Raw genomic sequence first — 72,089 nt, forward strand, 5'->3', positions numbered from 1 at the left:
TAATGTATTCACTAAGGTTGAAGTTGCAACGAGGAATCATTCGAGTTTAGTCTTTATTAACAGAGATGAATCGTTCCCCTTATACAATTTTATTTGGTTATGCTGCAACGTGGAAATTAGTTAAACTTTGATATTGAGATTGTGAATATAGACATTGATGAGTCTTTAGTTTTTGGAAATGCCGCAAGTCGCGCTGTGCAAATTACGTAATGCTTAACAAGTGAGCATCGATTGGAAAGGTATATAAGTAAATGCGGAGCTTAGTTTGCACGCATTCCATCAGCGTCGGATCTACGATATAAACATCTAATGACACTTGGGAATAAAGATACCTGTATTTCGCCAAGCACAATTTATACTTCGAAATTTATAATGTTATGGGACGACAGGTTAGGATCGGCCGAAATCCTTCGAGGTTAATGACGCCTGCCTATTGGACATGTATTTGTCACTGTTGACCCATATATTCTCATTCTTACGGATAAATGATAGAATTTCAGATCTTCGAACTTTATTTTGGCCTTCTTCAAAATGTATTCAACGTAGACTTATTTGGGCAAGGAAGCAAGACTAGACATGTAATGCAATAAGTCTCGTTTTTCAATGGACATGTCATCATTGGCGTGTATCTTGATGCAAGCTCTGCCTATTAACGTTTCTCGATCCCAAGTACTCAGTGGAGCCCGTAGATTCTATTCTGCTTAAATCCTGCCCGTATTAACATCGATACTCGTGACACATTTTGGTCGCAATACTGTAGGAAGGGGCACGTACGAAAGTTTTTGTCTGCTACTGAATGGTAGCCGTAAGCTTCGTCTACGGTTGCAAAAACGACAGGGTTCTCTTCCCTGGTACGGCTTCCTCCTAGCGACACACATACACACGTAACTATTCCCTGCACATATACATATTTGGATTTTTTTCCCGTGGAGACATGCAGCAAATTAGAATTCTGGATTCATCGAATCGAATATTAACGAACAGGGGATCCTGTATTTCTTTTAAATTTAAGGATATTCATGGACTGTAAATTGTAACTTGAGTGTAATGTAAGCTTTCGTATGTATTGGAAATAAACCATCTCCTGGATAAAAATGAATGAAAAGAAGGGTCAAAGTAACCTCCCAGAAGATGCAGTTGCCAATCTTAAAATTTGAGAAGAGTCGTTCATTTATTTTATGATTCACCAACACCTCCCTTAAGTTCTCAATGCTTTATTCACCAAGCCCGTACCTGAGAGGGGTCAGAGTATCCCATTTAGCCGTCTGAGTTTTAGCCGAGGTGAAATTAGAACATAAGGTATTTGGAAGATTGAGGCAGGCTACGATTACCATAATTTGCAGCTCTCTGTGTGTGTGTTACTGAAAGGCTATCTATAGTGGAGAGTGAAATAACACACAGTTATAGTTATATGAACATACATACATATATCTATTACGCAGATGAATTGCGTCTTACATAAAGCTAAGGTCAACCCTCATGCGTGAATAAGCGCGCGTAACGGCCATAGTAAGTCTCGCAGGTAGATAAGACGAGCAGAGCCGCGCCCGCTGTGAAAGAGGTTGAGTTGACAGTAGCGTCGAGACGTTCGTCGCGTCCAGTAAAGCAGCTGCCGTGCGACCGATCAGTGGTTGTGCGTTTTTCTTCGCCTGTGCCTAATTTGTCTACAGTATATTTGGGTATACAAACTTACGTCCGACCGGAAGTCACGTCGTCCTTGGTAATTGGCACTGCCATTGCGTTCGTGACAATTGGCGATCCCGTCATTTGCGTTCGTGACAAATGCACATGATGAAAACTTTTCATTCGATATTTGCGGAGTTATCCTTGCATTGAACTCGAGTGGGAAAATGGGTAATATTAGTATGTCCTGAATTGCCACAAACATAAATAGTTATTTAGACCACTAGATTTTGGCAAGAGAATTACGTATGATCAGTCATTCATTGCTGAAGCAAACGTTTTAATACTCTCTGGAATTTTCATTCTGAGATAAGTTTTGTTTACTTGCTACATGTATGCGAACTACACTCTGTCCCACTTATCTCTGGAGCCGGTGAACGAAAACAAGTATCTGAGCAGCGATGAACAAGTGAGAGGAACGGGATTGCGTGAAGTGAGGAAAGCCACATCAGTTACCAACCTTCCCATCAACGTGTACGGTTTCGCTCTGTCCACTCGATCCCCCCCTTTCTCCCCCTCTCCTCTTCCACTATGCGCGGCTTTGCTCCAGAGGGGCTGGGTCAGGGTACAGTTAATTGATTTCGCAAAACGTATCTCTGTGAGCCACACATTTAATTGTTACTCACATGAAAAAAAATATTGACAATTTGTATTCAGGGGGTAGTTTCACAGTTACAAACTATTTTGGCCTTGATGAGAAGTTTAGTGTAAATAGGCATTTTGTTTATAATTTTGAAATTGAGGTCTAAGGTTGAAATCCTCATATTTAGGGCTTGAGTCGTCACCTAAGAGGTTGAAGACCCGTCCTGTTCTTCGTGCGTTACCTTCTTTATTTTTTTAAAATTCATTATTTATCCTCATCCTCGCGATTAGCCAAAAGTAAAATAAGATATTTTCTCCTCCGTGACCGTGCGGTCTAAGGCACTGTGCTTTGGACTCCGACTGCGGGACGGCATGTGTTCGAGTCCGTCCGGGTCCAGTCTCTCTCTATGTTCTCGGCCTGTGTATAGGATCGGTGGCAACCCACCATCCTGAGGAAATTGGGGAGCTACGGGTGAGTAGCGTAACCCGGTCTGGGAAATCTCCTATGGGGGATATTCCTGGGTAAACGAAAAATAATCGATCAGACAATTCGATTATCGAAGGCGTTAAAATAATTTCCGGTTTGACCAAGTTTCCAACATAAGCAATTGGAATAGAGATTGTCTTCGACCTTACTTTGTTAAAAAGGAGCGGATACAATATGCATAACTTGTAATTTTTAAGTGACATAGAGAAACAAAGATACCTCGCAGAAATGGGCCAGTACCCGGAGCCTTTGGATGAAGATTTATGGAACAATAGTAATCTTCTCCGAGACAATGTTGATTCTCTACCAACGGTTTCGTTGTTATATATACATATACGTATATTAAACAAGAAAGTTCATTCGCTTATAGATTAAAATATTTTTTACAATAAAAATGAAGTAAATAAGAATAAATTCTTAAAGGCAAGAAGAAGATTAAATACACCAACGCAAAACAAAGATATTCTACATAATAGTTATAAAGTGCACATTTAATTTCTCATTAGTAAAACTACAGATCGATTTTTAAATAAACGTGTATTTTAAGTTGGTTCTAATTTATGTTTGGCCATTTATCATTCTTTATAATTAAACTAAACCCACAGTACTACAGCCCTTGAAGGGCCTCGGCTTACCTACCGTCTCCTGGTCTCCCTCCCACACTATTGCTCCGTCACCTGTTATAGCGTGGAGGTCTTAGACCAGTATTGGGGTGACGGGTGATCAGCCCGACGAACCCCCAGCCGTTGTTGTAGGTCTTCTTGACCGGGTTCGCTCACTCACTCGGAGCTTCCCAATTTCCTCACGATGGTGGGTTGCCACCGGCCCTATACGTAGGCCGAATAAATTCCTACCAGAGCCCGATTCGAACCTACGCCGTCCCGCAGCGAACGATCTCAAGACGAGTGAACGCCTTAACCCGCTCGACTACGGAGGAGGACATACTATACAGGTAGTTTACTAAAATTTACTAAAAAAAAGAAAGAATTGACACACGTTCAAAGTGATATTTTCCTGTATAAGATCGTGAATTATGATAGTCTAGCGATAATTGTGTACTGCTTCAAAGGCATTGACAAATATTAATGAAATAACTATTTATGTTTGTGGCAATTCAGGACATACTAATTTTACCCCTATTCCCATTCGAGTTCAATGCAAGGATAACTCCGCAAATATCGAATGAAAAGTTTTCATCATGTGCATTTCTCCATTAAATGTTTTCGCCGATTCGTACCACCTTCGTTTTCTTGGTTACAAACAAGTATTCTTTGCACATTACATGTAGGAGGAGAGTTTGATCTACATTTCACATTGGTCAGCTACTTCTACCTGCTTTCAGGAGCACAAGCTTGTAGTGGATACCGTTAAGGATTTTTAACCTGACGGTCGTGGGTTCAAACCCCTCAGGTGGCAGAAAATTTTCATAAGTTTTAGACATATCCCATTGTGCTCATTGTCCACGCCGTGTGAAACGTAATGATTCAGTTTGGAATTAGCGATGGGGGGAGGGGATATAACAAAATCTCCATTTCAACGAACCGGGATAAATTGGATAATTCTTATAAATATTAAAATTACATTCATGTTTTAGTGGTATAATCGCAGGTAAAATCAAAGATCTTACGTGGAAGATTTTATCTTGCTCTGACTCAACCAAAGGGCATTTCGCACCCATCTAATACATTCTCCAACACATTTTAAAATGTTATTGAATGTTTCATGTCGATAATTTGATCAATTCATCAATTCTTGACGCCGAGACGATATTTTCTGCAACTACATCTTCCCTCCTCTCGTCTCCAGTCTTTTCTGTTCTTCTCCTTGTTCTCTCCCCTCCTTCTCCTCTGCTTTATCTCATATCGCCCTCCCTCCATTTCTCCCCTCTTGCCTCCATCCCACTCTTCTCCACTCCTCTTATCTCCTCTCCTGTCTTATATTTCCGACTCCACTGCACTCTTCTCCTCTTCTTTTCGTTCTTCTCTTCTTCTCTCTTTCACTCTATTCTCCACTCCCCTCTTCTCGTCTTCTTCTCTCCTCTCCAAACTCCTCTTCTCTCATCCTGATTGCCTTCCTCTCTTCTCTCCTCTGTGTTTCATTTTCCTCATCTCTTCTCGCATATTTTGCCTTTCTCCTCATTACTTCACCAATCCACTTCTGTCCTTCATTTTCTTCCCTCCTTTGCTTTTCCTCTTCCTCTTTTGCTTTCTCTCTTCTCCTCTCTGTTGTCCCCTTCTGTTTCATCTCTCATCTTTTGCTTTGTGTAGACTCATCAGCTATGAAATACTAGAAAATCGATTTTCTTTCTTTCAGAAAGTATTTCTCATTTGCCACAAATGTAATACTGATATTTTTTTCTAGTTTTATACAATAACTCTTGGATTTCTTTCTTTCGCGTATTTTATAAATATCAATTGTGCATGTGGCAACCCTGAAATTTAGCCTAACTCTACACGCAACCCAACAACGTCTTGGGAAAGTTGGGTTGCCTAGTTTAAAATGTCGTTGTCCTAAAACTTTTGAGAGCCACTGTACGTGCAGCACCTTTTGCACATAAAGTGTTTCAATACAAACCGTAATGAACAACTAAAATAAACAAATATTTCCTATCATGTGTGGTAAAGTGCGCAGTGAATATTTCTTCATTACACTTTAAGGAAATCGGTTTTTATTTACTATTATTTCACTATTATACTCTGTCTCTGAAATGTGTGAAGCAAGGCCGCGCATAACGGAAGAGAAGGGGAGAAAGCGAGTTGGCGTATCAAAGCGGTGCAAACGACCGGTAGTTGCACTCATTTCCCCTCTCACGAGTTCATTGGCCGATACCACTCGAGTCACTACTTGCGCAGAGACCTGTTTTCTTTCGCTCGCTCCAGACATTCCCGGGACAGAGTGTACTTTATCTACAATGACATTTTCTTTCCTCTTTATTATTATTATTATTATTATTATTATTATTATTATTATTATTATGTTGATAACTCACTTCTGCAAATCTTCGAGACTGGTATATTTTTAGATTGATTAATGTATACTGAGTATTGATTTATTGTTCAATATTTTCAATATTACAATTACTTTTGTACATCATTAAGTACTGAGGTATATGGGTACTTGTGAAATAATCTTGAATTTTCAAACAAGCATGGAAAAATGCTTTCAACAAACTTCTTGGCAAAATCTGATAATTAAAGAATTTTTCTCGTTTGATCCTCCTTTATCTGTTATTTTAAATGTAATCAAAGTTACCAGAAAGAATTATCATGAGTAGCTTACAGAAAGAACATTTACACATGTGAAAACTTCTTCATACAAAAATAGAATATTCTGAGGATTTTAAAACAATATGCAATAACAACTCTTATCACACTTATTGAAGACGTGCATTACACTTGAACTCACTCGTGGAAATTGTGACGGTATCAAACAACTACAGGATAATGAAAATACACAGCATTTACACAACTGTCGTCATGGTTTCCTGATTGAAAATCTTTTTTCTGTTTCAATCTTATATACTCCTCACAAACAGTTTGGAATGTTGTTATATTAAAGAACAGATGATAGACAAGGCCTTGGAATGCAACAACGCATGGCATCTGTCTGGTGGACGTTCCCGTCTTTTAACCAACATATGCCACCGTGCCTATCACCCATTGCAAAACATAATAATATTCAAATCTTGTTGTGGTTAATATAACAATATTCCAAACTTTCTGTGAGGAGTGTACAATGCTAATACAATCGTTGTAGCCAAACATTTTTTTAAAATATTGTATAACATATCACCTTTAGTCCAATCTTAGGTAAATAAATAGCATAATTTTATATGCATTTCACATTGTTGTGGTTAATATAACAATATTCCAAACTTTCTGTGAGGAGTGTACAATGCTAATACAATCGTTGTAGCCAAACATTTTTTTAAAATATTGTATAACATATCACCTTTAGTCCAATCTTAGGTAAATAAATAGCATAATTTTATATACATTTTACATTGTACGAACATACGTAACATAGCTTTTATTAAAACTAATCATTTCACGCATTCAAAATTCTACGTAATAATGTTTGAAATGTCAGAAAATCTTAAGTTTCTATATTTCATTGTGTCTAAGCCAATCTTTCCGCTGTACGAACGAAGTTAGTATAAACAAGTTCACGTAACTTTGCAGAAATCTTGTGTCCACGAGTAAAGAAACAAACTAACAAAAAGAAATGAACTTTACAATTGCAACGAATATATTCACTGGTAAAATAACATCAGAACAAGCACACTACGCGTATTTCTAAAAATCACGTGGTCTTGCATACATTAACTTCATTCTTGCAGTGGATGGAAAATAGTCTTGATACGAGTATGTCATCAAACCAATCTCGGTTTGGTCTATCCTTTGCATGCTTAGAGGAAATTGGTAACTTTGGTAGAGGAGTCATTCGCACACGTTGATTAGCAACTGCAGACAGTGAAAAAGGAATTAGTCCTTCCTGGGGCGACAGGCAGGCACCGGAGGGCAGGGGTACGCCAGGCAATCCACTTGGTTCAGGTAACACTCCTTCCCTGGAGGACACTGGTGCACGGCGCAGGGGTTGGCCGACGGGTTGCAGACGTCAGAGACTGAAATGCAAGAACAGGACGTTAAAGGCATCGCCCAGAGCCTGTGATTATGCTAAGTAATGCAGCAGCAACGACCTTTCTCATTCCCTATTATAGCCAGTGCCGGATCTACAAGCCGGAAAACCCCGGAGACAAGTAAGCCTGCTTTTAGGGGGCCCTCAGCCATTGACATAGTAGAGGGTTCTTATATGCGTATGTAAAAAAATAAACGTAATTTATCAGAGGTACAGAAACGAATACAATATATACAGGTAAAGTTTAAAGTTCCCTGTGCATAGCCCCCGCCATGAAGGCACATTTAGGGTATGTGGGAGTAGGCCACAAATATTTTCGATGTCGGCAATCTTGGAGCACCACGCTGTGGCCGCCTTTACCCCACTCACCGGTATCATTTGGTTTGAGGCTAGGTGGGCCCTAGAACCGCTTTATGCGGGAACAAAGCCGGAAAAATTCATACACACCGGGTTTCCTGCGTGGCAGTCAGACTAGAATTTCACGAGAAATGCAGTGGTGAAGGTTTCTTCAACCTATCTTTAATCAGGAAAAGTTATGACTGCATGATTGTAACAAATGTATCATTTTCCGGGGGTGAGAAAACAGTGTTATATATATATATATATATATATATATATATATATATATATATATATATATATATATATATATACTGGGTGATTTTTTTAACCTGAATCATTTGAATATCTTGAAAAAAAAATCATCCTACAAAAAAATGTTCGAAATAAAAAGTTGATAGTTTGGAGGGGGAAGTTTAGTGGTGAAACAAAAGAACACACCCTTCCCCTCTTGTAGGTGGGGCGGGGGGCAACTTTGAAATTTCAAATAGGAACCCCTATTTTTTATTACACATTCGAATTTTACGGAAAAAAATACATAAGTTTTGTCTGAAACATTTTTTTCGATTTTTGATAGATGGCGCTATAATCGACAAATTTTCATTTCTTGAATGTTTACACTTTAAAACCAATGTATTTCATTTCGCAATTCATTTAAATTCAAAAAATAAAACATTTTTGTTCCAGGACTTGAAATTGTTGTAAAACAAATTCCTTTGTTTAGGTTTAACACTTCCTTCAGTAGTAAATTGATTGACTGTACGTTGAAACGAAGCGAAAGAACGCACCCTGCCTGGAAAACGCTGAGCATAAACAACGACAGCTTGACGGAGATTCCTGCCAGATTCTCCATACACGAGAACCATTTCAATTTTCTATTCTACAGTTAATACATCCATTGATATTAAAAAGTATCAACAGCTTAGTCAAATTAATCGCTTGGAGCATTCTTGTGATCTAAAAACAATGAAAAACAAACAATCATTTAACAGGAAAAGTCTAAAAAGGAACTGTTTCTTGAAATTGTTTTAATTTTTTTATTTTATTTTTCTGTTGTAGCTTTGTTAATAAGCATCTTTGACACAACAATAAAAAAAATAAACAAATATTGAATCTAACTTTTAAATGTTGTAAATAGGCGAATTACCAGCTTAATGAAATCTCAAAAGATTTGTCAAGAATTAGTACAAAGTTCATGCACGAGAATGTTTTATTTTTTGAATTTAAATGAATTGCGAAATGAAATACATTGGTTTTAAAGTGTAAACATTCAAGAAATGAAAATTTGTCGATTATAGCGCCATCTATCAAAAATCGAAAAAAATGTTTCAGACAAAACTTATGTATTTTTTTCCGTAAAATTCGAATCTGTAATAAAAAATAGGGGTTCCTATTTGAAATTTCAAAGTTGCCCCCCGCCCCACCTACAAGAGGTGAAGGGTGTGTTCTTTTGTTGCACCACTAAACTTCCCCCTCCAACATTTTTTTGTAGGATGATTTTTTTTCAAGATATTCAATTGATTCAGGTTAAAAAAATCACCCGGTATATATATATATATATATATATACTGCTGGACAAAAAAAACCGGACACTTGCATTTTTTGTGATAACGCAATGGGTCGATAAAAGCTCTGGTACAAGGGCTAACTAAATGTTGCAGAAACTGAATTAAGTACGAATGCATAAACAAAGTCCGAGCCTATGAATGGTGCATATGGTACTACATGATCTGCCGAACATTCTGTAATATACCTGCGAGCTGTTATTGCAATTCAGATGTCAAATATTAAAGTGTCCGGTTTTCATTGTCCAGCAGTATATATATACATATATATACAGGGTGTCATTTTAATGGCGCCCACGGACCACGGAAACGCATAGAGGACATCAAAACAAACAACTTTTCTCAGTAACATTTTTCTCGTTGGTGCGTAGTTTCGGCGCTACAGTCGTTCAAAAAAGCCCGTTTTGCCGCCTGAATGCTGGCAACCACACACAACATTTGATTGCATTTGTGACGTCATATCCCGTCGTGAAGCGATGCGTTACAGGGTTGCCAGGAACACACATACTCTGTGAAAAATGACATAGCTACAATCGGCCACATTATGTACCGTAACACAAAACGAGAAAAACACGTTCTGTAACCTAATAGGAAGTAAACAAACTATACAAAAAATGGTAGAAAGAAAATAGAATTCAAGTGGAAGTGGTCATATCGAATTTTGTCTCAGCTTACATGTCAAATATTTGCAACTCTAGTTACCAAGTTGGCATCTACAATTTAGTCTATCCACTTCGTCCTTCTGATGCTAGTTGTCTGTGACACACTGAATAGATGACAAAATAGAAATGAAAGAACTCAAAATTCCAAAGGTAAGCAACACATAATATAATGTATATTCAGAGCATTGTGAGGCAAGTGGCAAAAATGATTGAAAATAGAGGGATATAAGTAGTAGTAATACAAGCTCTAAGACGACTATGTGTGTATCTATGCACCGGATACACATGTAATAGTTTGCAGTATATTCGGTACTGATTCATCATTTGATTGTTACTGTGGTTGTACTTGTTTTAGCCGTAATGTAACAACATGAACCTCGGATTCTTCCGTTACCAGCACAAAAGTACCGCATGGCATCTGGACACAAACCTGTAGATATCAACCTTGCAACGAGATTTGCAAATATTTGACATGTAGTTGGGCGTAAACAGCCACTTGTAAGCTGTAAGTGCAATAACATTTATTGTTGTTATTTTAGATGTAGGCTGCGACAAAATCCGACATTGACATTTCATTTTGAATACTTTTTTACCATTTCTCATATCGTTAGTTCACTTCCCCCTTCCCCTGAAATGACTGCTGATCTTCTAGCTGGTAGGCTATGATGTTCGGTCTGCTGGACGCGTTTCTCGCTTCGTTTTACAGCAAATAATGGTTGGTAATTTGTAATTTTTCCCAAAATTTGTTTGTTCCTTGCAACCCTGCCATGCGCTGTTTCGCCCTAGGATATGACGTCAGAGGTACGATCAAATGTTGTGTTGGGTTGCCAGCATCCAGGCGGCAAAACGGTATTTTTTGAACGGCTGTAGCGTCGAATCGACACACCAGCGGGAAAAATGTTACTGGGAAAAGTTGTTTGTTTTGATGTCCTCTATACGAATCCGTGGTCCGTGGGCGCCATTAAAATGACACCCTGTATAATCTCTTCCCATTTAAAAATTTTGAGTTGAATGCAATATGACGGACGCCCGCTTGGAAAGCAACAATGTGGTTCCCCCTAAGCCTATCTTGTTTCTATCATGACCAATTGTACCCAGTCTAACTCCTTTACCTTTTATAGGGGGTGATAAGGGACTTTTGAATCACCCTCTAGGCCCTTATATGTGACTTCGTCAACATGAGATCAAGAATTACACACACACACACTTACATTATACTGTATATGTATATATACATGTATATGTATATATATACATACATATATATATATATATATATATATATATATATATATATATATATATATATATATATATATATGTATGTATGTATGTATATATATATATATGTATGTATATATATATATATATATGTATATATGTATATATATATATATATACACACACACACATATATCAGTGGCGGCGATTAGGGGCGAGGGGGTAGTTGCCCCCCCCCTTTACGGCACTTTCGCTCCCGTACTATGCTAAAACTTATCTACAAAGGGAAATAAACTGTCTTTGCCCCCAGTTTTGGCACCTTACCCCTCTATCGGTTTTGGGGCATATATAAGTAAGTATATATATATATATATATATATATATATATATATATATATATATATATATATATATATATGTATGTATGTATATGTATGTATGTATATATGTATGTATATATGTATGTATGTATGGATGAGTGTGTGTGTGTGTGTGTGTGTCTGTGTAAAGGGCATTTGGTAATATTTTGCGGGGGAGCCCAAGATTTGCAGATCCGGCACTGATTATAGCTCTCGTCTATTCTTACGGTGGGTGGCATCATGGCCGTAGGCAGGAAAATTTTTCGGGGGTGGGGTTCATTCATAATTATTCCCAGGGCGTCGCCAGAAATTTGAATAATAGAAATAATAATAATAATTGTACAATAATAATTAAAATTTCATAATAATAAAACAATTTTATTCCAAAATAATAATACTAATAATAATAATTATTATTATATTATTGTTATATCCTTGAGGGGGCTTACTCAGTCCAGCAGATGAGTGAATATCCAGCATAAGTTTTTTTTTTTTTTTTTTTTTTTACGTTTCATACAGTGTGTACTGAAATGCACAATTATTTTACTTCGTCATTAAACTTTAGATACCTTCAAGAAAAAACTTTAAAAAGTTAGATGGAAATTTTAGTCATAAAGTTTTTGTTGTTTGACTTTAAAATTAAATTTTTGGAATTTTGAAAAGTGTGGAACCAGTTATTCTCTTTAAAAGCTTAGCCTGGTGCAAGGATTGTAACCTCAATAGCGAACGTAATGCGCTACGAAACTGGAGGTACTAGGTTTGAACTCCTATCAAGGGGGATTTTATTTTCGACTTTATCGGACGGGGAATTTAAAAGCTGGAAAGGGAATTTTGGGACAATCATAAAGGAATCTTCAATGTATATTCCTTGTGACGCAGGAACAACACTGGAAAGATGACAGCAGAAGTGATAATGGAGGGGTCGCCGGTGGGCTGCGATTCCGAGAATAAATCCTGTTTCACTCAACTTTCAGAATTCCAAATGTATCAAAATTGTAGCTCGATCGTTTCAACATTGTCTCCTTGTATTTTTGTGATGTTCGGAAAAAAAATTGAAAATTTGTTACAGATTTTGGTTTCTGAACATCCATTAATGCAACATGTCAGAAGTTTCGGGGGGGGGTTGAACCCTAGAAACCCCCCCTCTAAATACGGCCATGGGTGGCATACATGCTGGCAAGGGTAGTAGGGAGCGGGGATGCGACCAATCCAGCGCGGTAAGAAACACAACAGCCTGTAGAACGAGGTAGCCTGGAGAACGCAGCACCTCCTCCCGCGACGTTGTAACTGTAGGCTCCCCCGATGTTGCCTGGTTGGTTTGGGGAGAATTCCCCGCTCCCACTTGCCTTGCCAGCATGTAGGTCGCTCGCCGTAACACTAGACAAGACCTACAACAATTGCGAAAATAACAATTTTCAATAAGCAATCGACTCGCCTAGTTAAATGCATTGCATTAGTCTTACGCGACATTAATTGTAGTGCAAAATGTGTTTTCTTTGGTTCCCAAAACAATGTATTATCAAACCTTTCTTTCAAGTGCTGAAACGCGAATGTCCCTCAATTTTCCCTAAGACAGATTTCTATTGACTGAAACTGCTTATATTTAAAATATGAAATGGATTTCATCTCGAAAGCTTGAACTTGCATTCTTTATTGTTGACAAGAATGTTAGGTGTGCTGTGTATTGTCAAGATTTAAAATAAACAGATAGTAGCCCATAACACGTACGGAACACAGGCAAACTGAAAATCATTTGATATTTAACACAAGAAGAAATAAAATGTACGAATATGGAATATATGTAGTGATTGAAAATATGGAAATTATATGTAAAAGTAACTAAACTAAGATATGTGCTAAATGCTAATATAGTAGGGGGGGAAAGATATGGAAAATAAAAATAGCATTTTTGGAGCGTACATACCACGATTCGCAAAGATGACGCAAAGTAACATGTACTGTATTTTACCATCATATGAAGATATGTATTTACATGTAAATCCTTCCCCTGCTAGAGTGATTGATTCTTGTACTCTGGAAGCTAATGCCAGGGGAAATTAAGTTATTCGGTTTCTCAGAGGTTGGTGCGACTGTATTAATATCCACGTTCTAAACACTGGTTTCGTCTACTTAGGATAATAAAGGTTAGTCATTAAATAACAGGAATTTTATTAAAGAACTTCATGGAGATTGAAGCAGAGGTCGCGGTGGCTCAGTCGGTAACGCGTCTGACTACCATGCGAATGATCCCCGGCCAGTTCAAATCCGGGAACTTTTCTAACGATGGAAGCGGCCCCGGCGCCCACCCAGCGTCGAATAACATGGGTACCTGGGGGAAACCCTGGGGGGTAAAGGCGGTCAGGGGCGTGATGCTGATCACATCACCCCCACTCACGACCGGATCAAGAAAGTGTGGGGCGTTACCCCCACACCCCCTATACTCCTTCATGGCGTGGTGCTATGCACAGGGGAGCACTTTACCTTTTTACCTTTACATGGAGATTGAAGCACAACGAAAATCCCTGGCATGGATTACGATTTTTTCTTCTACCGGAGATAAACATTCTTGTGGGGGGGGGATTAATTCGTACACTGCTGATGGGATCTTACTTTAGGCAGTATATGCAACCTCAGCATAATAATGTGGACTTTGTAAAATAAAGTAGTTTTTTGCTTTAATGTTAGTACAAGAGGTCCACACATTTTCTTATCACTAAGATTCAAGATAGACATTTTGTTATTGAATCACTGTTTCCTATGTTTTTATATATATGCAGATAAATAATAATTATAATAATTATAAAAATTACTACCGTTAATAAAATTGCATGAGTGTCACGCATATTTTATCATTCAATAAACTAAAAATAAATTTGAATATTGCCTCCTACGTACGTTACCTTTATGATTTCGGAAACATTGGGGACACCCTTGGGAGCAACGTAATTTATTTTAATTTTTTAATAAAAATGTTTACAGTTCATAATCGAAAAACAAGAGGTGAGAGGCTTGGCAGCCCCCACGCTGAGGTAAGCTAGGGAATTTCTGAACATAATTTAATTTTTGAAAATCTCGTATCACTCACAGCAACTTTGTACTAGCATAATTTCAACTGAAAATAAGTCAGAAATAATACATTTCAAAAATAAGGTTTGTTGATCTTGTCTGTCTTGTAGGTTTAGAAATTTGGGTAGTGAATTTTGCTGGACGTTAAGTAATTTGAAGTAACTTCATTATATAACTAAGAATAAGGATGCAATGTAAACTGTATATGGTGATATTAAAAGTATATTATTTCAATTACGTTGTCACATCATCTATAAGTATTTTACACGATTATTGTGGTTCTTAATATACTTGCATTATATAAATTGTAAACTCAAATTGGTAACATTATGGTATGAGGGAAACGGATTCCTTCAAATTTAGAGGAGAAAGTACTTACGGAAATCATTTTCTTTAGCGTTGTGGAAGTTCCCGAATATAGATTTGATCCATTTTAATGTGAATGCGTGTTGTTTTTTGCGAAAATCTCTGTCCGACAAGCTGTTTCTGCTCCCGCCATTTGCTTTCTGCATGAGAGTGCAATGTTCCGTGTGTTAAGATGATGCAACCCCGTAGCCAGTGTTTCAGCCTCGCCGTGTTTTCACTAGAACCACGTGTCGAGTATTTTTAATTTTTTTTGGAACGCGTTTACAATACCGGACCACTCTCCAATTGCTATGAAATTTCGCCTACTCACTAATTGAGACCTCCTAATCACGAATCTGCATGTAATAATTGGCGGTCAAGTATGGTAATCGATAAAAAAAACGAAATAAACTATGTTTTCTTAACGTAACGTAACCCTACCATAAGAACAGCAGCTCCACGGAAGACGCCATTTCCCCCGAATGGGTGGCACTTATCGCACAACACTGTAGCAACATTGTGTTCTGACGTCACATGAGAGAGCTTTTTCATGTTAGGCAATACAAGGTAACGCGTCTCTTAGCGAAAATATTAATTTTTCTTTGTATTTATGCTAATGGAACCTAACCTAACAGGCCTAACCTAACCACGTAGGTATTCCTCGTCTGACGTCAATATTCAAGGTTGCAAGATTGTTGTGCGTAAAGGAAGAGCATTAACGAATTGCGAAAGAAAGATGGTTCCGACCCGAATGGGTGTCACTAATCGCACAACACTGTAGCAACATTGTGTTCTGACGTCACAGGAGAGAGCTTTTTCATGTTAGGCAATACAAGGTAACGCGTCTCTTAGCGAAAATATTAATTTTTCTTTGTATTTATGCTAATGGAACCTAACCTAACAGGCCTAACCTAACCACGTAGGCATTCCTCGTCTGACGTCAATATTCAAGGTTGCAAGATTGTTGTGTGTAAAGGAAGAGCATTAACGAATTGCGAAAGAAAGATGGTTCCGAATTGCTGTGTATGGACAATGAACATGGTAAATCGCAAGGTTATTTTACAAGTTCTACACGTAAATGCGACGTATTAGCATAATTTCAAATCCGGGCACGAAAGTAGATATTTTCCGGTGAACGAGGTTGCAACACTGCATAAATCAACAAAACACTCTCAGAACGCCCCCTAAACCAGTACGCTATCATGGCCATAATGTGTTACAGATTCGAAACAACAAGTAACAGTAAGTACTCGTAAATAGAAGAAATAGACATTATCTTAGTTAGAAATGCATTATTTCGCCTGAAGAAATGTTCCGCAACACGTTAGCAATGTAAAGAAGTCCGAAATATATGATTCGTAGGTGTTTCCCTCATACGATAATAGTACCCTCAAATTACGTTTCAATTGGCCCTTTCATCTACGAAGCTGAAATACTGAAATTGTACTCACCTAACTTTTATGAAGAGTACACAAGCCTACAAAATCTTATCCCTTCATTAGTCTACTCTGTTTAAAGTACTGAGGCCTGATATGTTTTGAAAATAAGGAAGTGAAAGATATTTACGGAAGGAAATAGTGCAGTGAGTTTCTGAAGATATGAATAAGTACTGATTCTTGCACAGAGGAATACGTTTTTTGGGACAACTAAAAAATAGATTTTGGTAACCAAACCTTTGTTAAAATAAGCAACGAACAAAAGAGTGTTTATCAAGACCATATTCTTTTAGTAATCGTGCACATAGTTACCAAAAACATTGATTAACCAAAACGTATTTTGTTAATTAAAATAAACCAGCTTTTTCTGTGTAGCCCTACAATTTCAGATTCAATACATACTTACAAGAAACACATTTCCCTATATCGCAGCAACCTTTGCAGCACTCGTTGTTTCGAAGGCACTAGAAAAGATGAACAAAAAAAGTTACTTTATCGAAAGTATAAAAAATCGTTAGAATTAGTTATGGTTCAAATACAATACTCCTATAGGTGTATATACTTCTTTCTATCATTCCACATGAAAAGCACAATATTTTAATGGATTAGGTGTATATACAGGGCAGAGGCACAACCGCGAATTTTTGTCTGGAGGGAAGTACCAGGATAAACGTACCACTATTATTATTATTATTATTATCAGTAGTAGTCGTAGTAGAATCAAAGACGTTATTATCCTCGTAAATTACGCAAAAATGGGGTAGAAGTCGGTGCTAAACCATTTGGGTTGAAACAAATGATTTGAAATATTTTTCTTTCAAGACTCTCAATTTCACATAATGGAAAACAAGCACACACGCTGTTTCTTTTAAATGCAGAAAATGCATGATAAATGCATTTCGAATATATATTTTTTTTACACATAATAAGTATGACTTCCATGTGCAACATATGTTTCACACAGGCATCTATTCAGGAAATGATTTCGGGGGGGGGGGGGGGTTGAACAGCATATTTTTAAGGGGTACAGATAGGACCTCACTATTGTATGTTTAAGGCCAGGGTGCAGCATTAAGAGACCATATTCTGGAGGGAAAAAAATGGGGAGCAACTATCCCCTAAATCGTCTCCACTGTTTAAGGCTACCATTTTAATCAGATCGTGAAATCAGAACGTTCTTCTTTTTACCACTCGACTCCTCTTGTTTCCATGCATTAACATTGTGTGCCGGAACCATATGAGTATGTGTGTTTGTCAATTTCTTCTCATCAGGTATCAAAACATCTATGATGTCTTTGAGTGTTTTTACAAAGCTGTTACACATGAACGGGATGGACAATCCACTCGACAACGTGAGATTCAAAATGTGGGCTGCGAACTGGACGCAGACAGTTCTCGAATATTTATCTCTGATTTTAGCCTGAAAACCACTAATGTGTCTTGTCATCCCATCTTAGCAGCTCTTATAACAACCAAAACCCAGCAAATTGTTCATATTCACGCCTAAGCATTCGCAAGTGTTCAAAATTGTGTCACAGTAGTCTTGTCATGTATCGGCACGAAACAAAGGAAATTTTCTCGAATACAGCTGGATCGCAAAACAATTAATACACAGTGAAAACCCTTCCATTCCCAACACATCTAATGTTTCGTCTTCCAATATGATCAAATCCTTACTCATTTATCTCCAGTGACGAGCCCAAGGGATGGTTGCAGGGGTCATAACCCCATTTGACTCAGTATTCCTTAAAACAATATCGCCAAAGACAGGAAAGATGGCAAAAATGTGAACTGACCACCAAAAATAGTATCCATAACCCCTCTTCCTTCCAAAAATCCTGGACACGCCACTCTTTATCTCGGACACATTTTTAAAAATCAACTCACCAGAAGTTTCTATCATTTCGTATTGGACACTCAAGTAAAATGCGTTCATCCTGCAGGTTTGGATATTATCCTTTAGGGTGCTGCATGCCTTCGCACCTAACATTAACATAGCACTAATTTTCCATCCTTGTGACTTGGATCTTTAAGACTTTGGAAGGTTTCAGACCGAAGGGACACACGATACATGTCATTGCTCAATTCATACATCCAGGATAGAAAATGGCATTTTTGATGCCTCATAGCATCGAAACGAGGGCTCGACGAGCGAACTGCTACGAAGAAAAGTTGTTCGCCTTGATGTCCTCTACACACTGAGAAAGTATGACATCCTGTACATGACACCCTGACTATTAATGTTCAAGGAAATAACAAGGTAGAAAAAATTGTAGTAATATCGTAAATTCTGATTTACAAAATACCTTGTGCATATACAGAGCATTATCTGACATTCGCTACGAGACTCGGCGGCAAGCGACCCGGCATCAGCGCTTGTCTTTCCCGGTGAACGGCGACAGTCGCTCGCTAGTCTGTTTTTTTCGCTCTCCCTGCCTTCGCTCTCTTTCCCCTTCTGTTGACGTTTCAGACTAACGTCAGTATAATCCTCCCTCGGAAGATGTGTTATGTCGTGTCCGTGTGTTGAAGATTGTGGCTTAATATGGCACCACAAAAGTTTACATTACAACAAAGGATTTATCTTGTCGAGTGTTTCTTCGGAAAGAGGAATTGTGGAGAAGTGCGACGACGTTTTGCAAGGAAATTTCCTGGTGTTCCCGTTACACTGTTGTTGATTTGGCGTTTTAAGTCCACTTTATGCACAGTAAGGCTAATCGGGACTGGACCTACAGTTTAAAGTGGGATCCGAACCACTATGTACCTCCACCGGGTATCGAACCCGGGACCCCTTGATTGCAAGGCGACGACGCCATCGAGGAGGCACTGTTCCCGTTACACATAGGACCACTATATTAAACCTAGAAAGAAAAATGGGAAATCTAAAAAATAAAGTATACAAAGACAATCCGCACACAATCGGTGAGTTAAAAGAGAGTATTGTACGAGAATTACAGTAGACGAACTTGCAACGTGAAAATGCCAATGACCTTCGGAGATGCCAGGAATGTGTTGCAGCAGAGGGACATCATTTTCAACACCTTCTGTAGTCAAGGTTAGTACACAATATGAAAACTGTAATTTGAATAGCCGACTCTACCGACTGTTGCGGACCACGTTTGCTGGGAAAGACAAGCGCTGACGCCGGGCAGCTTGCCGCCGAGTCTCGTAGCGAATGTCAGGGAATGCTCTGTATTACACTGTATTTAGATTTTAACAAAAGACACTACGGATACAATCTACATTTTTGATTGTAAATCGCTTCTGTAATGGCATCAATTTTTGATATTCGTCTTGAGTAGAGCAGGTCAGAGAGTTCAACGCCCGAAAATGGCGCTCGGTGGCGCTCGCAGTGTGGCCAACTCCTCACTTAAAAAAATCACCAAGGTTTGTTTTTGGGTCTAACCTAACCTCAAGCAAGGAGCTGGCAACACTGCTTGAGGCTTTTCTCGCAGTGTGGCCAACTCCTCACTTAAAAAAATCACCAAGGTTTGTTTTTGGGTCTAACCTAACCTCAAGCAAGGAGCTGGCAACACTGCTTGAGGCTTTTCTCGCAGTGTGGCCAACTCCTCACTTAAAAAATCACCAAGGTTTGTTTTTGGGTCTAACCTAACCTCAAGCAAGGAGCTGGCAATACTGCTTGAGGCTTGTCTTGGAGTATTGCCAACATTTTACTTGAAAAGTCAGCAAGGTTTTTGTTTTTGGGTCTAACCTAACCTCAAGCAAGGAGCTGGCAATACTGCTTGAGGTTTTACAGTGCATAAAGCAATTTGCCAACCTACTGGTATTTTGCCATAGCTTTTTACAAAAAAGAGAGAGGGAAAAGTTAAACAACCGATAGTGTTGCTAATATTTACCTACAGCTTTTTTTTACTTGGCAAGAGCTATCTTACTTGAGGCTTAACTAATTTATATACTGACGTAACATACACACACTGAGCAAAAAGAGTCGGCAACAAACATATACTGCCGTAAAAGAGAGAGGGATAGATAGATAGATAGCAACACAGTATGTGTGTGCGTGTATAATATGTAGCATTATTAACTAGAGTGCGTTGGCAACCCACCTACAACTAAAAAAATAAAGATGCCAATGTTGCTGTAAGATAAAGAGAGAGACTAAGCTGGCAACAGTGGTGAGCGAATATGCATTATTTCCAAGTCCCGAGCGCCAATGTATATCGTGATTTTTGCAAACCTCTCTCGCGGGAACGATGTGCCACACACACGTACGTATTTTTTTTTATTTCAGTATTGTGACGCAAACAAACAAATAATAATTGTTGTTTTTAGGATGCCTGGCCCCTAACCCCGCCAGGGTGCGTGGTGCCCAACCCAAAAAGGTTCTAATGGCTGCGGCTCTAGATAACCACACCTCTGTAGAGTTTCACGTGTTTTTTTTTTTCCCCCAAACTTCCATGAAACCCTACAGAGGACCTCCGTAATGCATGCAACGTGTACTAACGACTCTAGTGTTATTTGATGTTGTAATATTTTTGGATATAGAATTTTGTGAGATATAGATAATAATAATTATGTTTATTATAATATTTTTTGATGAAGATGGAGAATGTATGTGTGTGTTACAAATAAAGTTGCATGCTTATTTTTTCTAGTGTGTGTGTATGTGTATGTGTTTTTGATGTTCGACAGCATCTGAAACGATAAAAAAAAATTTTATTGTTAATTTTCTCATGTAAAAACAACAACAACAAAATTTTTGTGCAAAAATTCTGATTGTCTTGTGCTATAGTGCAAAAACTGATGATATTGTAATTCATAACTGATGAAATTAATATTGTAACTGATTTTGAACTAGTGAAATTTTTGCATTGTGCTATTGAAACTGATTGTGCTAGTACAAAAATTTCTTATTGTGCAAGAAAAGAGGTTAAAAACTTGTTAAAACTGCTCTGTGACCCTCTCGTTCTTCACGTCGTGGACGAAGGACTTCTCGGCGACCAGGATCACGCTGCATACGGTGTCCTCGGGCAACGGACTGTTGAACTCGCAGACGACCTTGATGTTGGTTCGATCGTTGACCACCACCTGCTTCCTCTTCGTGGTATTGATGACGAACATGGGTCTGCGGGTTTTGAATTCGCTGGGCGTGTAGTACATGTCCATGCTTCCCTCGGTCACGCGTTTGAAAGAGGTGTAAGCTTCGTAAAGTTTGAGGTAATCGTCTTTGGTCATGTCGAGGTTGTAATTCTCGCGCGGGAAAACTTCGTTGCGTCCATTCTTCAGATAAATGTTCTTGATCTTGCAGTCGTCGAACTTGCTGGAATCTTTTTCCTGGTTGTTATCGCGCCCGGTCTGAAAGAGCACCACGACGAAATCTGGCATGTCGAACTGTATGTTGTTGAACTGTGTCGTCACGTCGAATTCCATGTGACTTCCCGACGCCATCTTCTGCACACACTGGTAACCGTGAAAGTGAATCGGCACCTGCGGACTCTTCAAGATCTCTGCTTTGTACTTGAGGGCGTAGTTTGTTTCGTATTCCACGATCGGCATTCTCAACTCCATGCTCCGGATGACGCACTTGGCTGCTTCGGGTAATGTGTTGGCTATCGGCGTGCCGTCGGCGTTCAAGTTGGTGTATCGCATCAGTGCGTCGTTGTCGTTGGCCGCTCTTCGAAACGTGACGCGCAATCCACCCTTCCACATGATCTCTTTGTAGTCCGAGAAGAATCCCGGCAGCAGACGCATGGGAAAGAGCACCGTGTGATTTCTAGTCGATATTTTGGTCCCCGCTTCGAATCCTCCCGCTTGATAGTATGCTGCATCCGTTTTGGATAATTTCAATGTTCCCACTGCCGTCGACGTGATGCCTGGATAATCTATTCTGTCTATGACGGTGTTGTGTTTCCTCACCTCCACCTGCGAGAACAGGTGAGGCACGAAGTTGTCTACGAGTATCAAATTTGCATTGGGCGGAAACGCTTCTCCGCTTTCTTTCTTCACCACGTCGAATTGAAGGTAGAGGTCAGCTCTGTGAGGATGAACGAACCCGTCGCCTACGTCCACGTCGTATTCGATCTCCCTGTTCGCTTCGTTGAGATTGGCGAACGTGCGACGGTTGGGAGGAAAAGATTGCAATTCGTAACTTTCGATTTGCTCCATTTTCACTATGCGTGTTATTTATTATAAGTTGATCTCCACGATGGCCGTCGTAGTGGCACCTGCGAAATCCACCACCTCTCCTTTCTCGTTCGTCACCACCAACTCTATGTCGTCTATGCGGTTGCGACATACTGGAAAATAGATCGGCGAAGAGGGTGTGTAGATGATCGGTTCCATGAACTCGGAACTGGGTTTGAAAGTGGCTATGATTCCCGTCTGCTTGTGACTTCCTAACAATCCGTCCGAGGATTTCGTGATCATGCCTTCCGCCACGTTGCAGTGAACGTTGAGAGTCTCTATGGCTAGAAATTTAGGAATGTTGGTTGCTGTGTGTTTGATGCCAGCTTCGAGTTTTGTGTTGTTCTCGAAACCTAAAAGTTCTCCCATGGTGCCCAGGTCCACGGTCTCCGTCGCCGATAGGATTTCCACTCTGTGCGTGACCGAATTTTGAGAAAAATACGTGCCTTTGGGTAATTGAGCTTGCAAAGTGGAAAGATTGTATTGGCCTGGCGTGACGATGATGTGTTCGTTTCCGACGCTAATTTTGTTGTTGTGCTGCGTGACGTTAGGTATGAGGTACATGCTGTAGAATGCACGCAGAGCTACGGATTTAGGATAGACGATGTCGTCGTGCAGCGTGAGTTTCAAGATCGAAGATTCGCTCGTGAGATGGAACACGCCCATCGTGTTTAAGATTCCACAATGCTTTCTGAAAATGTTCCACCGACGGGTTATTTATTTTAGACATGTATGCGAGAACAGAAAGGCAAAGGTGGCCGCAGTTAACATCGGTGAAACCCTGGATGCGTTTGTCATTGTAGTAGAGGTTGGCAACACCGAGATACTTCACCAACCTGGCAGGTGGTGTGCCACCAAACGAATCGAAAACAAATGCATTGTTATCGTTAATTTTGAGGTAGCATATCCAATGTGTACCAGAATTTTTGTAACTGTCCAGGTTGACCACGCCATACTCTTTTTTCTTCACAGCAGAGGGTAGAGAATCGGACATGAAAACACCCCTGAAGTTCTTTATTCCCAACAGTTCGATCAGAGATTCAATATCGAAGTTGGACAGGGCTTCTTCTTTTTTTTATATTTCTTCAAAGCATCGAGGTTGCTTTTTTGTTTTTTGGTTATACCTTTCCCCTTCTTCTCCATAGCCAGGTTGTGACGTTTCTGTTCTTCCAATTCTGCCTTGTTCTTCTTCGAGTCGATGACGGTTTTCGCGATGGCGGCGCTACCGCCGGCCAAACTTCCAACGGCCCCCAATGCTGCCAGGATGGCTGGGATGCTGAATATGAAACCTCCAATCTTTTGCTGTTTCCGCGAACGCTGCAAGCGTTTCAATTGAGGTGTGCTGAGAAGTAATTTCATTCCGTGTCCTTTCGTCAAGCAAGAACGTTTCTTCTCGCGTTGTTTCTTGGTGAGTAACCCATCGAGGGCACCTAGATTTTTCAGATTGGAGTATGGTATCTGGTACACGACACCTTTGGGCTTCATGTTGATGCTCTATATGTTATCTTCACGATATGTTATTTATATATATGTTTTGAGATTTTTTTTGCTTTGTGTAATTTTTTTGGTATGTTATTTATATATAAATATTCTGAGATTTTTTTAGTCCGTGTAATTTTTTTCAAGGATATACTTCGCGCAGAGTCGTTACACAAATTCTATTACGTGCTTTGTTTTTTTACCAAGAAGTTCTTTTGTACCCTTGTACACGATTCGAGTTTTGTTCTCGATTAAAATAGCTAGCTTCTCGTTGGATAACATGTCAGCGTATCGATCTGGTAAAAATAGACTGTATTGTGCGTTGAGCAACAGACGCGCCTTGGGACCATACTGGGTAGAAACAATTGAACCGGAAGTTATCGTGTAAGGTTTGTCCACTTCCAATTCCCGAATTTTTACATACTCTACTGACAAATTTAGCATTTGTTTTAATGCTTGGAGGTCACTCATTTTTTCAGTTGTCATATCGAAGAGAAATTTTCAGTGTGTGTGTTAGAGAAATTTAGTTTTTTTTTCACGATGTGTGTTATTTATATATACCGAAGATTTTTTTCACGATGTGTGTTATTTATATATATATTTTTTTCACGATTTGTATCGAAGATTTTTTTTGTGTGTGTGCGTTAGAGGAAGAAAGTTCGTGCTTCGGAAAACGCAATGATGTGCGTGATGATTTCTTCAGTTTCCTGTTTGGACTTACACCAATCATCAGTATATCGTCTTCTCCCCTGCCTCGCCTCGTGCAGTTCGTCTAACCTATCGTTTAATTTTTCCCCCGCAACCGAAAGAAGAGTGTCAAGATCACCGCTCCTCATTCCACTGATCTCCCGAAGATGGCCCTTGATAAGCATTTCACAAGGGATACGTGTAAAAGTTTCCCTACATCCTCGCAAGCGTGTTTGAATATTTTACATAGCAGTTCGTGCGGCAAATCGGTTATGCAAGACATGTTGTTATTATTTCTTTTTTACTGTATGTTATTTATTTATACACCCCATCCAAATTTTTGTTTCGTGTTCATGGCGATGGTGGTGCCCAGTGCTGCAACTCTTTCTCCCAGCGAAGCGTCTCTACTAACGAATCTTTCGAAAGCTGCGTGCTCTAACTTTCTGTCTGCTTCGTGACGTGCATCCAGATCGGTGCGAGTGGTGTTGTAAGCGATGTCGTGATCTTTGCATGCGGCGTCCAACGGATTCACACCCTTGTCTCCTCTCTCCAATCTTTTCTCGAGTTTGGTACCCGGTCCGCAGAACTGGTAGCCGGGTAAATGCATCTCGAAAGGTAACTTGTTGATGATGTCGTTCACGAGTCCCTTTCCTTCGGCCACGTTCCAGAATCTCGGAGGCAGCGTGTTGATAATTTTGATGAGGTAACCTATGCCCTTGTCGTTGTTCACGATGAAGTTGGAAAGTTTTGTGCTGATCATGTCCACAATTCCTACCTTCTCGTTGTAGAAATTACGATTGCCTGCATTCTCCTCTCCTGCAATAACCAACAATCGGTCTATGAGCTTGCGCACGTCGTCCACCCACACAAACTCTTTGGGCAGGGTGTTGTAGAGTTTGACGCCGCTGCCTGTTTTCACCTGGTTCCATATCGGCTTGATGAGATTCCTGTATTTTTCGCCGCTGCTCGATTTCACCCTATTCTGCGTAGCGTCGTTGTTCTGGTACAAGGCGTCCGTCATGATCAGAATTTCCTTGTAACTCTGGTAATCTTCTTCGGTGTAATCCTTCGGCTGCTTTTTGGCAACGAGTTCCCACAGTCCCACCGTACCCGGATACCTGTTCCAGCTATTCTTATCGCCTAAATTGACTTTAATGTCGTTGCCTTCAAAAGTCACCTTCGATTTCCCAATCTTCCATACCACACCGCCGCCTTCATTGGTTTCCATGGTGGGATACAATCCGAACACTTCATCCTTGTCGAACTTGCCCGTGCTCAGGTAGTCTCGTGCCAAAGGTCCCAACTCGATCTTATCCAAAGACGACGACGTGCTGCTTATGGCTCGACGTCCTGGCGGTACGTCTCTTAGTTCGAACGGCGTCGAAGGAATGCTCGAAATAGGCGTGGGTACGGCGTAACTTTTAGCTGCAAGTGGTACGAGTTCGTTGATCAAATTTTTATTTTGTTCCGTGACGCCTTTAATTTCTTTACCTAGATCGCTGATGGCGTCGATCACAGGTTGATCTTGACGTTTCTTCTCTTCGTAGAATCCGCGATTCTCGGATTTCCAACCTTTGAAGCGTTTCGCGAGGTAGTTTCGCAACTTGAGATTTTCGTCTTCGATTTTTCGTTTCGCCATAACGTTATTTATACACGTTGTTGCTCACAACGTTGCAACGTTTAGAAAGTTGTTGATTTTGTTTCTGTATTTTCCATCGTTGGGTTTCCTCGTCATGTCGATCGTCGCGAATCCGAAATCGTCACTGTTCCAACAGTGGGAGCAGCAGCGTTCCGAAAATTGATTGTAGTTCATGTCTCCGCCTACGTAGTCATCGTACGCGTGCTTGAGGTTGGTGTGATCTTGACGAAACAAACATATGAAATTAGCGTTGTCACGTACTAACTGTTTTGGAATTTTGGAAAACGTTTGAGCTAGGAAGAAGCAATCTATTCCTTTGTGACGACCTTGCGTGAAAAAATTGCGAATTTCATTTTGATTTTCCAGGATGACATCGTCGAACACAACGACTGAATTTTCACGACAATCGTCGAGTGGTTTTATTTCCGAAGCGAACGTTGCAATGTCCAGACCATCGTACAGTTTTATCAGTTGCTGGTATTTCGCTTGTTCGAGACTTTTCGAAAATACGTAGAGGTGCCTGTTCTTCCAATCTAACCAATTCGGTGCGAGGAGAAAATTGTCCACGAGCAGTGTTGTTTTCCCACACCCTGAAGGGCCTACGATTAGACAACGGATGCTGTCGGGAAGCAACTCGCCGTTCTTTTTTTTCGTTTGACTTTCCGAATCAGGTAGACGTTTCACGACATTCCACGTACTTACAAGATCACTTCGTTCGCGTCGATCCAACTCTTTTCCGGAAGCCCCAGCCATTTCACCAATAGTTTGTCACCTTTTCTACGCAATACTTTCTCGATGAGGTAAGTGTCGGGGTGTTTTGTTTTAGAGAGTTCCTCTTCGTAAAATCTTCCTTTCAAAATCTCGTCGCTACTATCTTTTATTATATACGTGTGCCGGTTTCCGGGTAGAACTCGAACCACGGTAAAAAGTTCCGTGCTCCAGTTTCGTGTGAAACCCCTGTCGAACGTTCGCTTCAATTTACTGATCCTCACCTGGTCTCCAATTTTGAATTTTGATTTCTTGGTAGTGGTGTACTTTGGACAGTAAACTGTAGAAATTAAACGCTGCTCGTCGGACTTGGTAACGTCAGCTGGCTTCATGCCTATGGTTCTGTGTACCGTGTGATTATAGGTGTCGACGAGTTCCGGCAGTATGTCGACCCATTTGTAATTCCCCCGAAGCGTGAATTGTTTCCACATGTGTGTTTTCAAGGTTCGATTAAATCTTTCCACGATGCTGGCTTTGATGTGACTGAAGGTTGAATAATGCCGAATGTCATGTTTTTGAATAAACTTTTGGAATACAGCATTGTAAAATTCCATCCCCTTGTCCGTTTGCAAAAACCGAGGTCGTCTGTCGCTTTCGCGAAAAATTGTCTTGAATGCTTCCGTGACGCACGTTCCCGTTTTGGCTTTCAAAGGTAGAGCCCATGCGAATTTCGAAAACGTGTCTATGACGGTGAGGAGGTACTTGTTACCCTTGTTCAATTTATGCACATTTTTTAGATTGCCGCTACTCATCTCCACGAGGTCACTTTGCCAGAGGTCATCGATTCCCTTGGTTACCACAGCTAAACGTTGGTAGTTGCGGCGTGCAGGTTTATGCAATTCTTCGACGATAGCTTGCCTAGACATTTTTAGAGATTACGTTTGAAGAGAAGCACAAGCGTGATGGGATTCAAAGAGGGTGGCACCTCACCAGTGTTTTGAATGATCAGCTTATCGCCGGCACTCACGTCAAAAACGGTGAGATCTTCGTCTTCGTGTATTTCATATATGTTGCGCGTTTCGTTCCAACGTGCCAGAGGAATGTTTCCTGCTTTCTGGACACCACGATTCGATATCAAGGTCATGGTGGGAACGCTAGCTTTTCTACCGTGAGACCAGTACGAAAATTCATTTATCTGAATCGTGCCATCGAGGAGAAACTTGTAGTACGGATGATAAGGATGTAACATGTACAGTTTGTTACCTTCGACGAACGTGGAGATTCTCTGTTGATTGGGTACGCTGTTGATTTCGATGGCTTGCAGAGAATGCAGTTTAGCGAATTTAGTATCGACGCTAACGAGGTTGCTGTGAAGCTGTCCCAGTGTATTTTGTACGGGCAACAAATGTTCGACGATGGTATCCGTTACTGTAGAAAATGACGGTTTGATTTTCACTTCCACGTTCAACTGCTTGTAGTTTTCGTTGAGTTCTTGTAATTTGGCACCGAAAGAGGCCAGCGTCGATTCCTGCGTGGATTCCAGCACTCCAACTTGATCTCTGATGTTGACGACGATACTCTGAAGGTTCTCGACTTGATTCAATTTCGAACTTTTCTCGGTAAGATCGTTCACGATGCTTCGCATCTCGGTAAACTGCGTGTGAAGGTCGGCGACACTCTGCGAAGTGGGCAGCGTCGACACCAGCGAAGCAAGTTCGTCTCGAATCTGTTCCACGTTCGCCGTTTCCGTTTCTAGTCGTTTCAGCATACGTGATATGCTCTTTTTCAAAGCGTGTAATTCTTTTGAGGTGGGGAGATTGGCCACCCTACTTTCGAGATCGCTCAATGAACTTTTGATGTCGCTCGAATCGGATAGTGCCGTCACCGCCGTTTTCAATTTTTCCAAATCTTCGCTCGAAGGCACGCTCGTCCGTAACGATTCCAAGTCACCCTGTATGTTGTCCAGCACGTGATGAAAATGAGCAAGATTCGTTTCGACGTTCAAATTTTCTAAATATTCGATCTTCTGCTGAACCGTGCTTAACGTGTCTTGAATACTCGTCAACGCGCTCGCTTCAGCATGAATATTTTTAATTTCTTCGTTGATCAACTCCAGAGACGCCTGAAGCGTAGCGATGGTGGTTTGAATGTGTTCGAAATCTTGATAAGCCTCCAATTGAATTTTTATGTTCGCGACGCTTTTGCTGATGACCTGCAGTTCGTCTGACGATGGTAGGTTCGTCATGGTATCTTCCAAAGTCTGCAACTTGGATTTAATTTCTTCCAATGTACCGGTGAATTCTTCTTGTAATTTGGAAACAACGACGTGCAAGCGTTCTACATCAATATCCTTCACAACAGTTTGAAGTTCAGAAAAATTTTTTTCTATTGCCGAAGTTCGTTCTTCGATTTCGAGTTTCAATTTTTCCAAATCTTCATTTTTCGATTGAAATTGTTGTAATTTGGCCAAATCATTTTGAAGCTTATCCACGCTCAACTGTATATTTTGAACGTTGTCGTAAGAAGGTACGTCGACATAATTTTTTATGAGCGTTTTCAGTTCGGAATCGATTTTCAGAATGGGGTCGAGACATTGCGTTTGGAGCGTAGCGATCTCGGACTCTAAACTTTTGTTTAAGGTCTCCTGCAAAGCGATCAAATCGCTCCTCAACTTTTTAATTCGGACATCCAACATAAGAATCTCTTCTGCGTGGTCTACACGCTTGGTGTTGCCGAAAATGTCGTTAGGCATTTTGGTTAACGGTTATTTATAATAGGATAGACGATTCGTAATTCTACGAAGAGAGGAATGAGTTTGTCGTAATCTCCTAGGAGTTCTACGTATAAACAATCTCCTGCAGAAACATCGTACGTAATGTTAGAAAGCATCTTGTCGTGCTTGATTCGAAAAATGTTCTTGCCGGTAGATATTTTGATTTCGCCTACGTTTTCCGGATTCACAGCGATTTGAAGTTTTCCATCAATCGGAATTTCGTAGAAATGTAAATTGTTGTTGAAGACGTAAAACATCTTGCCCACATCGTCATCCAATTTCGTCCAAATGCTGTTAAGGTGAACAATCAGTAGACCGTTGAGTTTAGTTAACATGGAAGGTAGAAATTCATGATCTGTCGCCGTGTGGTGTACAGTCTCCATGTTGGTTTGTTTTCGGAAACCAAAAAGATTCATAGGTATGCTGGTTATTTAAAATACGGTCAAAGTTTTTTGTAATGACAGTCAGTGTTTTTTTTTTGTAATGACTAACAAAATGATTTTTTTGTTTTTTTTTGTTTTGTTTTTATGAATCTTCTGTTGAAGATGGGCACATGTTGCAGGTTTTGCTTTCTGCTAAGCGATAGTGCCCCCACGGCAGTGTGTGGATTCCACATTGGAGAACGCACCTCTTGTCGTCGTTGGGATCCAGGGCAATCTTCCTCACTTTGTTGGTGGTCAACACATGGTCGACGCTCTGGATGCGCTGTTCTGCTCTTAGAACCGACGACCTGGTCTTGAGGCAATCCACGAAGTCCTCGAATGTGAGATGCTCCCGAACCACCTGTCTGCCGACACCCTTGGCCTTCTTGGTAACGCTACCCTCGGCTTTGATGGTATAGGCCTTGGCGCGAAGACCTGCAAACTCGAGAATCACGTCTCCGTCTTTTTCGTCTTTGAGTTTGCCGGGCACCTTCTTGTTGCGGGCCAGGATACCGTACCGGTTCGGCTGGGAATAGCCCGACGTGTCAAAGAGCTTTTCAAGAGCTCGAACTTTGACTATATCCCCGTATGCGTCGGCTGTGCGAACGTGGTACACCAAGCTGTCCGTGTCCGTGTAGAGAAGCGAGATGTTGTGGCCGTAGTGTGGACGTAATATGTCGTAGTATGTTTCGAACATGTGGAGCTTGCTCAGATCCAGAACAGTGGCTCCAATGTAGATGGGCTTGGCGAGTTTCACCACACCTAGCCTCATGTGAATCAGAGCCAGCTGCTCGTTATAGATTGTTCGAGACTTGAACAATGGACTCGCGACAAGCTGACGACATCGCTCTTTCCTCGTCACCAATTTTATGTCCACGCGATTCCGTACATTCTCCATGGTCTTGCCAAACACCGCATTATTCATGAGCTTGAAGAAATCCTTATCAAGCTCGGACGTAGCTGCGGTGCGGTGTTCGGTGTTGACTTCGATATATGGGCGCAACCACGGAGAATGCTCGAACTTGAGGATGCGGTGAACTGCGTGGACCGTGACCCCTCGCTGCATCAACCATCGGAGATTCTGGTAATGCAGGACGTAATTCTTCTTGGGTTCGAAATCCATGACGAGCTTCTTCTGGTTGGAATCGGGTGGACACTTGAACTCGGGTGCAGGGGGAAGATCGCAGAACAAATCCTGTAGCTTCTCGGAGAACTCAAGGTCCACCTCGGCGAAGAACCCATGTTCCGAATCGTCGAAACTTTCGACGTCGAATTTGAAAGGGTCAGCCCACTCGAACCCTCTAAAGGGGAGTGGCTGCATCATGGAGTGCCCGTACAAGTTATTCACGTCCGTGTGCATGATGTAGCTCGACGGTTGGGAGGAGTCGTAGCCAGTAGCCATGTGACGGTTGTTGGCGCGCGCGTGCCGTTGCGACACCTGGACCATGCCACCCCGCACGGCGCGTTCCACAAACAGCATCATGTCCACGTCCGAAAGAAGCTCCAGCTTGATTTTCGTCACCAGAAACATGGCTGACCACGCCAGTCCGGGGAGACTATAGAAGTAGGCGGGATCCAGGTGGTAGATGTTCATTGCAGTCGCCCGGAACGTCTGGAACACGTCGGCGAGGAGCGTCACATCAAGTCTGAGGTAGGCATCGTGGTAGTCTCCGAGATTTTGGCAATCCAGCTCGCGCCACATGGACTGGGCGTGATGATATTCTTCGTCGGTGATGTTCGAGCCTCGTAGCTGACTGTAGAACTTCGCCTGGGGAGGTAGCGACGTCTCTGCAAACTTGGTAGAGTCGGTGACGTATTCGTAGGGGTAGACCCCCTTACGCCTGAAGAGACCGGCGTCCAAGTTTGGAAAATTCGCAGAGGTAATGAGCATTTGCTCGTTGCTCAGCTTCCCTGCAAGGGCATCGAGGCTGGCCGGGAGGAACCTCAGGGAATCGAGGAAGCGAAGCTCGACGGTAGAGCCGGATTCTGGGATCGACACTCGCTTGCTCACACTGATGTAACGCTCCTCGTTCTGGGCGAGAACGTTGATTCGCATGTCGTCGTACCCAAGATGTTTGATCAGGTGGTGAAAGTCGTACCCCGAGCCGTTGTGAAAAAACACAGGGATGAAGCGTGGGTCCCGGGCCAAGCGGTTGCAATCGTTGCACCAAGGACCAACGTACCTACCGTTAAAGTGATCGTGGTGACGGACTTTACGGTTTTTGGTAGTGTACTCCTCGACGCAGACAGGGCAAGCGATGGCCTCGTCGTGTCTGCGTTGATCGTCGGGGGACAGTGGGAGCATAGACTTGGGGGTCAACAGCACCTTCCCTATCTCGATGGCCTCGTCAACCATCCTCTCGAGGAAGTGTTTGGCTGCGTCGGGACCGCGATACACATAGGGCTCGGGGGCGATGTGTTGATCTCGTCGCACCACAACGTAAGCAAAACTGGATGCCTCGTGGAGTTGGTAAGGGGTGGTGGAGGAAACTTCGGGATCGGGTTCGCAAGTAGACAGGGGTTTGAGAAAGGCCTCGAAATCCGCGATGATGATAGCGGGGTGCTCTACCATGGCACCGTGCTTGCGGAAACACTCCACGTCGCCAGGTTTGGGCAAGTCTGCCACCCCAGGCTCGTTGGCATTGCAGTAGAGCTTGTGGTTAGCGAGCTTGTCGGCAACGATGTTGGGACCTTTGATGCGCTGGTAATCCTGCTGTTTTTGATTATCAAAAATAGACAAGCACCTGCGACAAACTTCTATGCTACCATTATGCTTGCTTTTTTGACTCGACACCAACCGGGAGAGCGAGCGAATGAGAGTATAATGGTGGTGAGTTTCATCCTTGATGAGCAGAAGATGAATTTCCTGCGCACCGTCGTCGTCTACGTCGCTCACCCGGATAGGGTACACCACATTTTCGTCGGTGAGGCCGTAAACGTTGATGGCCAACCGAGGGTTGTGTGTACGGGCCTCGAACTTACGAATATCCGAAAGCGCCACCGGGTAGTCGATCCCAACCATCGCATCTTCCAGCTCTGGCTCGTAGGGTAGGTAGTGGTTAACTCGGTGTGGATGGTTTTTCCAGTGAACAGGGTGTAATGCTGCAAGCACCGACCAGAGAAAGCACTTGGCGTCACTGTTTTGAATGTTCAGGACGGCCTTTTTATCCTCAATCGCTTCTGGTAAGCGGACGTAGCTGGAGGCGGAGAGAGGTACAAACTTGCAAAGTTTGACGTGCAGTTCGTGAGGCTCGCCACACAGCGAACCCCCCGAGCCCTTGGCTTGATGTTCCTCCTGCTTTGCCACCAGCTCCTCGACAAACTTGTTGTAAATATCCTCGAGGTTGTCGACATTCGCCAGATGCAGCGTCTTCGCCTTGGTGTTGTGGCAGAAGCTGTAAATTTCATCAGAAGGCTTCTTGTACCAGCAACGTAGCGATGCGTAGAATTTAGTGGAGTGCGTTGCAAGCGCATCGCCGAGGACGGAAATAATTTGCGCTTGCACGTTCTCTAAAAAGCTACGCACGTCGCATGAGCCCTCCGAAATAAAAGAAAAGTCCTCTAACGAACGCTGGAAAGCAGACTGGTCTGCTTTTATCGCAGGCTTGACGCGTTTAGCAGGTGGTGCATTGATGGAGGCTGCTTCCGCCTTCCTCTTGGTGGAGGTCGAAGGCTGGGCCCCAGATGTATTTTTGCTTAGGCAAGTAAGCTTATGCTTTTTGGCATACGCAATTGTAATATGTTTATTACATCCGGAACACAGTTCGGTGGCAGCCAAATGCTTGCCTGGCACGCAGGTGCGACAATGTCTTGCAAAATGTTCGCTTGATATAGTTTTTTCGCACACAGGGCAACTTTTCATGGAGCGCATTTTTTCGGGGTATGTTTATTTATATATGGGTGGTGTTGCCTTCCTCAAATATATGCTTTAATCAACTCTATAAAAAAAAATTAAAAAAATATATAAGAAAAATATGATTGTAGATAGAAAAAAACACAATAAATATTGTATGCACATGTAATTCTATTTAGCTTATTTTTGCTAGACACGAATTTTCTTCAGATTTTATTGCCCATTAGTATATTTTTCGACTATTCTAGTAGAGGCGTGAAACTATGAAAATGTTTTTGTTTATATATATTCTATTGTTTTGGCTGATATAATAGCAAATATATATAGCTATTTTGAAATTCTAAAACTTTCAGGTATACTTAATTTTACATGCAAACATACATCATAAAAATTACACAATCGTATTTTTTTTCCATACGCACATTTTTTTTATTTTTGGAAAACAAAGTTATTTTCGATCTCCATTTTTTAAAATCAAACAATAAACATTATTTGTGTTTATAGTATTTGTCGGGCAATAGCAGATAAAACAAGAATAGGTTTTCTACGACCCATACTTTACGAGTTACAAAACAACTTAGAAATTACATCTTGAAATTTTAATTTAAAATAACTCGAAAACAGTAGGCACTAATCATTATGTTTCCAATAGGTTGCAGAGTACCTTCAATTTTTTTATCAAATATCATTAAAATTTTCGAAATAGGGTAAAAACTAAGCCAGCAAATCAAGTTTCTCAAAAAATAAAAAAATTGTCTATATTTTCGAAACTTGAGGGGGTAAAATCGATTTTATTTGCTAGTCGAATAGTTTTCGTCAAATCCTATCCAACAAACTTAAAATCATCATCCTAGCTCAATTAGGAGCCGAGAAAATCAATATCTTGGAAAACGTCTTAAGATTTTTGTCTTAAGAAAATTTTCTTGATAGACCGGAAGTAACATCTTGACAGACCGGAAGTCGACTTTCTTAAAGATTAAGATATTTGTCTTAAGACGTTTTCCAAGATATTGATTTTCTCGGCTCCTATGGGACCTAGAACCATGTAACTTTGGTCTATGTATATACCAGTACTTGCCCGACGCTGTGGCCGAGTGGTTAGCACATCGCGCTGCGACGCCAAGAGTTCCGCGTTCGAATCCCGGTCGGGTATGGTTGTTTGTGAATATCCATTTTCATCAATTTCATCACTCATCTTCGCAAATTAGCCAACAAGTACAAAACGCGAAGTAAAATAAACTAAATCAATCAATCAATCAATATACCAGTATTTTTCCTACATGTTCACTCACCTTACAACCCACCCGATCAAAAAAAAAATTTACCCCCTGTGCGCATGCGCGCATGTATAAATTTAAAATATAGGCTCGATATTAAAAACAAAATATTATTTTTTTTCCTCCTCTCCTCTCTCTGGCCTAGATTGCAAATAATTGCAGAAATAATAATACCATGATATTTTTTAGACTGAAGGTCTAAATAAATAAGATTCGAATAACTATGTACTTCCACTAGTCTCTGCGATGGCGCAGCGATAGTCTTGTAATCCAGGGTTCGATACCCACACAAGTGGTTTTTGAAACTGAAGGTCCAGTCCCGATTAGCCTTACTGTGCATAAAGTAGACTTAAAACATCAAATCAAACAGTACTTCCACTAGCCTCTGCGATAGCACAGCAATAGCCTTGTAATCTCGGGTTCGATACCCACGCAAGTGGTTCTTGAAACTGTAGGTCCAGTCCCGATTAGCCTTACTGTGCATAAAATAGACTTAAAACATCAAATCAAACAGTACTTCCACTAGCCTCTGCGATAGCACAGCAATAGCCTTGTAATCTCGGCTTCGATACCCGCACAAATAGTTCTTGAAACTGTAGGTCCAGTCCCGATTAGCCTTACTGTGCATAAAATAGATTTAAAAACAACAAAATCCAATCCAGAGTATCAACAAATTCAAAAAATAGAGTTTCCCCTGTACACTTGTATAATTTTAAACTCAAAGTTCGATACCCAGCAGAGGTGGTTCGGATCCCGCTGTAGGCCCAGTTTCGATTAGCCTTACCGCGTAAATTTTAGTTTTATAGCTAGTCAAGCAACTTGTGTGCGTATAACTTATGCTGATATGGTACTCACCTGACAGACCAAACTAATTCGGCTTCTATTACACTTGATATTTACACTTGGTATAGCGTACACTTTTATGTGACTGCCCAGTAGCAATACTCGACTGCAACTAATGTGCGCGAGATTTCTAAATAGAAACTTATACCTGCCGGCAGCTAAACTTTCAAGATTGGTTCGAGTTATGCGTGAACGCCCTTTCCTAGAAAACATATCGTTGACGCCCAACTTGATGGACAACTTCCTGTAGTCGCACCCAGGCAATTGACAGTTTCCTGTTGTGTAATTGATGGTTTCCCATAGTTACTCGCCCAAGTTTCCACACAACACAGTTGAGTTGACCACAGATTTTTAGCTTATCCTTTCAATTACCCCCAACAGTCGATGAAAATTGTAGATAGGCTGTGATTGAAATTGCTTGGAAAATTACTGCCGATACAAATAAAGTGACAGTGATGTATAACAAGCCCAGGATACTAAAGCAACAGAGCGAAACAATATGCTTGAAAGCAATCGTGGGGGGAGAAAACAGCTGCCGTGGGAAATCACTGCTGCGATGTCGCGTAACAATCAAACCGGATGGGTTGGGTACGATGGGTGCGATCAACTAGCGGCAGCGGTAACAATTAAACCGGATGTTTAAATATCTGGGCGTGATAAGCTTTTTGAAGCTTGATTGATGGGTGCGAGGTGGTCGATGCATGCGAAAAAGATTTCAAATGATAAGAGAACCGGTTGAGTTGACTACAGATTTTCAGCTTGCCCTTCAGTCACTTCAGTAGATGAAAATACAAAAAATAAAAAAAAAATACGTACGTGTGTGTGGCACATCGTTCCCGCGAGAGAGGTTTGCAAAAATCACGATATACATTGGCGCTCGGGACTTGGAAATAATGCATATTCGCTCACCACTGTTGCCAGCTTAGTCTCTCTCTTTATCTTACAGCAACATTGGCATCTTTATTTTTTTAGTTGTAGGTGGGTTGCCAACGCACTCTAGTTAATAATGCTACATATTATACACGCACACACATACTGTGTTGCTATCTATCTATCTATCCCTCTCTCTTTTACGGCAGTATATGTTTGTTGCCGACTCTTTTTGCTCAGTGTGTGTATGTTACGTCAGTATATAAATTAGTTAAGCCTCAAGTAAGATAGCTCTTGCCAAGTAAAAAAAAGCTGTAGGTAAATATTAGCAACACTATCGGTTGTTTAACTTTTCCCTCTCTCTTTTTTGTAAAAAGCTATGGCAAAATACCAGTAGGTTGGCAAATTGCTTTATGCACTGTAAAACCTCAAGCAGTATTGCCAGCTCCTTGCTTGAGGTTAGGTTAGACCCAAAAACAAAAACCTTGCTGACTTTTCAAGTAAAATGTTGGCAATACTCCAAGACAAGCCTCAAGCAGTATTGCCAGCTCCTTGCTTGAGGTTAGGTTAGACCCAAAAACAAACCTTGGTGATTTTTTAAGTGAGGAGTTGGCCACACTGCGAGCGCCACCGAGCGCCATTTTCGGGCGTTGAACTCTCTGACCTGCTCTACTGTCTTGCGCAATTTTCTTTGTTTTTATTATTTTTCATTGATATCTTGTGTGAAAATTCTCTTTTTTAAACTGGGAAAGTTTAATGCAGAATGAACAAAAATTGTACGTTCCTTGTGTGTTTTAAAACTTTCACAATAAGACATTAATTAAATGAAAAGATTCATTTGCACTTATCAATTTGGAAAACCCCCGTGAGCCAAGTAAACGAATCATTCATAAACCCTCACCCAGGAAGCAGCACTCTTTCCAGTTAAAAAGTCATAATATTGAAACTGCATATTCAAGATAATTAATTTGAATTATGGAGAAAACAAAATCAATCTTCACTGTTGTCTGTGTTTACATACTTTCTGTCGCATTCTTGAATATATAATGCACACTCAGCATGTGGCTTGTATCGACAGAAGAAACAAAGTATTTCGTTTTGTAAAGGACGTTGATAGTGGAAAATAAAGGAGGGCAGTTGAAATTACACAACTGAAAATAGGGTAGAACGGGGCTACTACGCCCATGGGGCTTTTCCGCCCGAAATAAGAGGACAGTGTTACTGCGCAAACGCTATGCGCAGCGGAGACCTCGCCCCGCTTTCAGTCGGTAGCTTGGTTCATGTGCGACAACATCCATTGTTTGGTTCCGGCTATCCGATTCCTGTTTCAAGAAAACCAGGAGAATATATTGGTGAGGTACGTGATGTTCATTGTGTTGCTACCCTTCATAAAAACATGCTGCTTATAACTTAGAAGCTAGCATCTACAAATATTGATATATTCCCCGTGAAAATCATTATCTTGGTAAAATGTACGTTAGTGTATATCCATGCACAAGAGATGGCGCGTTTCTTTATCCACAGTCCTCACACGGCTAACGATTACAAATTTCTGTATTTGGGGCTATTCCGGCCACGAAAAGAGGGGTTATTTCCGCCCATATGCAAAGTCAAAGTTCTTTTATATAAATAATTTTATTCCTTCATATAACTAAACATAGTGTTTCGTTCTTGCATTTCAGATGGTACGGACGTACAAACGTAAAGGTCCGGGCAAAAAATGGACGGAGGAAGATATGAATCGAGCCTTTTCCAGTGTACTAAATGGTCATGTATGAGAGGAGCAGCAGGTCTTTTCAGAGTGCCTTATTCAACACTGAAGGATCGTGTTCATTTACATAAACGTCAGGAAGCATTAGGAGAAAAAGTAGTGTCTACATCAGTTGGCCATCCCCACAGTTTTCAGTTAGGAGGAAGAGAAGGATTTTGTTTCCAGGTTAAAGAACTTGGCTGAAAGAGGTTTTGGGTGCACACCGGACCAGAGACGAAGGACGGCATATGTACACGTATATGCCACTATGAAGGATATAAACCATCCTTGGAGTAGTGAATCAAAATCTGCTGGCAAGGATTCGTTTACAGGTTTTATGAAGAGAAATAGTGACATCTCGCGTATTAGGCCTACTAAACACCGCCGAGGGAATAGTGAGTCAAGTGACGAGGTACTGCCAATCCAACTCGAAGATGTTGACGAGGAAGGTGCACCATGTGGATTCTATGGAGTAATGTATTATTCTTCGAGATCAACATCGAAGGGTGGCTGGATAAAGTGTGTAAGATGTGGAACATGGTTTCACGAGGTGTGTGTTGGTGCTGTTGGCAGGAACAACTTCATTTGTGGCAAATGTTTGTTATACAAATCATGAAACATTTTGAGCGAAATAGCTCCATTTACCGGGCGTAATATCCCTGCTCATTTTGCGATTTTCAATTTTATTTATTTATTTATTATTATTATTATTTATTGATTTATTTTTTTTGCGAAAATTTAAAATCGCCATATCTCCGTTCCTAATTGAGCTAGGAAAATCATTGATAGCTCGTTGGACTCGGAATGAAGTCCTCTTTCCGATTCTACAATACAAAACGGGGGTTTCCATTTAAAATTTCACAGTTGCCCCAAGCCCCACCCCCAGGAGGCGGGGGGTGGGGAATCAAGTGTGATATTATTGAATAGCTTTCTTTCACTTATTAAACACGTATTTTTTCGTTTTCCAATTCGATGTGTACTTCTCACGATATGTGACCGTTCCGGGACTTTTGGACCACTCGGTATATAAATACTTATTGTAATTACTTTCGCTGCCTTTTGCATTGGTAAATAAGTTCTTCCATACGTTTCATAATTCTCGCATGAATTAAATAGTACAGCCATGTGGAAAATTCCTTCTTAACTTAAAGGACAAGACAATATATCCACTATACAAAGCGAAGTACAGGGTGAGTAGTTGAAAGTTTGGTCAAGTCAGATACAATGAAGGCAAAGGGGGACAGAAATGAGAGAGAAATAGGGGTATTACATCAAGACTGACGCAGGGAATGACAGAGAGGAGAAAACCATGAGCAGCAACAGATCTTTGAGGGGCCAAGACAGGCCGGGGGGAGGTCTCACGCGGCTGAAGACCCCCTCGAAATCCTATAAATATCCTATTTAATTAATGTATAGTGGTAATGAATTTACTTTCTTAGCAGAATTAAAGATCTTGTGTAATATGTAATATACTGAGAAATTCATCTTCAGGGCTTCTACTCTCCAAACCTTTTCGACTTTAGATGGCGGCTGCTGATAAGGGACGAGCCCCTCCCGAAAAACAAATTCTGGCTACAGGCCTGGAGCAAGACCTGCCAATTGTTTTTTTCAATAGGTGACGGCATCGAGTCCCTTCGCCACCTTTTTATAGAATAGAGTGAATAGAGAGAATTCGGATTAGAAATTTGATTAGAAGAATTGAGGAAAGGATTACGTGCGCGCACTCATGAGTGTATGAGAGGGAGAGAGAAAGAGGGAACAGAAGTACAGGAAAAATGTATGTAAGGGATAAATAAGAAAATGTACACCAGCAAAAAGAAATGGGGAAAGAAATACAAACGAAATCGGGGGAGAGAGGGAGAGAGAAAGAGAGAGAGAGAGAGAGAGAGAGAGAGAGAGAGAGAGAGAGAGAGAGAGAGAGAGAGAATGCATGTTTGTGAAACAAGGGGGGCAAGGCCCTGGAAAATGAAAGTCAACCAAAAATTTTATATTTCACACATATAATTTCATTTTAGCCACAATAATATGTGTTAATTATTGCATGAACACCATAAATTCAAAATTAAGCAATGTTTTTTTAGGGAACAGCACTATTTTTGGGGAAAATGTGCCTTGTTTGTCCCCTTGGAAAAAATACCTACCTTGCCCCTCCCTGGAAAAAAATCCTCCGGACGTCCATGAGTGCGTGTAAGTAGCGATCATCCAGAATAAACCAGGAGGTAAGATAACATCATTTTATTTGGTGACATTACCCCAAATATGTATACAGGATGTCTGAAAAGTAATATCGCAAACTGACACAGGTGAAAGTACACGATAATAGAAGCAAAAAAGTCTCAGTAAACATAGGTCTGCAAAAGAGCCGTTTTCGAGATAATCGCGAATGTGTGATTTCAAGCCGCCACTGACTTCATTGTTTGTAAACGTCGTCCTAGTTGGTAAAATGTTAATAATGCAGTAAGAAAAGTGACTCCCACAGTACGATTAGACTGGGTACTGATTGTATCCATCCTATTTGATTACAACACCACCTCACGGAAATCCTCTGTTTTGTAAACAAAGAACAAACCTCGGACCGCGCAAGGAGTAAAGCACTCGGTGTTTACAAAATGCAATCAATGACGGCTTGTACCCACATATTCCCACACATTATTGGCATTTTACCAACTAGGACGACATTTACAAACATTGAAGTCAGTGGCGGCTTGAAATCACACATTCGCGATTATCTCGAAAACGGTTCCTTTGCAGACTCATGTTTACTCAGACTTTTTTGCTTCTATTATCGTGTACTTTCACCTGTGTCAGTTTGCGATATTACTTTTCAGACACCCTGTATACATATTTGGGGTAATGTCACCAAATAAAATGATGTTACGAGGGTCACTATTTATATTTTGAGACTAACAATGAAAAAACAGGAATTTGGCATTGAAAACTGCTTTATTGTTTTTCGAAGTATTCTCCTTTATGGTCAATACACTTTTGCATTCGTTCGAACCATTTGTCAAAGCAGTTTTTCCAATTTTCTTGAGACACCTCCATAATATGGTTTTTGAACGCATCAACGGCGTCTTCCGCCGACGAAAATCGTTGTCCACGCAATTTATTCTTGACATTTGGGAACAAGAAGAAGTCATTGGGTGCCAAATCAGGACTGTACGGCAGATGACCCATCAATTCGATTTTTTGACTGTTCATAAAGTCTGTTGTTAGACGAGATGTGTGACAGCTGGCATTGTCTTGACGAAGAATGATCCAACGGCGTTTGTTTGTTTTCCGTATTTGACCGAAGACCTCTGGCAAACAAATTGTTGTGTACCATTCAGAGTTGACGGTTCTACGTTCCTCTAAAGGCACAGTTGCCACATGACCAGTTTTCCCGAAAAAAACAGGCGACCATTTGTTTCGATGTGCTTCGAGCGCGAACAACTTTTGTTGGATTGGGTTCATCTTGAAACAGCCATAAAGTCGACTGCTGTTTACGTTCCGGCTCATATGCATATATCCATGATTCGTCACCTGTTACAATCTTATATACGTCTTTTGAAGCACCACGATTGTATTTATTGAGCATTTGTTTGCACCAATTGACGAGAGCGTCTTTTTGAGTTTTTGTCAAATTGTGTGGGATCCAACGAGAACATACCTTTCTCACAGCTAAATGATCATGTAATATTTTATATATGCTGGTGGAACTAATGCCTATGGTTGCCTCAATCTCACAGTATGTAACATGACGATCTTGCAGTATTAGGTTTTGCAAAGCATCAATGTTTTCTTGAACAACAACTGATTTTGGATGACCTTCGCGAATCTCGTCGGTGAGCAAATGGCGGCCACGATTAAATTCGTTATACCAGCGTTTCACAGTGCCAAAGGATGGGGCTTCATCGCCAAATGTGGAAGTAAGTTGATCGATGCACTCTTGTCTTGATAATCCACGTCGAAAATCGTAAAAAATCATCGCACGAAAATGTTCACGAGTTAATTCCATTTTATTGTTGTCGCGCAATCTCCAAGGCAACATAAACAACACAAATGAAGCTATTGACAAAACATTTGAAGTACGTTATGGTCAATAATGCCAGACGATTCCGTGCAAACGTCAAATCGCGCCTAACTTCAATCAGTGTTGCCAAGGCTCAAAATATAAATAGTGACCCTCGTATCTTACCTCCTGGTTTATTCTGGATAGTCGCTACTTACACGCACTCATGGACGTTCGCAGGATTTTTTTCCAGGGAGGGGCAAGGTAGGTTTTTTTTTTCCAAGGGGGCAAACAAGGCACATTTTCCCCAAAAATAGTGCTGTTCCCTAAAAAAACATTGCTTAATTTTGAATTTATGGTGTTCATGCAATAATTAACACATATTATTGTGGCTAAAATGAAATTATATGTGTGAAATATAAAATTTTTGGTTGACTTTCATTTTCCAGGGCCTTGCCCCCTTCGTCGTTGTGTCCTCGGTACCTCGTAACTCACTGTCTTTTTGTGTCCTGTGTCTTTCCCCCTGCTTCCACGGGTCAATCACCTCGCGTCTGGTGATTCGCCACACCACAGTGGCTGTCGCTACACATACATACATACGTACATATATATATATATTAGCAGTTTTGGCGGTCATGCACTATAGCAGAGCCCACTTACCATGGTGCACTCCTTCTCCCGCCCAAACAAAATTTCATGGCAGAGCGGGGATTTGCCTCTAGGCTAAGCTTAAGGGCCCGCAAACACAAAAAATGGGACGCTGAAGGGGCAGAAGTGACAAATACCATCGACTATTAAAAGTCCTTAATATTGTGATATTATCAAAATAAAACAACACGTAAACTCCTTTTTTTTTTGCTTACTTCATGGATGAAGGTAGAAGGAAGGGGTTTTTAGGGACAGTTTTAGGTGAGTGTTATCTTGTTAATCTAAGGGTATTGTTTTATCGAAGTTTAATTAATAATTTTTATCAGGTGTGTCTATGTTTTAAAGTTTACAAGTGTTTAATACAGAGCGTGCAATTAGTGGAAGTGAAATACAATGATAACAACACGGTTAATAATAATTATAATAATATTATCGACAGGACCCAAGACAAACGATAGCCTAGGCTCGGGGTACAAATTTTATAAATCCCCCCTGGTTATTGGTACACCTTGGTTGCAGAGATTTGTCATATTAAATAGTGCAACACATTAGTGCGATTTAATACGTGGGTTGGACATTTAATAGTGAAAACACTGCTGTATATACGCCATGAAACGGAACCGGTGCTTGTCGCTTATACCATATGTTAGCTTGATACCTGAGCTATCTCCCAGTAAATTGACTCTTCCTTCCAACACTAGGCGCATGCGCAGTGACGAGAGGAATAGAGTATCATTGAAGTTGGCGGTCTAAAGTTGTGTAGTCAGACTCAGAACCCCACTAATGTGAAAGTTCTGGTGATTCTCGCCATACCTCCAGGACATACAGTCAATGCGCAGCATTACCACAGACAAGTTAATTTTATTAACTTGGCTGTGGTATTACTGTTCATTTTTGGAACATAACCTGCGACCTACGTTGCGAAAGAAGAGGAGACACTCAAATACTTATTTAGGAGGGGTTCAGGGGGTCCGGACCCCGCCCCCGAAAGACTTATAAAGTACTAAAATTAAATAATGAAAAATATATTCGTTTAGCCTTTGTTGTATAATTTCCTCTGAACTTATTGGAAGCCATGGACTATATTGGGATCATACGGCTTTGAAGAACAGGAAGGAAGTATTTAGGTGGTGCGGACCCCCCTCCCCACCCGAAAGACTTATTAAGTACGAAAATTAAATAATGTAAATATACTCGTTTAGTATTTGTTGTATAATTTCCTCTGAACTTATTGGAAGCGGATAATACGGATTTGAAGGACAGGAAGGATGTATTTAGGAGGGGGTCCAGGGGTCCCCCCCGAAAGACTTACCAAGTACGAAAATTAAGTAATGAAAATATTAGCATTTGTTGCATAATCGATGTTATTAATTTCCTCTGAACTTTTTAGAAGGGGTGCCGGACCCCGTGGCCGAGTGGTTAGCTCATCGCGCTGCAATGCTAGGGGTCCCGGGTTCGAATCCCGCTCGGGCTTGGATGTTTGTATTTGTCCGAATAATAAGAACCAATGTGAATACAGTGAAACTTGACATGTTTGAAAGATTGTGAAAAATGTGTGAATGACGGGGGATACTGCCGAATAGGAATATATATATAAAAAAATGGTTAGCACATCACGCTGCGACGCTAGGGGTCCCGGGTTCGAATCCCGCTCGAGCTTGGTTGTTTGTAAATGTCCATTCATCAATTTCATCATTTCATCCCTCATCCCCATCTTCACAAATTAGCAAAGAGGCACAAAACGAGAAGTAAAATAAACTAAAAAAATCAATCAATCAATCAATTTTAGAAGGCAAGGATTATATTGGGGTCATACGGCTTTGAATGACATTACAAACAAGGTTTATGTACACTACTACTAAAATAATATGCATTAAATATTAATCAGAAACTTACTTTTCTCCAACTACATTTAACATCATTTTTGTTATTCGATAAATATTCAATTATGTATTTGACATTAATTTCATTGCCAGGGCATTTGTTTTTATGTATATTATTCCGATCTTAACTACAGGTAAGCTATGTAATGAATATGCGCTGTTATATCTCTGTTCTTATACAGTTGTTTTGCCTGTTCGTGTAATAATAATATATGAGACACTTGGTTCGGACACCCCCCCCCCCCGAAACATATTTCTAGATACGTGCCTGGCCGGACACTGTCTGCTGAATTCTCCCTTCATATTGCAGGACAATGCTCTGGCGCATGTAGCGCAACCTGTGGCTGATTAGTTAGCTCGATGGGGCTGGCAGATGATCTACCATCCCCCATACTCCCCCAACTTAAGCCCTGTGACTTTGATCTGATCCCTCAGGTGAAGGGCATTCGCTTCCAAACTGTTCCAGAGATTCTTCAGGCAATAGAGCGCTCCAATAGAACAGGCACTGCTACAGAAATACTACGACTTTCACATCACCGGCAACGGTTGCACATAATGCTGGTGACTACATCGAAGGACCGTAAAAGTTTCACAGAGGTATCTCTTTTGTATCATTTGTAAATTAATAGTTGCCACTACTTCCAGAATGCCATCCAACATACGTACGATACCAGCAGTAAGATTTGCTTAAATAGAAGTTAGGAAACTGACACGAACAACACGCTCGTCCTACGACAATTCTGGTTTCGATTGCCACCTTGTAATTACTTATAAGCTTTTTATTTTCGTTCAAGCTTCGAGGCATTACAGAACTGGTCTAGACCACACATGCGAAACAGTAAGTTCTATCCCGAGTGGAGTCTGTAGTACGTGAGACGAACGTTAAGAGCAGCCAGCAGCAGCGGTGGGCGGGGCGCTCGATTTTTCAATCTTTGCGAGATCTGTCTCCAGGAAGGAAAAAAAAAAAAGCAGGCGTGCATCTCTCCTTGTTGCGTTGTTAGGTACGCAATTACGATGGCAAACACTGCGCGTGCATTACATCATGGCGTTGCTGTTCCACTTACCACCGAGCTATTGCGTCATTCTGGTGGCCTTCACGGTCACCACCTCCGTTTGCAAGGTCGGACAAGTCTTCCAAAGATTTGCATTATGATTTCTGTGTTGCTTTCATAAATCCCCGTCCGCTATTGATTGCGAACATCTCGGGTAGCATGTTGAATGGGATCGTTTCCAATAGATTGTATAACAAGCGTGAAATTAGAAATCTGAAACTGTCAACTGATTTTCAAGAGTGATGCATGCATGGGCGTAACTTGCGGCTTTACTTTGGGGGGGGGGGAAGAGTCCAACGGTTTCCATTCCGTATAGGACTATTTTGATAAATAACTGTTAAATTTGCAAAATCATAAAAAATACTCTTTATTAGTTTGCTCTTTAGATTCCCGCAGGTTAACCAAAGTATCCTTAACTTGTAAATTTTGTAAAATCTGAATTGGGTTGGTGCGATGCAAGGTTTTTCCAAGCTTAATTGTTGTTGATAGATTTAATAAATTTCCGTCTGTTTATTTTTTATTTAAAAAATTCTGAACACAGGTAAAATCTATTTGATATCAGGATATCAACAAAGAAAAATGTAAACTAGCAACTAAGATGCACCCAAACACACACATACACACGCACAAACATTGTATAATAATAACCAGGGTAAAACCAATATTTATTTACTCTTCAGTTCCTTGATGCCGTTATGAAAGTGTGCTTGAATAGATGGAAGCCTGGAGCATTATTTAAACGTATGAGTGTATTCAAAATAGTGTAAACTCTTTAAATCTTGTAGTAGATTTACTGGCACCAACAAATGGTTGATGAAATTGCAAACAATACATAAGCATGAAAGATAAATCCAAATTGAACATTCAAATAACCAGAGTCCCTACAATTTAATTGTGCATATAATGACTGGAACAACTGGTTACATTCATTGAGGCCCCTCCCTCCAAAAAAAAACCTATTTCTTTCTATTGTAGATACACAGAAAGAAATTCATTTGCGACTTTAGACAGTGAAGGTGTGCCTCAGACAACTAATACTTCCTGTTTACGATATCATTGTTTGTTTATCTGCAGGTTGCACAAGGTAAATTAGAAATTTTTATATTCTTATGGGTAGTATCACTCTTCTACGGTAAATCTATGTTAATGTCTTTAATTCGTGGCGATTCTTACTTAAAGCAGGAGGAATTTTAAAAATGTTCATTGGAAGCACTTTTTTTATATCTATTAGGTTAGTCAAAAAGTAAATGCAATGTTTTTCTTTTCTTCCGTAGGTTGGCTGTACAGCTTTCTGCGCTGGCAAGCCGATAGATAGTATCGTTGTCTTCGCCTGTGGCAGGTTACAGCGTCATCACTTCAGTTCGATCTGCAGTGTTACCAAGTAAACATGGCTGCGCCACTGTCCGTGTGCACCACAGAAAAACAGCGTTCTGTAATCCGTTTTTTGTGGTCTGAAGGTGTACCAGGAGCTGAAATCCATAGAAGACTTTCATCACAATACGGTGACAATGTTTTACCTCTCCAAAGTGTTTACCACTGGATTGAAATGTTCAAAAGCGGTCGAACAAGTGTAAAGGACGAGTAAAAAGCAGGTCGTCCAGTCACTGATGACAACATTGAGAAAGTCCGTGAGCTGATTCTGAATAACCGACGAGTGACTGTTGATGAAGTGGCAAACCATATGCACGTTAGTCATGGTTCTGCATATGAAAATATCCATAACAGGCTAAACTTTCATAAAGTCTGTGCGAGATGGGTCCCTAAAAACTCGCTGACGAGAACAAGCGAAATCGTGTGAGAAACTGTCAGCAATTATTGGACAGAGATGCTAACGAAGGTGAAGCCTTTTTGAAACAAATCATCACTGGAGATGAAACATGGATCCATCACTTCGAACCTGAGAGCAAACGCCAGAGCATGGAATGGAAACACCCTGAATCTCTAGTAACAAAAAAAAGTCAAGCGTAAACACTCTGCAGGTAAAGTGATGCTCACACTTTTTTGGGACTCAGAAGGGGGTAATTATGGAACATTATGTGGAAAAGGGGACAACAATAAACAGTGAACGATACAGTGATATGCTTTCGAACAAGTTGAAGCCTGCAATTCGAAGCAAACGACGAGGTCGATTGTCGGAAGGCATTCCTTTGTTGCATGGCAACGCGCGTCCCTATACCGCCGCCAACACCGCTCAAACTCGTCAGAATCTTGGCTTCGAGGTGTTCGAGCATCCTGCATACAGTCCCGATCTCGCCCCGTCGGATTACCATCTGCTCGGTCCAATTAAAGATGCTTTAAGAGGCCGATGATTCGACAGAGATCAAGAGGTGATGGAAGCGGTGCACACGTGGCTTGCTGCTCAACCGAAAATCTTTTTTTCTAAGGGTATCGGAAAGCTTGTGGAACGTTGGACCAAGTGTATTGAAGTGCAGAGGGACTATGTTGGAAAATGATATCATTGTAAGTTTTCTATTGTTCCTGTAAAAAATTTAAAAAAATGATTGCATTTACTTTTTGACTGACCTAATAATAATAGCTTTGCGTGTGATTGTGGAAATAGGAATTATTTTGTTTGGAACAAGTGTGATTCAGAAGCACATGGATTAGTTGATTGAGTTTGTGATTTAAGTCCATTTTATGCACACTAAGGCAAATCGGATCTGGGCCTACAGTTTACAGTTGGATCCGAACCACTATGTGCCTCCACCGGGTATCAAACCCAGGACTTGACATGGAATGAAAGTGTACGAAATGAAAAAAAAATCAAAAAATGAGGAGTATGTGATACCATTATCTGTTATATGAAGGGGGCGAGTGGGAATTTTCCCTTCAGGTTTCTGCATCCCCTTTCTGGTTTCTAATGTTTTACTCTTACGGGAGGGGACCTATTGTAAAATTTATACAATAAGTCATATGCTTCAAGATTAGTTTCTGGAATCCGTCACCCCTGATTGAAAAAAAAATTGAATATTACACTGATCTTATATCTTCTACCCCTTACGTTGTTACGAATTCTTCATATAAAGTGATTTGTTAACTGGTAGAATCACAAATAAATATAAAGCCGATAGATCTTTGTATCACGTTTCTCCAACAGCATATACTCTCTTTGTAAAGGAAATCTTTTCATTTCCCGCTGGATAGAATCAAAACTTTTCATGAGGAAAATGCATTCCCCTTTTGACAATAGAATGGTAGTAGCTACTTGATAACATAAATGGACCAAATTAATGGTGATGTCACAGCAGACGACAGAGCACGATTTGAGTCCAAACAAAGTGGTTACGTGTTTCTCTCCCATTTAAAAGCATTGCATTTTCCATCGGAAGGTGTAGCTTTAATTATTGTGACAGCAGTTATGAAAAAGAAAATGTGATGCGTATCGTACATGAATGTAAAGATGAGATTTCTGAGAATACAATATATCACACATACCTTACAGAGAATAAGGCAAAGAATAACCGGAGTAAAAAAAATCATGACTTTTTAATATAAAATCTAAATTTTTCCAGTTCCGAGCACAGCCGAAGCAAGCCCGAAGCACAGCCAATCTCAAGTGCAGTCACGCTGCCGCCATGGATGATGAGAAACAAGCAGCCTCACGTGACTGCAGCGGCGCCGCCCATTGGCTGCCATTCCGGATCGGTCGCCGTTAGGAGCATTCGCTTTACTCGATTTCCAATTTCATTTATTCTTTACATTCTCATCTGTAAGGTGTGTGTCATATACAAACGTATTCTCCGAAATCTCTTCTTTACAATGATGTACGATACGCATCACAATTTTGTTTCATAACTGCTGTCACAATTCTTAAAGCTTCCTCTTCCGATGGAAAATTCAATGGTTCTGAATAGGCTAAAACTACGTGACCGCCTTGTTTGGATTCAATCTTCCAATGTGACGTCACACTAATATGGTCCATTAACTCCCAAGAGATAATGATTGATTGATTGATTTGCTTCATTTTACTTCGCTTTTTGTGCCACTTTTGGCTAATTTGCGAAGATGGGGATGAGTGATGACGTGATGAAATTGATGAATGGACACTCACAATCATCCATGCCCAGGCCGGGATTCGAACCCAGACCCGTGACGTCGTAGCGTGATGTGCTAACCCCTCCACCACGGGGGGTTTAAGATAACCTGCAGACTTCTGTCACGGAAATTCCGCGCGTTTCTGCGGGGAGACGCGGTAACAGAACTTGTGTTGTCTGCTTCTATTGAAATCAAATAGTGTAACGCCCACTACAGGGAAACGCGCGGAATTTCCGTGCCAGAAGTCTACAGGTTGTCTTCAAGGTTAACGCCCACTGAGACGCCTGAAACGCGTCTGATGCGTTCAGCTGCTGCGTTTCCCCGGGTCTCAATGGGCGATATGCTTTACATTTGGAGCCATGAAGTGCACAGTTTCAATTGAGAAGCTACTCACCCTGTTTCCGTTTTCTACGCAGTCCCTCGCCTCGGCAGAGAGGACCAGCGCCTGCAAGAAGAGAATTCCCCACACGATCACCATTGCAAGTGCTTCCGGCAGGAACCTGAAACAAACAACGGCACGTGGGTTTCTCGCATCGAACGCTCCTCCGCCCAGCGGAAGTTCGTGTGTGAGAGGTGGGACCATTAGTGGGCAGGGTCGCTTCCTGCATAATCAGGCATTGTGTTGTTGATGGAAGTCCATTCATGTGGGAAACGACAGGGCTGAGGGAACCGTAACGTAGATTAGCATGTTACGTAACTGGACTCAAAGCATTAAATGTTTTGTGTGTCGTGTGAACGTTTCCAAAATGCAGGACGTATCATATCAACATCCCTGTTGACAAGGAAAAAATATAAAACAATCCCATATGTATGCATGGAAGTTGCACGAATTCATTGTTGTGACTGCAACAAACCTGTTCTCAAAAACTAACAAATGTGAATACTTTAGTTAGGCATAAGCAGGGTGCGAAATCTCCGCAGGTTGGGGCGAGACAGACACACATTATATATATATAAAGTCATTAAATGTGTCAATTATTAAATAATCAAATTATATGACAAAATAAACATTATATTAACTGTCCTTCATTCAAAGTGTAATTGCAAATTGAAGATTTTAATGTTCTACTGATGCTATGAACAATGATTTGGCTAAGGGGGAGGGGGGTCAAAAATTAAGAGACATTAAGAAGATAATAGTTTCCTGTATAAAATTCACATATACACGCCATTCGTGTTTTATTAACATATTTATATACTTCGCGTTTACTAACGAAAGGCGAGGAGAGAAGAAATAAGAAGTGGGTCTAATTTCTGTGTTCTGGGGATTGCTAGGTTCAGTGTCCTCAGAGATGAGGCTCTTTGTTGTCCGTTCTTTTTGTATGTCGTCGATATTATTCCAGTGAAGTATATTCGAATGCCAAACTAATTGTTTATGTTTGTTGTTTAAACAAAAACTCTCCCCCGGAAGAGTTTGGTGGGAGGGAAATTTCAGGACAAAATCGTTGGTGGGGGAAATTCCCCTGTCCCCCCCGTATTTCGCACCCTGGGCATAAGGTGAATTTTATTTTTAATGCAAAAGTAGAAAATAAGAATGGATGGAATATGATACTGTAGTTCGCAGTTGCATACATAAGGACATGAATTGCAGTTTTCAGAGCGCTCATTGTCCCGATAAGCTCTTTGGTGAAAACCCACCCTGCAGTTAACACCGTGTGGAAAGAGTTCATAAAGGTCTGTGCATTTATTTCGTTTCATGTAGAGATATGAAACTTGCTAGATGGACATAGAGACCTGTAATCATGGGCGTACCTAGCGGGGAACAAGGGCGTCCTCCCCCCCCCCCTCCACGGAAAACAACCGGTAAAAAATTGAATTTGGTTCACTGTACTTCTGGCATTGGAAAGTAAAATAAATAAAGTATTGCCAGAAATTCAAAGTATATTCCTTACCCTCCCTTGTAAAGTATTGTTTACCCACCTGGAAAGAAATTTTGTTTTATCCCCCGCAAGAAAGAAGTTTTGTTGTACCCTTCCTGGATACACCCAATCCTGTGATGATTGGACCATAGATTATATGTAGCACAATATGCATTGAAATTTATCGTACAAGCAATTAACCTACCTAACTTGTACGATAATTTTCAAATCTTTTCCTTCAAATGGGCATTGATTGAATAACAGTCGTCTGGTACTGCCTCTGTTATCAGTACACCTCGTAATTCATCTTGCTAAAAAAGTAATTTAATCCACTCCAGAAGATAAGCTTCTTAATATTATTCCTTAGCCTTACTGTGCATAAAGTGGACTTAAAACACCAATTCAATCAATCAGTCATTAATATTATTCCAATTTTATTTCTTTTACCTCGCTTTTCTAACTCTTGGAATATTTTCAAGGATGGCGAATGATTAAATAAATGGAGTTTACACAATGATACATCCACTGAGCCGCCTTTGTAGCCAAGGGCATCGAGTATTCCTTGCCAAAGAAGATTCCAAGTTCAAACCATGTTCTGGGCATGAGTGTCTCTCAACTTCATCTACTCAGCATTAGTATACATCGTCAAGATTAGCTATGTGTGGAAGAAAAGCGACATAACATTAGCACACAGAACCCGTTGAATATATATTCACGAAACACGGGTCCATCTTGAATTAAAGGAAATAAACGTCCCTGCCCCTTTAAGGCTACCTGAAACAAATAATGCAAAATTATTTTGAAAATGTTAATTATAAAATGCCTTGATTTTATCCTAATTTTAGTATGGGAAATTCCTTTCCTTGCTCTTAAAAATTATACCCCCGGTCGACAGCCATCCATTAACCGTAGTGTTGTCGAACATGAGGAATATGGGCGTTTTTCAATTTGAATTTGCAGATTTATATATTTCTGGAGCCTCTGCGTTGGCATAATGGTAACGTCGTCGCCTTGTAATCAAAGGGTCCCACATTCGATACCGGATGGAGGCACATAGTGGTTCGGATCCAACTTTAAACTGTAGGTCCAGTGCCGATTGGCTTACCTGTACTTCTGGCGTTGGAAAGTAAAATTAATCAAGTATTGCCACAACTTCAAAGTATATTAATTTCCTTCCCTTCTAAAGTATTGTTTACCCACCTGGAAGCAAGTTTTGTTTTATACTCTGCAAAAAAGAACCAACTTTCTAAAAATAAGTATTTTCATTTTGCTCATTTACATTCCCCCTTACATGTTGCAAACCCTTGATTATATTTTGTCCTTTCGCGGGGATTAAATATATATATTACATCTTATATAATCTTAATTTGTATTTGACTTGCAGTTGCATATATGACACCTTCTTAGTGTGTAAGCGAGCCCTTGTTTTCACTTTTGCATTTGTACTTTTTTCTTCTTTTTCTTCTTCTTCTTCTTCTTCTTCTTCTTCTTCTTCTCTCTCTCTCTCTCTCTCTCTCTCTCTCTCTGGCAACCCGCTCCCCTTCGTCCTCTTACAACGCTACAGTACTTGCTCCGAGTTGCAAGCGTGCATACATGATCGCTCTTTTCGCAAATAAGATAATACCCAGGCTTGCTATACATACACATCCAGTGCTAGAAGTGAGGTGAATGCTGGTATTCCTTAACTAGTAAAATTTTGGTAAAACATCCCCCAGTTGCTTTGTTGTCAGCGTGTAGGATCACAGGAGCATCCCTCAGTTAACCCCAGGCCCGACCAAGATCCCTTCCCCTCCGCACCTAAAAATTTCCACTTCAATCCCTGCCCACAAACAAACCTCCAAGATCCAAATGCGTAAAAAAGAGTTCGTTGAATACCATAGATGAAGAGTGACATGCGACTATAAAGGCGCTTGTCATCTCTGTGAATCAAGCTGAAGTGGTCTCTATCTCCAAGTGTCAGGAAAGGTGACTAAGAGACGCTTATATATCCAGTTTCTCATGGAGACGCACCTTTGCCGAATGAAATTATTTAAAAAAAACAATAGCGGCGATTGATTATAATAGCATTTCCATTGTTGATAAATAGTCCTTTCGAGCCACTCCGCAGCGGAATGGTTATCACAGCACCAAGGGTGCCAGGTTCGAATCTCATCTTGGGGATGGTTGCTCTTTGTGAATGTCCCTTCATGAATTTCGTCATATCATTACTCATTCTCATCATCAAAAGTGGCAGAAAAGGGACGATAAACAACAAATATCGAATCAAATCGACCTTTCATACAAGGAAAGATGATGATAAGGATGAGTTGGTTTATTTCACTTCGCTTTTCTGCCACTTTTGACTAATCGTGAAGATGAGGATGAGTAATGATATAATGCAACTGATGAAGAGACACCCATGCCCAGGCCGCCATTCCAATACGGGGATCCGTGGCATCGTAGCGCCTGTGTGCTAACCACTCCGCCACGGAGGTCGGTCCATACAAGGAAAGGTTGCACACTCCTCTAATATGAGGTATCACATATCGCCGCACAACATTACATTAAACTATCCTCTGCCCAGAAAGAAATAGGAAATTGACAAGGGAAACGTTGTTCGATTAAATATAATTTTGTCTCTTCATTCTAATTCACGGGCAACCATTCACTGTTAATGAAACACAACTACTATGCAAGAAATCAATATTCTATCACATAAAAAAGAATTAAGGAATGTTAGAGAATTATACTTTAAAAACAAGTGTCGTGTGGACTATTACAAACTTTTTTTTGTCACTTTGTGATGTCAGACAACATGGCACAATCGGCTCTTGCAAAGCTTATTACCAAAAAATGAACCAAAACTCGAACTGTTAACGTTAGCTAAAACCTAATGACAGAGTTTCAAAGGTTCATTGCAGATGAAAAATGACCCCAATTATTTTGAGCGAGAACAAAGAATGAATGGGGATACACAGGGTGTAGAGGACATTAAGACGGACAACTTTTCTTCGTGGGTCTCGGTTTGAGGCTACAAGCCCTCCCAAAATAGCATTTTCTATCCTGTATGTATGCAACCTGTGCAGATCCTTTACTCTCTACCATCGTTACATTCATCTCATGTTATTTCAGCCACTTGCGTCCGTATTCCATACAGGCGTAACAGCCGTCTGTCCCATAAGTATCCTCGACACTTTCATAAAAGTTTTTGAAAGTTTGTTTTTAAGTCCATTTTATACACAGAAAGAATAATCTAGACTGGACCTACAGTTCAAAGTGGGATCTGAACCATACTATGTGCCTCCACGGGGTATCTAACTCGACTTTGATTACAAGGCGACGACGTTACCACTATGCCATCGGGGAGGCCTTTTAAAAAAATGGAACAAATATAAGTTAACATCCTTGCCTCAAAATTTCAAGTTTGCGAAAAATGACGGGCTTTACCAAGAACATTCTTTTCATTTTTCGTTTAATACCTTTGAGTCCGTAATTTTTTCTCGTGAAGCATACGACTTAACATTGAAGGATACTTGTAACTTACTATTTTTTCATTCAGGTGTACATGACGTGACAAACTTGCTTTACTCAAGCTAAAATGTATTGTGCGTCAGGTTTACGAAGAAATTTCGAACCCTGCCAGAAACTTTCTCAAATGCACCAACTTAAATCTCTTCTCGTTGGCCTACTGATAGTACTAATGTATTTGCTGCTATGTTTCGTACTTACGTGTAACTGCAGTTTGGATTAATGAAAACCTGTAATCGGTATTGGTTCTAGGAACGTATCTCGTTGTCCCAAAATACAGAGAGCACTGTCACAGAAAAGAAGCTTGTTTGATGTCGACCTTTCCACACTTGGAGTTTACGATGCTCATTGTCAGTCGCTTGAGAATGAGACCTCGGTCGCCAAGCCACGACGCAGCCGTAAACTCAAGGTTGAGAAAACACTCTCGCTTCCTTTTTATTACTGGTCTTGAATTTTATGAATGCTTTGCAAACAAAAGGGAAACAAGTTGAGGACTTCATTCGCGAAGTTTGCGATTTTACTGTGAAGAGTAATGTGCGTTTATGAATAAACAATGAAATGTAAGTCGAGTCACTGTGAACTTTTTAATTGGTGTAATTTATGTACAAACGAAATTTATGTTAATAACGAAGCGCTTTTCACAAATGGAATAGGCTTGTGGCACGCTTCGAAAATAAATGTTTGTTCGAGTTGAGCATTGATAATTCGAGTGTGGAAAGTACACTGCTCCACAAAACTTAAGCAACTCTGTACAACATGGGATAGGTGAGATGTGGTGCCCATTCAACACTTGTATGAGACATGTACAAACGTAAGGAAGCACAGGCAGTGCGAGTGCCCTCTATAATGCGTGAGCAACACCTTATAAACCAAGATTAACAGCTTGTGCCTGCCAGCGCAAACCACAGCCTAGTATTGTCCCAGTCCTCAATCAGTTAAGTGGTGGTTCGTAAGTGGGATATCAAGTGTAGACACCTTGAAATGAATCGTAGACATTATTTGAGTGACGTTGACCGAGGTCGAATAATTGGATGACTGGAAATGGGTCGGTCCCAAGTGGAAGTGACACGTGAATTCAATGTGAATAAAAGTGTCGTGTCAGATTGTGGCTTTGCTTCCAAAATGGTCCTACTCTCAGTAGACGTCATGAAGAGGCCATCCGAGGATGACATCAGCAGCTGATGACCGATTTCTCACAATCACTGCCAGACGTAACCTCCAAGAGTCCTGCTCTCATCTGGCAAATGATTTGTTTGAAGCTACGGAACAACGTGTTAGTCGTCAAACTGTTCGTAGGCGGCTGAATAAAGCAGGACTGTATGCCAGGAGGCTTGTGCTGTGTGTGCCATTGAAACGGATGCACAAACGTGTGCAATACACATGGTGTCAGGAACATGTCAAATGGGGAGAAGACCAGTGGGCACGACTAATGTTCTCTGATGAGTCTCGATACAGCCTATCGTCTGATTCTGGTCCGATATTCGTGTGGAGAGAGCCAGGAACACGATATCACCCCAAGTTCATTGTTGAAAGGCAGTCCATTGGAGGTGGTTCCATCATGATGTGGAGTGGTATCATGCTGGATAGGAAAACTGACCTCCATATTGTGGCACATGGAACTTGGACGACACAACGTTATCGGGATGTAATACTCTATTCACATGTTCGCAACATCCATGGAGCATTTGGTCCGAACTTAGTTTTTATGGATGACAATGCACGCCCACACCGTGCATATATTGTGTCCGATTATCTGGAGACAGAAGACATTGCCCATATTGAATGTCCTGCATACTCGCTGGACCTTAATCCAACAGAGTATGTTTGGGATGCTCTTAGGCGAAGAATAGTGCAGTGCAATCCACCACCAGAACAATTCCTGAACTGCAGACAGCCCGCTTAGAGGAATGGCCCCGTCTTCCTCAAGACTTGATAACCACTCTGATCCACAGCATGGAGGCCAGATGTCATGCCTGTGAGTAGGTGGAACCCTACGTTCTGGAAGCGTCCTTTGACCTACTTTCTCACCTTAATGGATTTCTCTCGTAAGGCATGAGCAGTGTTGCCAACTCCTCACTCGAAAAATCACCAAGGTTTTTGTTTTACGCACTAACCTAACCTACAATGAGATAAAAATGGATAGAAAAAGTCCTGATATTACTTTTTAAGCTATTTTTTATGCTAAACTTGTTTTTTGACCTACATTTGAAATGACTTACGATATTTTCCTATAAGGCTGCCCCCCTCTTACTGTAAGGCCCCCCCCCCTTTTTTTTTTTTCTCCCCCTCAGTGTAATCTACTACAACCTGCTAATAGGCTTCTGCTCTCAGCGTAATCTGTTTTACGGCTAAACTAACCTACAATGAGAGAAAATTAGACAGAAGAAAAGCTGTGGCATCACTTTTTAAGCTATTTTTTATCTTCTGCAAATTTTGTTTTTATGCCACATCGCTTTTCGACCTACATTTGAAATGACTTACGATATTTTCCTATAAGGCTACCTTTTTTTTATTGTAAGGCCGCCCTCAGCGTAATCTACTACGACCTGCTAATAGGCTTCTGCTCTCAGCGTAATCTGTTTTACGGGCTAAACTAACCTACAATGAGAGAAAATTAGACAGAAGAAAAACTCTGGCATTAGTTTTTAAGCTATTTTTTACCTTCTGCAAATTTTGCTTTTATGCCACATCGCTTTTCGACCTACATTTGAAATGATTTATGATATTTTCCTATAAGGCTGCCTCCCTCTTACTGTAAGCGCCCTCAGTGTAATCTACAACAACCTGCTAATAGGCTTCTGCTCTCAGCGTAATCCGTTTTACGGCTAAACTAACTTACAATAAGAGAAAATTAGACAGAAGAAAAACTCTGGCATTAGTTTTTAAGCTATTTTTTTTACCTTCTACTCTTATGTTAACATTGTCCTTTGACCTACATTTGAAATGACTTACGACATTTTCCTATAAGGCAGCTGTTTCTTTTACTGTGAGGTTCCTCAGTGTAATCTACCACGACCTTGCACTCTCAGCGTAATCTGCCACGATGTTTTGTTTTTAAAACTCTCAGGTGTGATCTTCTACAATGTGTGTGTGTGATAATCAAAATTTATTTTTGTTAAGGAAATCCCTGGCCCCCTAAAAAAAAAGAAAATATCCCGCCAGGGGTGCGTGGTGCCCAACACAGTTCTAATGGCCACGGCTAACAAAGCCATGCCTCTGTAGAGTTTCATGGTTTTTTTTTTGTATGGTGGTGGTGGTGTTGGCAATAGTGGGGGGGGGGGGTTAATTGTTGTTGTAGTATTTTGGTTATTTGGCAGAGTGCTGCTAGTAACTAGAGGAGTTAGCGTGGGAACGTGAGGCGGTGGCGTCTGATTGTCTCCTCCGCTTTTGTTCCCACCGGAAGGTTCTTCCGGCCCAGCTCCAGGTGGTTTTTGTGCTGGTGACCTCGGTGATATTTGTGTTGGTTTCGCTCGCTGGGCACGCCAGTGACGCAGAAAGCTCCAAAGGCTGCGATCCAAATCATGATGAGCGTGGGAACATGAGGCGGTGGCGTCTGATTGTCTCCTCCGCTTTTGTTCCCACCGGAAGGTCCTTCCGGCCCAGCTCCAGGTGGTTTTTGTGCGGGCGACCTCGGTGATATTTGTGTTGGTTTCGCTCGCTGGGCACGCCAGTGACGCAGAAAGCTCCAAAGGCTGCGATCCAAATCATGATGGACGGGGTGTGTTGTTTTTTTTTTTTGTTATTATTTATCGTCACGAACCAACTTTGGAATTTTAGCTACCGACAGGTATAAGTTTCTATTTAGAAAGGCCGCCCACATCAGTTGCAGTCGAGTATTGCTACTGGGCAGTCGCATAAAAGTGTACGCTATACCAAGTGTAAATATCAAGTGTAATAGAAGCCGAATTAGTTTGGTCTGTCAGGTGAGTACCATATCAGCATAAGTTATACGCACACAAGTTGCTTGACTAGCTATAAAACTAAAATTTACGCAGTAAGGCTAATCGAAACTGGGTCTACAGTGGGATCCGAACCAATTCCACTGGGTATCGAACTTGGAGTTTACAATTATACAAGTGTACAGGGGAAATTTTATTTTTTTGAATTTGTTGATACTCTCGATTGGATTTTGTTGTTTTAAGTCTATTTTATGCATAGTAAGGCTAATCGAAACTGAGCCTACAGCGAGATCCGAACCACCTCTGCAGGATATCGAACTTTGAGTTTAAAATTATACAAGTGTACAGGGGAAACTCTATTTTTTGAATTTGTTGATACTCTGGATTGGATTTTGTTGTTTTTTAAATCTATTTTATGCACAGTAAGGCTAATCGGGACTGGACCTACAGTTTCAAGAACTACTTGTGCGAGTATCGAAGCCGAGATTACAAGGCTATTGCAGTGCTATCGCAGAGGCTGGTGGAAGTACTGATTGATTTGATGTTTTAAGTCTATTTTATGCACAGTAAGGCTAATCGGGACTGGACCTATAGTTTTAAAAACTACTTGTGCGGGTATCGAACCCTTGATTACAAGGCTATTGCTGTTCCATCCATCCAGACTAGTGGAAGTACATAGTTATTCGAATCTTATTTATTTAGACCTACAGTCTAAAAAAATATCATGGTATTATTATTTCTGCAATTATTTGCAATTTTGGCTAGAGAGAGGAGAGGAGAAAAAAAAAAATATTTTGTTTTAATATCGAGCCTATATTTTAAATTTTAACATGTACACATACGCGCAGGGGGTAAATTTTTTTTTTTTGATCGAGTGGGTTGTAAGGTAAGTGAACATGTAGGAAAAAGTGCTGGTATATTAATTGATTTATTGATTTAGTTTATTTTACGTCGCGTTTTGTACCTTTTGGCTAATTTGCGAAGATTGGGGATGAGTGATGAAATGGATGAATAGATATTCACAAACAACCATGCTCGACCGGGATTCGAACCCGGGACCCTTGGTGTTGCAGCGCGATGTGCTAACCACTCGGCCACAGGGTTGGGCAAGTACTGGTATATACATAGATCAAAGTTACACGGTTCTAGGCCCCATAGGAGCCGAGAAAATCAACGTCTTGGAAAACGTCTTAAGACAAATATCTTAATCTTTAAGAAAGTCGACTTCCGGTCTGTCAAGATGTTACTTCCGGTCTGTCAAGAAAATTTTCTTAAGACAATTATCTTAAGACGTTTTCCAAGACGTTGATTTTCTCGGCTCCTAATTGAGCTAGGATGATGATTGTGGCTTTGTTGGATAGGTTTTGATGATAACTACTCAACTACAAGCAAGCGCCCCCCCCCCCACCCCTCAATTTGTTTAAAGAAATTCGATTTGATCCTAAAAAACACTCTGCATCCTATTGGAGTGCTTTGGATGTGTTTTAGATTAAAAATTTTGTAATTGGGGATGTAGAAAAGCTATTCTTGCTCGATGAAGGCAATATATTTTAAAACTGCTCTGTGACCCTCTCGTTTTTCACGTCGTACGCGAAGGACTTCTCTGCAATCAGGATGACGCTACATACGGTGTCCTCGGGCAACGGACTGTTGAACTCGCAGACGACCTTGATGTTGGTTCGATCGTTGACCACCACCTGCTTCCTCTTCGTGGTATTGATGACGAACATGGGTCTGCGGGTTTTGAATTCGCTGGGAGTGTAGTACATGTCCATGCTTCCCTCGGTTACGCGTTTGAAAGAGGTGTAAGCTTCGTAAAGTTTGAGGTAATCGTCTTTGGTCATGTCGAGGTTGTAATTCTCGCGCGGGAAAACTTCGTTGCGTCCATTCTTCAGATAAATGTTCTTGATCTTGCAGTCGTCGAACTTGCTGGAATCTTTTTCCTGGTTGTTATCGCGCCCGGTCTGAAAGAGCACCACGACGAAATCTGGCATGTCGAACTGTATGTTGTTGAACTGTGTCGTCACGTCGAATTCCATGTGACTTCCCGACGCCATCTTCTGCACACACTGGTAACCGTGAAAGTGAATCGGCACCTGCGGACTCTTCAAGATCTCTGCTTTGTACTTGAGGGCGTAGTTTGTTTCGTATTCCACGATCGGCATTCTCAACTCCATGCTCCGGATGACGCACTTGGCTGCTTCGGGTAATGTGTTGGCTATCGGCGTGCCGTCGGCGTTCAAGTTGGTGTATCGCATCAGTGCGTCGTTGTCGTTGGCTGCTCTTCGAAAAGTGACGCGCAATCCCCCCTTCCACATGATCTCTTTGTAGTCGGAGAAGAATCCCGGTAGCAGACGCATGGGAAAGAGCACCGTGTGACTTCTCGCCGATATTTTCGTCCCCGCTTCGAATCCTCCCGCCTGGTAGTATGTTGCATCCGTTTTGGATAATTTCAATGTTCCCACTGCCGTCGACGTGATGCCTGGATAATCTATTCTGTCGATGACGGTGTTGTGTTTCCTCACCTCCACCTGCGAGAACAGATGAGGTACGATGTTGTCCACGAGTTTCAAATTTGCATTGGGCGGAAACACTTCTCCGCTTTCCTTTTTCACTACGTCGAATTGAAGGTAGAGGTCCGCTCTGTGAGGATGAACAAACCCATCCCCTACGTCCACGTCGTATTCAATCTCCCTGTTCGCTTCGTTGAGATTGGCGAACGTGCGACGGTTGGGAGGGAAAGATTGCAATTCGTAACTTTCGATTTGCTCCATTTTTTTTTCACTATGTGTGTTATTTATTATACGTTGATCTCCACGATGGCCGTCGTAGTGGCACCTGCGAAATCCACCACCTCTCCTTTCTCGTTTGTCACTACCAACTCTATGTCGTCTATGCGGTTGCGGCATACTGGAAAATAGATCGGCGAAGAGGGCGTGTAGATGATCGGTTCCATGAATTCGGAACTGGGTTTGAATGTGGCTATGATTCCTGTCTGCTTGTGACTTCCCAGCAACTCCCCGTCCGAGGATTTCGTGATCATTCCTTCCGCCACGTTGCAGTGAACGTTCAGAGTTTCGATGGCTAGAAATTTAGGAATGTTGGTTGCCGTATGCTTGATGCCAGCTTCGAGTTTTGTGTCGTTCTCGAAACCTAAAAGTTCTCCCATGGTGCCCAGGTCCACGGTCTCCGTCGCCGACACGATTTCCACTCTGTGCGTGACCGAATTTTGAGAAAGGTACGTGCCTTTGGGTAATTGAGCTTGCAAAGTGGAAAGATTGTATTGGCCTGGCGTGACGACAATGTGTTCGCTTCCGACGCTAATTTTGTTGTTGTGATGCGTGACGTTAGGTATGAGGTACATGCTGTAGAATGCACGCAGAGCTACGGATTTAGGATAGACGATGTCGTCGTGCAGCGTGAGTTTCAGGATCGAAGATTCGCTCGTAAGATGGAACACGCCCATCGTATTTAAGATTCCACAATGCTTTCTGAAAATGTTCCACCGACGGGTTATTTATTTTAGACATGTATGCGAGAACGGAAAGGCATAGGTGGCCGCAGTTAACATCGGTGAAACCCTGGATGCGTTTGTCATTGTAGTAGAGGTTGGCAACACTGAGATACTTCACCAACCTGGCAGGCGGTGTGCCACCAAACGAATCAAAAACAAATGCATTGTTATCGTCAATTTTGAGGTAGCATATCCAATGTGTACCAGGATTCTTGTAACTGTCCAGGTTGACCACGCCATACTCTTTTTTCTTCACAGCAGAGGGTAGAGAATCGGACATGAAAACACCCCTGAAGTTTTTTATTCCCAACAGTTCGATCAGAGATTCAATATCGAAGTTGGACAGGGCTTCTTCTTTTTTTTATATTTCTTCAAAGCATCGAGGTTGCTTTTTTGTTTTTTGGTTATACCTTTCCCCTTCTTCTCCATAGCCAGGTTGTGACGTTTCTGTTCTTCCAATTCGGCCTTGTTCTTCTTCGAGTCGATGACGGTTTTTGCGATGGCGGCACTTCCGCCGGCCAAACTTCCTACGGCCCCCAATGCTGCCAGGATGGCTGGGATGCTGAATATGAAACCTCCGATTTTTTGCTGTTTCCGCGAACGCTGCAAGCGTCTTAATTGAGGTGTGCTGAGAAGTAATTTCATTCCGTGTCCTTTCGTCAAGCAAGAACGTTTCTTCTCGCGTTGTTTCTTGGTGAGTAACCCATCGAGGGCACCTAGATTTTTCAGATTGGAGTATGGTATCTGGTACACGACACCTTTGGGCTTCATGTTGATGCTCTATATGTTATCTTCACGGTATGTTATTTATATATATGTTCTGAGATTTTTTTTTGTTGTGTAATATTTTTCGGTATGTTATTTATATATAAATGTTCTGAGATTTTTTTGTTCCGTGTAATTTTTTTTCAAGAATATACTCTGTGCAGAGCCGTTACACAAATTCTATTACGTGCTTTGTTTTCTTACCAAGAAGTTCCTTTGTACCCTTGTACACGATTTGAGTTTTGTTCTCGATTAAAATAGCTAGCTTCTCGTCGGATAACATGTTAGCGTATCGATCTGGTAAAAATAAACTGTATTGTGCGTTGAGCAACAGACGCGCCTTGGGACCATACTGGGTAGAAACAATTGTACCGGAAGTTATCGTGTAAGGTTTGTCGACTTCCAATTCCTGAATTTTTACATATTCGACTGACAAATTTAGCATTTGTTTTAATGCTTGGAGGTCACTTATTTTTTCAGTCGCCATATCGAAGAAGAGAAATTTTTAGTGTGTGTGTTAGAGAAATTTAATTTTTTTCACGATGTGTGTTATTTATATATACCAAAGATTTTTTTACAATGTGTGTTATTTATATATATTTTTTTCACGATTTGCATCGAAGATTTTTTTTGTGTGTGTGTGTTAGAGGAAGAAAGTTCGTGCTTCGGAAAACGCAATGATGTGCGTGATGATATCTTCCGTCTCTTGTTTAGACTTGTGCCAATCATCAGTGTATCGTCTTCTTCCCTTCCTCGCCTCGTGCAGATCATCTAACCTATTGTTTAATTTTTCCCCTGCAGCCGAAAGAAGAGTGTCGAGATCACCCCACCTCATGCTACTGATCCCCCGAAGATAATCCTTAACAGCCATTTCACAAGGGATGCGAAATTCCGGTGTTGATCTCGCTATGATTAAAAGTTTATTAACATCTCCGTTTACTGCGTGTTTAAAAATTTTACACAACAGTTCGTGTGGCAAGACGGTTATACCAGACATGTTTTTTTTTTTTTTTACTGTATGTTATTTATATACCCCACCCAAATTTTTGTTTCGTGTTCATGGCGATGGTGGTGCCCAGTGCTGCAACTCTTTCTCCCAACGATGCGTCTCTGCTAACGAATCTTTCGAAAGCGGCATGCTCTAACTTTCTGTCTGCTTCGTGACGTGCATCCAGATCGGTGCGAGTGGTGTTGTAAGCGATGTCGTGATCTTTGCATGCGGCGTCCAATGGATTCACACCCTTGTCTCCTCTCTCCAATCTTTTCTCGAGTTTGGTACCCGGTCCGCAGTACTGGTAGCCGGGTAAATGCATCTCGAAAGGTAACTTGTTGATGATGTCGTTCACGAGTCCCTTTCCTTCGGCCACGTTCCAGAATCTCGGAGGCAGCGTGTTGATGATTTTGATGAGGTAACCTATGCCCTTGTCGTCGTTCACGATGAAGTTGGAAAGTTTTGTGCTGATCATGTCCACAATTCCTACCTTCTCGTTGTAGAAATTATGATTGCCTGCATTCTCCTCTCCTGCAATAACCAACAACCTGTCTATGAGCTTGCGCACGTCGTCCACCCAAACGAATTCTTTGGGCAGGGTGTTGTAGAGTTTGACGCCGCTGCCTGTTTTGACCTGGTTCCAAATCGGCTTGATGAGATTTCTGTACTTCTCACCGCTGCTGGATTTGACCCTATTCTGCGTAGCATCGTTGTTTTGGTATAAGGCATCCGTCATGATCAAAATTTCCTTGTAACTCTGGTAATCTTCGTCGGTGTAATCTTTCGGCTGCTTTTTGGCAACAAGTTCCCACAGTCCCACCGTACCCGGATACCTATTCCAACTATCCTTCTCGCCTAAATTAACTTTAATATCGTTGCCTTCGAAGGTCACCTTCGATTTCCCAATCTTCCAAACCACACCGCCGCCTTCATTGGTTTCCATGGTGGGATACAATCCGAACACTTCATCTTTGTCGAATTTTCCCGTGCTCAGGTAGTCTCGTGCCAAAGGCCCCAACTCGATTTTATCCAAAGACGACGGCGTGCTACCTATGGCTCGATGTCGTGCCGGTACGTCCTTCAGTTCGAACGGCGTCGAAGGAATGCTCGAAATGGGCGTGGGTACGGTGTAACTTTTAGCTGCAAGTGGTACGAGTTCGTTGATCAAATTTTTATTTTGTTCCGTGACGCCTTTAATTTCTTTACCTAGATCGCTGATGGCGTCGATCACAGGTTGATCTTGACGTTTCTTCTCTTCGTAGAATCCGCGATTCTCGGATTTCCAACCTTTGAAGCGTTTCGCGAGGTAGTTTCGCAACTTGAGATTTTCGTCTTCGATTTTTCGTTTCGTCATAGTGTTATTTATACACGTCGTTTCTCACAACGTTGCAACGTTTAGAAAGTCGTTGATTTTGTTTCTGTATTTTCCGTCGTTGGGTTTCCTCGTCATGTCGATCGTCGCGAATCCGAAATCGTCACTGTTCCAACAGTGGGAGCAGCAGCGTTCCGAAAATTGATTGTAGTTCATGTCTCCGCCTACGTAGTCATCGTATGCGTGCTTGAGGTTGGTGTGATCTTGACGAAACAAACATATGAAATTAGCATTGTCGCGTACTAACTGTTTTGGAATTTTGGAAAACGTTTGAGCTAGGAAGAAGCAATCCATTCCTTTGTGACGACCTTGCGTGAAAAAGTTGCGAATTTCATTTTGATTTTCCAGGATGACATCGTCGAACACAACAACTGAATTTTCACGACAATCGTCGAGTGGTTTTATTTCCGAAGCGAACGTTGCAATGTCCAGACCATCGTACAGTTTCATCAGTTGCTGGTATTTCGCTTGCTCCAAACTTTTCGAGAACACGTACAGGTGCCTGTTCTTCCAATCTAACCAATTCGGTGCGAGGAGAAAATTGTCCACGAGCAGTGTTGTTTTCCCACACCCCGAAGGACCTACGATCAGACAGCGGATGCTGTCGGGGAGCAACTCGCCGTTCCTTTTCTTCTTTCGATTTTCCGAATCAGGTAGACGTTTCACGACATTCCACGCACTCATAGAATCACTTCGTTTGAATCGATCCAACTCGTGTCCGGAAGCCCCAGCCATTTCACCAAAAGTTTGTCGCCTCTCTTACGCAAAACTTTTTCGATAAGGTACGTGTCGGGATATTTAGTTTTAGAGAGTTCCTCTTCGTAGAAGCGCCCCAATAAAATTTCACCGCCACTGTCAGTAGTACAGTGGCACGGGTTCACCAACCGAAAATGAGGCTCGGTGAGGCTCGCCTTAATGGATTTCTCTCGTAAGGCATGAGCCTCATTTTCTCGCAGTGTTGCCAGCTCACCCCAAGAATATTTCACCATGTGATATTTTACAGGCGAAGCTAACCTACAAATGGGAGTTGGCAACACTGGTAACATCAATTGCGGTTTAGTGTTGCCAACTCACCTCAAGAATATTTCACCATGTGATATTTTACAGGCGAAGCTAACTTACAGAGTAGTACAGTGTCCCGGGTACCACAACCGAAAATGAGGTATAGTGAGGTACACAGTGTTGCCAACCTCTTACTCGAAAAAATAACCAAGGTTTTTGTTTTTGGGTATAACCTAACCTCAAGCAAGGAGCTGGCAACGCTTGAGGTTTTCTCGCAGTGTTGCCAACTCACCTTAAGAATATTTCACCATGTGATATTTTACAAGCGAAGCTAACCTACAAATGGGAGTTGGCAACACGGATTAGTGGAGGTAGCCGGGTTCACCAGCATTAATTGGCGATCAGTGTTGCCAACTCACCCCAAGAATATTTCACCATGTGATATGTTACAAGCGAAGCTAACCTACGAATGGGAGTTAGCAACACTGATTAGTGTAATCAGCTCAGTTGAGCGCCATCAATTGGCGATCAGTGTTGCCAACTCACCCCAAGAATATTTCACCATATGATATTTTACAAGCAAAGATAACCTACGAATGGGAGTTGGCAACACTGACTAGTGGAGGTGCACGGGTTGAGTGCCATCAATTGATGTTGCCAGTGTTGCCAACTCACCTCAAGAATATTTCACCATGTGATATTTTACAGGCGAAGCTAACCTACAAATAGAAGTTGACAACACTGGTAACATCAATTGCGGTTTAATGTTGCCAACTTACCTGAAGAATATTTCATCATGTGATATTTTACAGGCGAAGCTAACCTACAAATGGGAGTTGGCAACACTGACTAATAGAAGTGTCCAGGGCTGCGTCCGAATCAGCAGCAGATGTCACCTAGAGCGCTGTTCCATCCGGGACTCAGCCAATCTCTGTTGTCCGAATTTGCGGTAGACGTGGAGTCGGAGGGAGGCGCGACAGATGCACGCTTGAACTCGCTGTGACGCTGCGCTTGGCAGCCATATTCTAACTTTCACTTTGTACAGACAATATTTACTGATTAGAGGATGTAAAACTCTATATTTTAATATTTTATCGATAATGAATGCAGAAAACGTAAATGATGAAATAGCGTGTTATATTTTTAATGTGAGTAGTTAGGTGGAAATTATTGTCATGTTTGTTTGCGCCCCAGAGCGCGGTGGGTGAAGTTCGGGCTGACACCTGGCGGGAAAAGTGACAGCCGTACTACAAGGGGACATGCAGATTCGGACGCGAGAGCAACGGGAGAGAACAGGATGGAGCGCTTGCCAATCCGGACACGGTTTTTGTAAACCTCTCTCGGGGACGATGTGCCACACACGCGCGCGCTGGCGCCTCTTATTATTTGTGCAAGAAAAAGATGTTAAACCTGTTAAAACTGCTCTGTAACCCTCTCGTTCTTCACGTCGTACGCGAAGGACTTCTCGGCGACCAGGATCACGCTGCATACGGTGTCCTCGGGCAACGGACTGTTGAACTCGCAGACGACCTTGATGTTGGTTCGATCGTTGACCACCACCTGCTTCCTCTTCGTGGTATTGATGACGAACATGGGTCTGCGGGTTTTGAATTCGCTGGGCGTGTAGTACATGTCCATGCTTCCCTCGGTCACGCGTTTGAAAGAGGTGTAAGCTTCGTAAAGTTTGAGGTAATCGTCTTTGGTCATGTCGAGGTTGTAATTCTCGCGCGGGAACACTTCGTTGCGTCCATTCTTCAGATAAATGTTTTTGATCTTGCAGTCGTCGAACTTGCTGGAATCTTTTTCCTGGTTGTTATCGCGCCCGGTTTGAAAGAGCACTACGACGAAATCTGGCATGTCGAACTGTATGTTGTTGAACTGAGTTGTCACGTCGAATTCCATGTGACTTCCCGATGCCATCTTCTGTACGCACTGGTAACTGTGAAAGCGAATCGGCACCTGTGGATTCTTCAAGATCTCTGCTTTGTACTTGAGGGCGTAGTTCGTTTCGTATTCCACGATCGGCATTCTCAATTCCATGCTCCGGATGACGCACTTGGCTGCTTCGGGTAATGTGTTGGCTATCGGCGTGCCGTCGGCGTTCAAGTTGGTGTATCGCATCAGCGCGTTGTTGTCGTTGGCTGCTCTTCGAAAAGTGACGCGCAATCCCCCCTTCCACATGATCTCCTTGTAGTCCGAGAAGAATCCCGGCAGCAGACGCATGGGGAAAAGCACCGTGTGACTTGTCGTCGATATTTTGGTCCCTGCTTCGAATCCTCCTGCTTGATAGTATGCTGCGTCTGTTTTGGATAATTTCAATGTTCCCACTGCCGTCGACGTGATGCCTGGATAGTCTATTCTGTCGATGACGGTGTTGTGTTTTCTCACCTCCACCTGCGAGAACAGGTGAGGCACGAAGTTGTCCACGAGTATCAAATTTGCTGCTGCGGGAAACGCGTCACCGCTTTCTTTCTTCACTACGTCGAATTGAAGGTAGAGGTCTGCTCTGTGAGGATGAACGAACCCATCGCCTACGTCCACGTCGTATTCGATCTCCCTGTTCGCTTCGTTGAGATTGGCGAACGTGCGACGGTTGGGAGGGAAAGATTGCAATTCGTAACTTTCGATTTGCTCCATTTTTACTATGCGTGTTATTTATTATATGTTGATCTCCACGATGGCCGTCGTAGTGGCACCTGCGAAATCCACCACGTCTTCTTTCTCGTTCGTCACCACCAACTCTATGTCGTCTATGCGGTTACGGCATACTGGAAAATAGATCGGCGAAGAGGGCGTGTAGATGATCGGTTCCATGAACTCGGAACTGGGTTTGAATGTGGCGATGATTCCCGTCTGCTTGTGACTTCCTAACAATCCGTCCGAGGATTTCGTGATCATTCCTTCCGCCACGTTACAGTGAACGTTCAGAGTTTCGATGGCTAGAAATTTAGGAATATTGATTGCCGTATGCTTGATGCCAGCTTCGAGTTTGGTGTTGTTCTCGAAACCTAAAAGTTCTCCCATGGTGCCCAGGTCAACGGTCTCCGTCGCCGACACGATTTCCACTCTGTGCGTGACTGAATTTTGAGAAAGATACGTGCCTTTGGGTAACTGAGCTTGCAAAGTGGAAAGATTGTATTGACCTGGCGTGACGACAATGTGTTCGCTTCCGACGCTAATTTTGTTGTTGTGCTGCGTGACGTTAGGTATGAGGTACATGCTGTAGAATGCACGCAGAGCTACGGATTTAGGATAGACGATGTCGTCGTGCAGCGTGAGTTTCAGGATCGAAGATTCGCTCGTGAGATGGAACACGCCCATCGTGTTTAAGGTTCCACAATGCTTTCTGAAAATGTTCCACCGACGGGTTATTTATTTTAGACATGTATGCGAGAACAGAAAGGCATAGGTGGCCGCAGTTAACATCGGTGAAACCCTGGATGCGTTTGTCATTGTAGTAGAGGTTGGCAACACTGAGATACTTCACCAACCTGGCAGGCGGTGTGCCACCGAACGAATCGAAAACAAATGCATTGTTATCGTCAATTTTGAGGTAGCATATCCAATGTGTACCAGGATTTTTGTAACTGTCCAGGTTGACCACGCCATACTCTTTTTTCTTCACAGCAGAGGGTAGAGAATCGGACATGAAAACACCCCTGAAGTTTTTTATTCCCAACAGTTCGATCAGAGATTCAATATCGAAGTTGGACAGGGCTTCTTCTTTTTTTTATATTTCTTCAAAGCATCGAGGTTGCTTTTTTGTTTTTTGGTTATACCTTTCCCCTTCTTCTCCATAGCCAGGTTGTGACGTTTCTGTTCTTCCAATTCTGCCTTGTTCTTCTTCGAGTCGATGACGGTTTTTGCGATGGCGGCACTTCCGCCAGCCAAACTTCCAACGGCCCCTAATGCTGCCAGGATGGCCGGGATGCTGAATATGAAACCTCCGATTTTTTGCTGTTTCCGCGAACGCTGCAAGCGTCTCAATTGAGGTGTGCTGAGAAGTAATTTCATTCCGTGTCCTTTCATCAAGCAAGAACGTTTCTTCTCGCGTTGTTTCTTGGTGAGTAAACCATCGAGGGTACCTAGATTTTTCAGATTGGAGTAAGGTATCTGGTACACGACACCCTTGGGCTTCATGATGATGCTCTATATGCTATCTTCACGGTATGTTATTTATATATATGTTCTAGGATTTTTTTGTGTAATTTTTTTGGTATGTTATTTATATATAAATATTCTGAGATTTTTTTGTTTCGTGTAATTTTTTTTCAAGGATATACTTCGCGCAGAGTTGTTACACAAATTCTATTACGTGCTTTGTTTTTTTACCAAGAAGTTCTTTTGTACCCTTGTACACGATTCGAGTTTTGTTCTCGATTAAAATAGCTAGCTTCTCGTCGGATAACATGTCAGCGTATCGATCTGGTAAAAATAGACTGTATTGTGCGTTGAGCAACAGACGCGCCTTGGGACCATACTGGGTAGAAACAATTGAACCGGAAGTTATCGTGTAAGGTTTGTCCACTTCCAATTCCTGAATTTTTACATATTCGACTGATGAATTTAGCATTTGTTTTAATGCTTGGGCGTCTAGTGATTGTTTACTCATTTTATAAATGGCAAACACAATTGGAGTTTTTTTTTTTTTACGTAGTGTTATTTATATACCGAAGAAATTTTTTTCACGGTTCGAGAAATTCTTTTATTTCTACATACCCCATCCAAGTTTTTGTTTCGTGTTCA

General features: G+C 41.5%; 1 long non-coding RNA gene across 1 annotated transcript; it reads right to left on the reverse strand.

The window, feature by feature from the left end:
• Positions 1-5,792: 5,792 nt before the first annotated feature.
• LOC146001749 (uncharacterized) lies at positions 5,793-56,170 on the reverse strand. The gene is made up of 4 exons (XR_014443598.1): positions 56,002-56,170; positions 50,829-50,934; positions 16,790-16,847; positions 5,793-7,376 (listed from the first exon to the last, which is right to left on the reverse strand). It is a non-coding gene; the product is annotated as an uncharacterized LOC146001749 (long non-coding RNA).
• Positions 56,171-72,089: the final 15,919 nt, after the last annotated feature.

The sequence above is a fragment of the Lepisma saccharinum genome, chromosome 17 (genome assembly GCF_977018435.1).
Source record: "Lepisma saccharinum chromosome 17, izLepSacc3.1, whole genome shotgun sequence".
NCBI classification, from domain to species: domain Eukaryota; kingdom Metazoa; phylum Arthropoda; class Insecta; order Zygentoma; family Lepismatidae; genus Lepisma; species Lepisma saccharinum.